The sequence below is a fragment of the Xenopus laevis genome, chromosome 8L (genome assembly GCF_017654675.1).
Source record: "Xenopus laevis strain J_2021 chromosome 8L, Xenopus_laevis_v10.1, whole genome shotgun sequence".
NCBI lineage: Eukaryota > Metazoa > Chordata > Amphibia > Anura > Pipidae > Xenopus > Xenopus laevis.
This window is the reverse complement of record NC_054385.1, coordinates 66369323-66441411: the sequence shown is the minus strand read 5'-3', so window position 1 is coordinate 66441411 and position 72089 is coordinate 66369323. Positions and strand designations below refer to the sequence as shown.

General features: G+C 40.2%; 3 protein-coding genes across 3 annotated transcripts; 1 reads left to right on the top strand and 2 right to left on the bottom strand.

Moving 5' to 3' along the window:
* The first annotated feature begins 24574 nt into the window (after positions 1-24574).
* On the top strand, positions 24575-31347 carry LOC121397302 (lymphocyte antigen 6 complex locus protein G6d-like). Its single transcript, XM_041573916.1, has 3 exons — positions 24575-24772; positions 30650-30757; positions 31145-31347. The coding sequence occupies exons 1-3, from the start codon at positions 24715-24717 to the stop codon at positions 31345-31347; spliced, it is 369 nt and encodes a 122-aa protein (XP_041429850.1). The 5' UTR covers positions 24575-24714.
* Positions 31348-36428: 5081 nt separating this feature from the next.
* XB22063241.L (provisional ortholog of lymphocyte antigen 6 complex, locus A2 L homeolog) lies at positions 36429-39295 on the bottom strand. The gene is made up of 3 exons (XM_018230160.2): positions 39137-39295; positions 37253-37360; positions 36429-36853 (listed from the first exon to the last, which is right to left on the bottom strand). The coding sequence occupies exons 1-3, from the start codon at positions 39189-39191 to the stop codon at positions 36648-36650; spliced, it is 369 nt and encodes a 122-aa protein (XP_018085649.1). The 5' UTR covers positions 39192-39295; the 3' UTR covers positions 36429-36647.
* An 18091-nt stretch (positions 39296-57386) lies between these two features.
* Positions 57387-65463, bottom strand: ly6g6c.L (lymphocyte antigen 6 family member G6C L homeolog). Its single transcript, XM_018230159.2, has 4 exons — positions 65364-65463; positions 62467-62531; positions 61242-61352; positions 57387-59452 (listed from the first exon to the last, which is right to left on the bottom strand). Exons 2-4 carry the CDS (start codon positions 62513-62515, stop codon positions 59253-59255), a joined length of 360 nt encoding a protein of 119 aa, XP_018085648.1. The 5' UTR covers positions 62516-62531; positions 65364-65463; the 3' UTR covers positions 57387-59252.
* Between the last annotated feature and the right edge of the window lie 6626 nt (positions 65464-72089).

The following is a 72089-nucleotide window of genomic DNA, read 5'->3' as shown; positions in this document are numbered from 1 at the left end:
GCCAACCAGAAAAAATGCTATTCTGGATCTAGTGATCTCAAATGACCCAGAACTTATAGCAAATGCGCAAGTCATTGAACCCCTGTGTAATAGTGACCATAATGGTATATCATTTAATGTCTGGTGCAAAAAACAAATATACACTGGGGCAACAAAAACCATGAGTTTCAGAAAAGCTAATTTTAGTGCCTTGAGGGCTGGCCTTCAGAGCATTGATTGGGGCATTAAGTTTTCAGCTAAAACACAGAACAGAAATGGTTGTCATTTAAAATGATATTAAATCATTACTGTTCTCAACTTATTCCCTTAAGGAGTAAATGTAGAAGCTCTAAGAGGAGAAAGGCATTTAAAAAACTACAAGTCTGTTGGGACAGAAGCTGCATTTAATGAATATAAGAACTATAATAAATGTTGTAAAACAGTAATCTGGAAGGCAAAGAAAGGAAATGAAGAGTGCATTGCGGTGGATGCTAAGACTAACCCCAAAAAGTTTTTTAGGTATATTAATAGTAAAAAGATGTGGGTTAAGAGTGCTGCTCCTTTAAATATTAGTACCAATATGGCAAATACAGAAAAGGCAAATGTGCTAAATCAGTTCTTTTTATCAGTGTATACAATAGAGGAGTCTGATTTCCCAGGCTCACTTCATAGCTGCACTGATGGCTCAGCTCAATCTAGTCAGTGGCTGACTCAGGATTAAAGCATTAATAAAAACGAATGTAAACAAGGTGCCAGGATACACCCCCGGGTTCTAAGAGAGCTTATTTCAGTTTTAGACCTGCCCCTATTTCTGATTTTCTCAGATTCTCTTTCATCTGGTATGGTACCTATGGATTGGAGAAAAGCTGATGTCATTCCAATATTTAAAAAGGGATTACGATCTCAGCCTGGCAATTATAGGCCAGTAAATTTGACATCTGTGGTGGGCAAATTATTTGAAGGCTTGTTAAGGGATCACATTCAAAATTTTGTCCTAGAATGGCATTATGATCAGCAATCATTATGGCTTTATGAAGGATAGGTCATGTCAGACGAATTTGATTCGTTTTTATGATGAGGTAAGTAAGATGCTGGACAATGGGGAGGGGGGCAGTAGATGTGATCTATTTAGATTTTGCCAAAGTGTTTGATACCGTGTCCCACAAACGACTGCTTTTTAAACTAAGGTCTTTAGGGTGCAGTATTGGGTCCACTTTCATTTAACTTGTTCATTAATGACTTAGGGGAGGGTGTTGTAAGTAATGTATCAGTGTTTGCAGATGACACAAAACTATCCAGCCCAATTAATTCCATCCAGGATGTGGCATCCTTGCAACACGATCTTGACAAACTGGCAAATCAATTGTATAAAAATATCCAAGCCACTTATACCCTTAATGGGACTGCACTAGTCAAATACATTATGGAAAAGGACCTTGGAGTCCTTGTAGATGATAAACTTGGCTGTAGCAAGCAATGTCAGTCAGCAGCATCAAGGGCAAATAAGGTCTTGAGCTGTATTAAAAGGGGCATTGATTCACGGCAGGAAGGACCCTCTAGAATATGCCGTACAGTTTTGGTCTCCATCACTCAAACAGGACATTATTGTATTAGAGAGGGTACAGAGAAGGGGAACTAAGCTGGTAAAAGGTATGGAAAATCTTAGCTATGAGGAAAGACTGGCCAAATTAGGGATGTTCACGCTGGAGAAGAGGCGCTTAAGGGGTGTTATGATAACTATGTATAAATATATAAGGGGATCATATAATAATCTCTCTAATGCTTTATTTACCAGTAGGTCCTTCCAGCTGACACAAGGTCACCCATTCTGATTAGAAGAAAAGAGGTTTGGCCTAAATATTCGGAAGGGGTTTTTTACAGTGAGAGCTCTCCCTGAATCAGTCGTACAGGCTGATACACTAGATAGCTTAGAGAAGAGGTTGGATGGCATTTTTAGCAAGTGAGGGAATACAGGGTTATGGAAGATAGCTCATAGTACAAGTTGATCCAGGGACTAGTCCGATTGCCATTTTGGAGTCAGAAAGGAATTTTTTCCCCCTCTGAGGCAAATTGGAGAGGCTTCAGATGGGTTTTTTTGCCTTCCTCTGGATCAACTAGCAGTTAGGCAGGTTAAAAAAAGAGTCAAAAGGTTAAACTTGATGGACATGTGTTTTTTTTTTTTCAATCCAGCTTACTATGTTACTATGTAAATATATTGTTAATGGGTTGAGTGCAGAGGACTCTTGTATTTGTCTATAACAATTTTGTGGTCACAGCCTCATTGCATCCCATCAATGTTTTTAAAAATAAGAAGTGAGCACAATTCTCCCTTGTTTGTTATAAAATATACCCCTTAGCCTTTCAGTAAAATCTGTCTATGCATTTCCTTAGACTTGAATAACTAAGGAAAGGAACATGCGACAAAATGAATAACAATGCAGTCGGCAAAAACAACTTAAAGGAACAGTAACATCAAAAAATGAAAGTGTTTTAAAGTAATGAAAATATCATGTAATGTTGCCCTGCACTGATCTGTTTGCTTCAGAAACACTACGATTGTTCCTATAAACAAGCTGCTGTGTAGCAATGGCGGAAATTGAAAAAAGGCTATATGGCACAGGATAATAATGGATAACAGATAACACCATTATGTTCTACAGAGCTTATCTGTTATCTGCTGTGTAACCTGTGCCTTTTCCCCTTTGAATGACTGCCCCCATGGCTACACAGCAGCTTATTTATATAAACAATAGTAGTGTTTCTGAAGCAAACACAGAAGTTTTACCAGTGCGGGGCAACAATGCATTATATTTGTATTACTTTAAAACAGTTTAACTTTTTGATGTTACTGATACTGATCCATACTGATACTGTATGTTTTCTGTAATAGTATATTTTCCACATAGCACAGAACTGATTTGTTTTTGTAAAATAACTTAAGTTAGCCCTTCAATACCTGTGAATCATGTGTACCTTTTTGTACCATACTGTAAGGAAGCCTTACCCTGGTGGCCTAGTGGGCATCGTCTCGGCATGGACGCCCGCTGCGCTGCTTCCTTCTCCTGTGCCGGCTTCCTCTAAGGCGCGCGCCTCGCGCACGTTCGTCATTTAAAAGCACAGTCGCGCTGTCGTGATGACGCCAACGCATTTGGCGCGAAATTCAAATGTATATAAAGCCCATTTCGATTACAGGACTTTTGCCTTGTTCCTGGGTGCTTTATACTTGTATTCTGACTGATCTATTGTGTTTTGATCCTTGCTTGCCCTATTTTACTACTCTGATCTCTCCAATCCTGATCCTGCCTGTCTGTGACTATTCTGACCTCTCCAATCCGACCTTAGCCTGTCCATCGACTATTCTACACTCTCTATCCTGATTCCGGCCTGTCTGACCATTCTATCTGCTTGTGCTGGCCCGACCTGCCTGTTCCTGGTGGTGTTCTTCCTTCCAGTATCCTGCTGAGATGATTGTGCCCCTTTGCTCGTCCAGAATCGTTAGCTTTGCTCCTGTCTCTGTTAAGACCTGGCGGCATCCAATTAGCCGAGGGCTCCTCCCGAAGTGAAAGGCGGCGGTTAAAGGCAGACGTGAGAGCCGAGACCAGGGAGCTTAGCTTGGGTTCTGGATATAGGGTGCCGAACGTGACACATACCTAAGTTTGCTCTTGGTGCAGAGCCAGGGAGCATTGCTGGCAACAAAATGGAAAAACTCTGTAACTCAATTATGAGTATGGAGGGTATGCTCATATTATAGATACTTTGAAAAATAGTAATGTAAATATTAATGTAAGTATATTTGCTTAGCCTGTATTGGGGGAGAGGAAATTAGGGAATGAGGAGATCAGGGCTGACACCAGTGGTAGGCAGAAGAGGCCTAGGGCACAACAATGGGAGGGGTACTGGGAAAGCATATCTTCTGCCTACCCCTAGTCTATGGCTCTCTTGCGTCCACTGTCGCTTGTCACCACTTGTTCCCCCTGTGACACCACTTTGTATGTGAACATGCACCTGCAGAGCGGGAGATGTGGGTTTGGCCTGCCTTTAGGGGAGATGCACGGCCGTCTTAGTTTTGCTATTAAAACTAAAATAGTATTAATTAGAAAATGTCATGTTATGTATATGTATAATATATATTTAATAAATATATATAAAGAGTAATGGCACAGATGGTGTTTCTAAAAAGCCAGTTAAACTCACACCCATCCCATGTATAGTGACAGGAATGAATCTTCAATCTTCATCAATAACATCATCATCATTTATTTATATAACTTCAACAAGTTACGCAGTGCTTTACATACCTGTAGATAACGAACAAGAAACAAACAGTTATTAACAAACAAGAGTTTACAGAGTACAATAGGATTAGAGGGCTCTACTCGCAAAAGTTTACAAACTAAAGGGTTAGGGTACAATTGAGACATAGGGATTTTAAAAACACATTTATGATTTATAATATGACTCATTAATTAAAACACATTTAATAAGCTTCACTAAACAGGTGGATCTTTAGGGAGCGTTTGAAAGTTTAGGAGGAGAGAGTCTGACAGCTTGAGGCTGAGAAAAGAGTTCCAGAGAAAACAGAAGCCCAAGAGAGGTCTTGTAGATGAGAATGGGCTGAAGTGATCAGAGGAGAAGTGAGGAGAAGGTCAGAAGCAGAGCGAAGGTTGCATGAAAGAGAGTATTTTGAGACCAGAGATGAAATGTAGGGAGGGGCTTCATTGTTAAGGGCCTTGAATGTGAGTGTGAGTGTTAGTAGTTTGAATGTGATTCTAGAGGAGCCAGTGAAGGGATATGCATAAGGGAGCAGCCGAGCGGTGATATAGATGAATGAGTCTAGCAGCCACATTTAGACTAGATTGGAGTTGTGAGAGGCAACTTGTTGAAATACCTGCAAGGAGTAGGTTGCAGTAGTCAAGGCAGGAGATGATATGAGAAAGCCATATTCGGGCAATTAACAGAGAATAATTAAGAAAAATGAAAAAAGTCCTTTAAAATCACTTTCTCTTGCCGATCTTCCCACAGTCTCTCAGCTGCACAAAAAAAAGTATCCAAAAATGTATATGCAGATCAGCGCCTACGGCGACAGAGAAAGAAACAGAAAAAAATAGCGCAATATGTTTCAGTATCACACCAACGCCCAGTGTCCAGGTTTTTTTTTGAGGTGTATTTCCCCTTTAAATTTCTACTGTTATTGGTGACATGCAAAGTTTTTCCAATTTTTCCACCACCGTTTGGCTGGATTGCCTACTTACAAACTGTAGGTATAGTATATGGCTCATAGTGTTTAGCAGGTCTCTCCCTTCTTCTCCTGTCAGCTCCTCATGTTCCCATAGAGAGATATAAAGCCAGGATAGGGTAACACCATTTATTAAAAAATATAAAAAAGTTTAAAACAAATTTGCACTCACATTTAGTGTGAAGAATGATCGCACATAGGAAAAGATATTTGCACAGGTTGCACTCTCGATCTAGGGGCCCTGCCGACGTGTGTATCCCCCTCGTGGCTCTTACTGTGTAACGTCACTTCCTGCAGGAAATTGGAAAAACTTTACATAAATGAGTACATTCCTGGGCAGTTACATTAATTGGTGGAAGGTACAGATGGGGGGATTTTAGCGAGGTAAATGTGGGGACCATTCGTGGTTGGGCCAGTCATGGTTTAGAGGATAGAGTGGTGATTAAAGAAAAGAAGTACAGTTGTTTGGCTCTTGATAGAGCTCTAGAGCAGGAAAGCATGAACTTGAAGTTGATGAATTAAGGATCAGTTTGTGACTTTCTCCACTGTCGTTCCGCTGATCTACTACATCTTCTGAGGTACAGAGTTAAACTAGTGTGCCAGGTTTGGGGTTTAGCTGGCCGACTGTGATGGGTGGTAGAAGGAGCAAAGTATTCAAGAGCTGTTGAAAGAGCATCGTTGTAGAGAGAAGCTGCAATATTCGGACAGGAAAAGTTGTTGTTGTGAGAGATACGCTATGATGTTACTGTTGATAATTGTTGTGGTTCAAATGTGTTGAGGTTTCTGTATGTGTTTCTGTATGTGGAGAGAGATGGTTGTGATAGCACAGGTGAAAGGGTTATTTGAAAGTAAGTAGGTGATTTTCGAAAGTGAAGGTGACACGAGTGGCAGAATATAAGGTCAAGAGCATGAACCTCAATGTGAGTAGGGGAGTTGGTCCACTGAGATAGACCAAATGAAGTTGCGAGAGAAGTTTAGAAGTAGCTGGAGAAGCAGAGTTGTCAATGGGAATATTGAAGTCACCTAAAACAAGAGCTGGTTTGTCGCTTGAGAGAAAATATGGAAGCCAAGCAGTAAAGTGATCAAAGAAAGTAGAGTAGGGATATTGGAGAGCTATTGGAGAAGACAAGCATATGCTGTGGACATCAAAAGAAGTGAAGAAAAGAGAAGTTGGTGTCATTAGAGTTTGAAACCTACATTTGGGGGAGAGAAGAAATCCAACCCCACCACCATGATGAGATGTCCCGGTCTAGGGGTGTGACTAAATGAGAAGCCACCATAGGAGAGGCAGCAGGTGAAGCATTGTTGGTAGGAGAGAGCCATGTTTCAGTGATAGCCAGAAGGTTAAAAGATTTGTATATAAAGAGGTCATGTAAAGAAATGAAAAAAAAGACTGCTCCAACTCACCACTGTTCCTCTTGGCCAGGTGCTCTGTCAACAGTGTCCCCACTGTAAGTAAATCAAAACACTCCACAGGCAGACGGCACTTCTGGACAAAACTTATTTTGGTGAACTGCTGCAAACCACCTAACGCGGTTCAGGAACTAATCCCGAAATGCGTTAGGCGGTTTGCAGCAGTTCACCAAAATAAATTTTGTCCAGAAGTGCTGTCTGCCTGTGGAGTGTTTTGATATAAAGAGGTCATGAACTGCTGTGAATTTATTGCAAATTGATCATGTTTTCCAGAGGGCACATGAGAAAGGAAGAGAGGGTGATGGCTTTGTGTGAATGAGGCTTGCAGTTTTAGTAGTATTTAAGGTCTAGGAGATTGGAGAAGACATTGATAACGGCCTGTGTGTGGGAAAGCCGAGGATAGGAACGATAAGAGAGTGGATTTGGGTACATATCCCCAGCTGCAAGTAACAGCAATAAGGAAAGTGGCACAAGGTGTGACCTAGATTTCAAAGTGCGAGCATTGTAATGTTTGATGGGTAGAGAGGGGTTAAGCAAGTTAACAATGCAAGACAGTGTGCTTATATTTATTATTATTATAAATATATAAAGCAGCAGCAAGCTGTGCAGTACATTTTATTAATTATAACAAACAGCATATTGATGCTTTCTCTTTGTTGGCATTTGTTTATTGATTCTGTGCCTTGTTACTAAATTAAAATCTAGTGCAAAATGCAGAGCTGGCAGCTACAAGAGAACCATGTGCTAACAATCAAAAGAAAATAGTTACAAAAATGGCCCCAAAAGCAAAGGCCCTCAAGGGAAAAATACATAAAAGAAAAAGGCAGAAAGAATCTACCGTCTATTCAGATTATATACCTTCCTAGGTCAGTACTGTAGTTCCTATGCAAGTCCTTCGATAGGTGTCACATCTGGTTTTCGTTTGAAGCCACAAGTCAGAGAAGTTTGGAATGCATTTGCGTTCCAGCATGCGGAAGTTACTGTTTATATATTTTATATCTTTTATATCTGGAACGGTCTATTTCCTATGACGGACGAATGGCTAGTGTCAGAGGGTCGATATCTATTACCCCCGCCCTCCACACCATAACGCTATAGGGCCCAAGGCAGGATGGACTATAAGGGCTAATGGTCAACTGTGGACAATGGTCACTCATATAACTTATACTAGGCAATACAAATAAATGATCTCCACTCTGTTACTTAGATTCCAGAGTGTCAGCATAGTGTCAGCATGTCTCTTATGCCCTTTTGCAGAAGTGTTGCTCAATAGCTGGCTGTACCACAATGGCTATGTTTAGCTAACAGATGTTTACGAGGCTGTGGACAGTTGGAACCAGAAATCTCTTATGTTGCAAAACTGCACATCTTACAGGAATGTATAAATATATATGCCAGTAAGTCTCCTCGCCAGACCATGTATGGCATTTCCGTGTACCCCTTGTCACAATTAATGTAAATGCCTTCTGAAAGCTATATAACGCCTGGACCAAAAGGTGTGTCTTTGGTGAGTCCTTGGGTGACATTCTGTGTGTTACTTCAACAGCTTACCCAGACAAAACTGTTATGTTGTATTCTGTTTGAATAAATTGCCTGACTTTTACTAAAGGTTTTCCTTTACTGAGTTTTGTCTTACACAAGGTCAAAATGGTACTACTAAAAATACCATCATTACGTCACAAATTACATACTTGCGTTCTCACACAGCCGATTTTCATGTGCAGAAATGGGTCAAGTGAAATCAAAAGGATTTGGAGTGCATTTGCTAGGGATACACAGAATCCAGGATTCGGTTCGGGATTCGACCAGGATTCGGCCTTTTTCAGCAGGATTCGGATTCGGCCGAATCCTAGTGCCTGGCCGATTCGGTGCATCCCAAAAATTTGCTTTCCAACATCTAGAGATTGCATCACTAGAGACATATTAATGCTCCCACCACTATATAAACCCATATATTGTTGTAGGTTATAGTATCTACAAAATATTTTTATGGAGCCCGAAATGATATGTCCATGGAGCAACTATTATATATAGAAAAAAAATTGTAGTCAAATAAACTTATCTCCCACATGACATAGCCTATTTAACTATTTGGGAATTCATTTCCCAAAAACTTCTAAATTACTCTGCAGCTTAAATTTACTAGGAAAGATAATCAAAGGAATAAATCTACAAATTGCATCCAAATACTGGATAATCCTATATGATATGTCCATGTAAACTTCCGGGTGTCAATCAAAGAAGGGTCCATGTTCAGGGAACATAGGTACATTGGTCCCTAGATGTGGAAGCATCTAGGGACGACCGAGTGTGCAGATCCTAAATGTAAAGGAGGGCATTAGTGTTAAAGGAAAAGGAATAGCATTTTACAATTGGGGTGCCAAAAGTTAGGCACCCCAAGTGACTATTTTTACTTACCTGACACCCTGGGCCGGTGCTCCGATCAGCAGAAAACTGCACCGGCCGGGGGTTTTCCAGCGAGCACCATGGAGAGTCATTTACTGTAAATTATCTGATCTGTAAAAAGCAGGAAAGGTTAAGCATGTTATTAAGACCTGTGGGGATGACAGTCCCTAGTCGAAAAATCCACTTTGCTTCCTTCCTTAGCAACAAAGTATTTTTATCAACACCACCCATTGCAGTGGTTACCTGGTCTATCTCCATGACCTGTAAGGAGGAGACATTGTGATTAAACTCCTTTTAATGTAGCACCAAGGGTGCCATTTCTTTTTCAATCCTAATCACACTCTTGTGTTCAAGAAAATGATCTTTAAATTTTTGTATGTTTTTTCCTGTATAGTACAGTCCACAGGGGCAAATGATGAAATACACAGCATAAGTGGATTGCCATGTTGTTTTGTATTTAATATCATATCTCTAGAGTCTAGAGAGTATGAGGATGGGAAAAAGAGAATCCCTGTATCATGCTGTTACACACAGAGCAGTTGTAGCACCTGTTATTGCCTGGTTGGGATTAGATAAAACTTGTGTAGTTGAGTAGTGGGAGAATCATTACATTCTGCACCTATAATGGCATCAGCCTGTAAATGGTGCCAGTGTTTCTGTATTGTATATTTGTGTACTTGGACACAAACACCTTCTTTTCAATTTTTGGTTTCTGTATCTCTGAATTAACTAGAAATAGCTCCCTGTACAATATATTCAGAGTAACCCTGCTCAAGAAACCTATCTGCCATGGATTGTAAAGATTCATCCAACTCACAGGGGTCTGATGTACTACATCTAACCCTGGTCATTTGAGAAAATGAAGAAGACGGAGGGGTCCAGGGGTGCCAGGACGCTAAAGCAGAAAGCAATTTTGTTTCAATCCAGAAATTCAGCTCATAAAGTTACCAAGAGCGGCATTTTATCATTATCATGTAAACTTAGTCTTGTACTCCTGCTTGATACATTGTTCTTAATCTGCTTTTATATCACAGTACACTATATGGTGGAGTTAATTTTTATTTTGTTTGGCCACTACATTAAGATAATAATACTATTGTTTGTGTTTTGGCATGCTTTGTAAGCCAAGGACACACTTCTGTCCAGTAGCTTCTGACATTCATTTACATATGGGTGTTCATACTGTTACTATGGCAATTATCAGACTTTTTGGTATTTTTTTGGGGGGCTTATTTAGGTCTGCTGTTTGTACAGCACTGTAACCTTGATAAAGGTCTCTGTTGAGATGAAAACGTCGGCTCAATAAACTTATATTTCTTTGTTCATCACCAAAGACCTGTGAGTGCGGTGTAATATGATGTTATATATATATATATATATATATATATATATGTATATATGTATATATATATATATATATACCCACCCACATAAGTACAGTAACACTACCTCTGTTCCAAGCTACGACTGCATTATATCATTACCTATTGGTATCTGGAAACCTACTAGCAATACTCACAGAGGATTTTACTGTTTATCCTCTGATTTGCCATTTTGCACACCTGGATACAGCAGGGAAAGTTAACCTCTACCCAAATAGCCAAGGCAACTGCTGTTATAGTTGCAGCTACCGTGTGCTGGCACAGAGCAACACAGAGCAACTCTCCCCCCTCTCTTTCTCTCTCTCTCTATATATATATATATATATATATATATATATATATATATCAGTGGGGGAACTACCGAGGTTGAAGGGGTGCAGCTGCATCAGGGGCCCCTGCACTGCCAATGGGGCCCGCAACCCAGGAGAGACGTTAACATTGAGCCAGATTGCCGCTTTATCTACGGAGCGCTGCAAGCAATGTCACTGAAGGCAATGCGTGTGACGTCACCAGTGGCACGTGCACTAGGTGCCAATTCGGTGCCAATTCCTCCTTGTTTTGGTGGGCCCTAGTCCTACTCTGCCCCTGCCTGGTAGCTGTTGTAGAAGCAGAGAGCAGCGTGGCTCTTCTGCCCAATGGGGGTCCTGGATCCAGCCAGGAGGCGGGCAACATTGCACAGGAGGGGAGGGTTTGGCCAATTGCTGTATGTGCAGTGCAGACTATCAAGAAGAATGCACGCTCCAGCCTGCCTCAGCCTACATTATGTCACCCTGAGTTACCTAACTACCAGCAGCAGCAGCAGCAACCTGACCATCCTCAGCACAACACACCTGCACCTCACCAATTGATGCAAAGTGTTTTTACAGGTACAGGTTGTTATTGATGTTCATTACTTTTTCTGTGTTACCCTTGCCTTTGTTAGTTGCAGTGCCAGGACATTAAACTTCAATATTATTTGATGTTGTGGACTTGCCTTAAGGCATGGACAATGTAATTGTATATTATATTAAATATATATAATTAATGATGGGTGAATTCATTCGCCAGGCATGGAATAGGGGCCCTAATGTGACAGACACGGTGGGCCCTGATCCCCCCAGTCCAACCCTGAATACAGAGGGTGCCTTTTTGGGCCCAGGCTGACTTCCAGTGACTAAAGTGAGATTAACTGCTGCAAAACAGCAAATATAAAGCAAGAGACTAACAAGCAGCTGCCCAACTAATTCTATCCCCAAACACGGCAGTATAATGAGCAGTTAGTGTGTTTATACGGCAGCTAATTACAGAGAAAGCTCTGCCTCGTGTTTCTACCTGCTCAGACGATAAGAAAGTGAACTTCTTCTTCCCCTGAGATCAAGTCCCTCTCTTACTCCGCACCTGGGCCTGGCCATCTCCTGCCTTAACTCATTCCTTCTCACCTAAATACAGCTATATGTGATTCTGCCCATCTCTAACCCAGTATAATCTGGCTGTTGTCATTCGGATCCCTTGTCATGCAGCCCCTGCGCTTATAGCTCCAGGGCTTTCCTTTATTTTAATGGTACAATGTTGTATCTTCTATTTTACAACAATTATTTTTGCAGTCTAAAGTCTAAAGACTTCCAAGATGTTCTTACAAGTTAAAACTTCTGTGTCAGAAAGCATAATCACACCCTTCAATCATCTTTGGAATCCTTATATATTTATATTGCTTAAATGTTAAGGCATGTCTGTGTGGCTTATTAAAGGGATACTGGGAAAAAATGTTTTTTTAAAAACGCATCAGTTAATAGTGTTGCTCCCACAGAATGCACTGCACTGAAACCCCAAAATAGCAAACAGATTTTCTTTTATTTAATTTTGAAATTTGCCACTTTCCCAGGTGCCCCAAGTCATGCGACTTGTGCTCTGATAAACTTCAGTCACTCTTTACTGCTGTACTGCAAGTTGGAGTGATATCACCCACCCAGCAACCTAACAACAGAACAATGGGAAGGTAACCAGATAGCAGCTCCCTAACACCTGCACTGGTGAGAGCTCCGGGCTGTGAGTTTTTTCCCAGGCCCATTTTGGGTCTGGGGGAACAAACTGCTTTTCCCCCACAAATGCATCCAAAAAAAACGAGGAAGAAGACGACGGCCATTGCTGGCCAAGGAGTGAGGACCAATACACCTGTGTATACACCCTGCTGGAAATGGTGCTAGGAAGCCTGTGAGACTGTGAGCACAGCTGGGCCCAATCACAGCCAAATGAGAGACATTAAAGTCTTGGAAGAGAAAAGGAACATTTTGGAGGGAAGTATTAGTAACATGGTGGCTGGACTGAGAGATCTAAATCTGTAAGGAAAATTGTTTTCATGTCTAATGACTTGGAGGATATTGAGAATAACATTACCAGGGTCCTGGCAGTTATACAGCCCTGGAAAGAGGTTTGTGAAAATCAAAAGTGATTCCAGGAAATGGAGGAAAATGAACTGAAAAAGTTGCTTAAAGACTTTTCTACAGAGGCCAGGGAGAGATGGGACCGGACATGGGGTAGGCGACATAGCAGGTACGTGCCTGGCGCCCCCCCAGCTTTGTGCCCTAGGCGCGTGCCTACTCTGCCTACCCCTAGTTCTGGCCCTGAATATTATAACTAAAAAAAAAACACTGCTGGTGCAGGAATGACATTTTATTTTGTAGACTGAATTATTTTCAGTGTAGTGTAATTTAGAAATAAAAAAATATATTTTTTAATATGCCTCTGACTTGATTTCCAGTATTTTTAGATTTTATACACCAACACAATTTCTTCCCCCCCTCCCCGAAAAAAATGTTTAGACTATACAAGATAAAAGTGTTTAAGTTTTAATTTCATATATATTCTATTCAATAAATGTTTTTGCAGAATTATTTTCAGATTGACCTCACTGTAATCACAAACTAGAAGTTGTTTAACTAAGTTGTTATGAGCATACTATTATTATGTATTGCTTAGATACTAATTGCAAGATACCTCTAAAGAAATAAGACATGTGCTTGCTAGTTTGTTAGGTGTGACTTAGAGTAGAACACTGTATTTTGTTCTTGTGGGTACCAACTGTCCATACAGGCTATATTTAATCAATTCTTGCAGGTGAGATGCTGGTTGTTTCATTGAGACAGAATGAGTAAAATTTGCAGGTCAAGGTTATGTAAAAAGGGCAAAAACTGTAAAGATAAAAACCAGTTGACAACTTAAATATGTTAATAACATATATGTTAATAATATACTCAGGACTAGTTGTGATATGACCCTTAAAAAATATAGATATTGTTAGGCGGGACTTGGTCCTTGATGGAGTAGCAGCGCGCAGTAAGAGCTCCTGCATGTGAAGGCGCTATTTCTCCGAGATTTGCCCGAATTCAGACCTTTAAAAGAGTAGAGGGTTTACGTAACACTCTGATATCATGGTGAAGAGGGGCAAGAAGCAACCATTGAAGCTCACTGAATTCTATGGTAAGAAAACACCAGAGTCGGCTCGTCGTGCGGACGACAGCCAAGATGGCGGATCCGCCAGTCCACAGGCCTCGAGACCTGCGTCAGAGCCATACAGCCCGGATCGGGTTCTGCAAGCCCGCAGAAAAGACTTGGGACCCGCTGACGAATCTCCTTTGCCAGCCATTAAAGATCTACTGGCGGAATTTCGAACGGGCTTAAGAGCGGATCTGGCGGGAGCAGTCAAGGAACTGAAGTCGGAACTGCGTTCCATTGGAGAACGCACTGATCATCTGGAGGGTAAGATGTCGGAGATGGTGTCGGCTCATAATGACATTGTCGACGCGACACATGCCTTAGAGGAAGAAGTGGCAGGGCTTAAGTCTAAATTGGCGGACCTGGAAGACCGAAATAGGCGCAACAATTTACGCTTTCGGGGCATTTCGGAGGACGTCAAGCAAGAAGGGCTGGAGGACTATTTACAGGGCCTTTTCAGGGTGCTACTGCCGCAGATGGATCAGTCGTTACTGCAGATTGATAGAGTGCACCGGCTTCCTAAGTCCAAGACCGCACCTAAGTCAGCCCCGCGGGATACTATTGCCCGTATACACTTCTTCCGAACCAAAGAACAGTTACAACAAGCTCATCGTACCATGAAGCTAATGCCAGATCCGTACAAAGATCTTAAAATCTTTACAGATCTTTCGGCGCAGACAATACTTCGTCGGAAGGAGTTCCAACAGGCCACTAATATACTACGCGAGCATGGGATTGTGTACAGATGGGGTTTCCCCACCAAGCTCATCGTTTTGAGAGAAAATCGGGCCACCTTCGCAGCGTCGCCAGCGGCGGCGATGGCGTTAATTGAGGAGTGGGATCTGCGTGCACCGGACGCGACGAAGCCAGCTTCCCCTCGACACTCCCCTAAAGTCGGCCCGAGCTGGCAAACCTCCCCGGGAAGAAGTGAGTGAGTATGACATCGTGCTCCACCATTATAGATTCTGGCACGAATCTTTTTTCCTCTTCCCATTTTTTGGAAAGGCTGCCTGTCTTTCTATGTGGCGTGCAAGCCGCACACAGGGATACTCTTACCTCATGTCTGTGACTTTACTACTGACGGTTGTCAGTGATAACTTTTGTTCTGATTCCAGTTTACATCACTACAGAACTTATTACGTTCCTATTTTTTCTACTGCTATAATCTTGGTGGTACTATATGGTTCTTTTTTTCTTTTGACAGTGGATGATACTGGACTGTTTTTTTTGTTATTTATTTTTCTTTTGAATCTTATTTTTCTGGACTTAATGGTTTTTTTAGTTATATTGCCTTTATATTGCAGATGCTACTACCTACCCCCGCATCGGAATATATTCCTATTACTGGCTAGCTCCGGGAATTATGTTGATTCCAGATTGCTATGCTACCCAGTTGTTTTTGATTTATATGTTAATTTTTCTTTCTCTGTTTTCTACTAACATCTTTCTAGGCACTCTCACACACTTTACGTATTTTTGTGTGCTCGTAGCTCCAGACTTGTCTGTACGTCCTAGGGACGATTGGATATGGATTACTTGCTGGATCATCTCTTATCAGTTCTCAATTGCTCATTATGTCGTTGAAATGCATGTCACTTAATGTACGTGGTCTTAATACCCCTTACAAGAGATCCAAACTTTGGAATGAGGCTAGAATCCAAAAACCGGACTTAATCTGGTTGCAGGAAACGCATCTCAGGAAATCTGATCCTATGCTGTTACAGAACGCTAAATATCCGATTATACGATTGGCATCTGCTTCCACTAAAGTGGCTGGGGTTGCCATTTTGGCCAAACACGACTTGGGTTTGGAGATTTCTGATGAATGGGTTGATCCAGCTGGTAGAGCCATAATAGTGGTGGGTTGCATTAAAAGTGTTGATTATACATTGGTGAATGTGTATGTCCCCAATGAAAGTCAAAATCCCTTTTTACAGAAAGTTTTCGCTAGAATGAATCGAATGAGGCGAGGTTTTCTGATTGTTGGAGGTGATTTTAACCTTCCTCCTGATCCAACGATAGATACCACTAATACTGCATATGTCTCCCAAACTTCTGCAAATTACTACAAGCGGAAATTAGCTAATGCATCGAAACTTAGGAAATTATTTCACGCTGAAGGCTTGTTTGATGTGTGGCGAGCCCTTTACCCGACTGCAAGGGATTATACCTACTATTCTCCTACCTCTAAAGAATACTCTAGGATAGATCTATTCCTGACTGATGCTACGCTATTGCACAACGCCCTTAGCCTTACTGTTGGCCCAATAGCCTGGTCGGATCATGGTCCCATCACTATGCTCATTGATAATGGTGCTTCTAAACCGCGTTCTCAAGGTTGGAAATTGAAATCACTTTTACTTACTGACCCCGAGTTTCACGAAACACTTAAAACAGCGATACGCAATTTTTTTCTGGAAAATGATACTCCCAATATACCACAGGCCACTGTATGGTGTGCACATAAAGCCACTATTCGGGGACTACTGATACAACGCAACAGTCTTATCAAGACTCAGAAAGCCAAACAGAAAAGAGATTTATGGGAACAACTGACCAGTTTAACTGCCCTTAATAAAAGGAATCCCACGGATCGAAGGGCGGCCCAAATTCGTGAAATACGGGACCAGTTACAGAAAATAGACATGGCCAATTGCGAGATTGCCCTTAGATCCCTTAAATTGGAGCATTACTATAAGGGTAATAGGGCCTCTAATTATTTAGCTAGGCAGATCAAACAACAAAGGGCCAAAAACTCTATAGTCAGACTCCGACACCGCAACTGCGCCCTCTACAATCCAAAGGATATAGCGGACGCATTTGCTGATTATTACACTAAATTGTATAATCTCAGAGATGACGACACTGTTTCTCAGCCTACTATTGCGGCTATTCAAGATTTTCTGGACGGTTTAGCTTTACCCAAACTGACATTGGAGGAACAAGAAGGATTGAATGCACCCTTTTCCCTATTGGAGATTCAGGAAGCTATCAGGGCCCTACCCCTTAATAAGGCACCGGGCCCTGATGGCTTTTCTAACGTTTATTATAGGGAGTTTGCAGAGGTTTTAGCCCCCCGTCTTCTCCTGATGTATCAGGAGGCGCAAAGACTAAGGTCGTTTCCGGCTGAAATGTTAACGGCCACTATTTCCACTATCCCTAAACCGGGAAAAAATCCGGAATTGGTGACGAACTATCGTCCTATCGCACTACTAAACTCAGATGTAAAGATATATGCCAAAATGTTAGCCACCCGGCTCCAACGAGTCATGCCATCCTTAGTGAACCCGGATCAGGTTGGCTTTATTAGACACCGACAAGCATCAGATGCAACAAGACGCATGATTGACCTAATTCAAATAGCTCAGGGTAAACGCACTCCATTGTTGTTATTGGCTCTGGACGCAGAGAAGGCCTTTGACCGGGTTCACTGGGATTTGGTTGCGGAAGCAATGAAACGATTTGACTTAGGGCCCCTGTTCATTGAGGCTACGATGGCTTTATACTCCAATCCTAGGGCTCAAGTTAATGCAGCTGGTTTTTTGTCGCGTCAGTTTGCCCTAACAAATGGCACGAGGCAGGGGTGCCCATTATCTCCACTTGTATTTGATTTGACGATGGAAATTTTGGCCCAAAAAATCAGACAAGCCACCATGATAGAGGGAATTAGAGTAGCTGAGACGGAACATAAAATAGGCCTCTATGCCGATGATGTCATTATTATGACCACTAACCCCCAGATTGCGCTTCCCCATCTTTTGCAAATTATAAAAGTTTTTGGTGATATCTCTTATTACAGAATTAATGCGGAGAAGACTCAGGCATTGCCCATTGGTCTCAGTTCCTCGGTTGTGTCTGCACTGCAACAATGTTATTCTTTTGATTGGAGAACTGACTATCTTAATTACTTGGGTGTTAAGCTCACCAAAACTGTACATGCTTTGTATAAACATAACCATTGTACTTTGACAACAGTTTTAACCAAAGAGCTCTCGCAATATAAAATGACGTATGTTTCATGGTTGGGTCGTGTTGCTGTGGTTAAAATGATGATGTTACCGAAAATTTTGTATATGCTCAGAACGATTCCTATCATACTTCCAGATGTTTTTTTTATGTCTATACAAAGGTTAATGCTAGACTTTATATGGAATGGCAAGAGAAGGCGGGTTGCTAAAGACACTATGTTCAGACCACGGACTTCTGGGGGCCTGGGTTTTCCAAATCTCAGGGAATACCATAAAGCGATACTATTGGAGGCAATTCTTTATTGGTCACTCACGCATCCTGATAAGCATTGGGTTGATATTGAAAAGCAAACTGCTTGCCCGTTAAGTCTTGCGGAAATTGTTTGGGCACCAAAAGCGGTAAATCCGCTTAAATGTAATTTTACCTTGCAAACCATCAAGGATCTTCTCCTTGTGTGGAGTCGTGTCAGGAAACACAAGATATTTGCATTCACCATGTCCTACTTACAGCCGATTTCTAGTTTTGAAAAAGCTATCCCGGACTTATCTTTGCAATCCTGGAAGCTCCATGGCATCTGTAATGTGGCATCAATTGTGAGTAAGGGCTATATTCAATCATTTCCCAACCTAGTATTGCGGTATGGGCTACCCAATGCAGACCACTACAAGTACCTGCAAGTACGCCACTACCTCACTACACAAACAACCTTCCCTCTGGGTCAGAAAACCTGGTTGGAAACTGTTTGCCTCCAAGATAAACCACTGAAGGGCATGATATCCTCCTTATATAGGCTGTTGCTTTCACCTTATTCTGAGTTAAAGAGTAATCATATGGTCAGATGGGAAACTAAACTTCAATTACAGTTAGAAGTGGCTGATTGGGAAAGAGTTATACAACGAGTTAAAAGGGCCACCAGGTGTGGCAACCACTTAGAACAATATACTAAGCTTTTGCTTAACTGGTACCTGACACCACATCAATTAGCTCGTATATATCCTAACACTTCTGATCTCTGTTGGAGACATTGTGGAAATGTTGGATCCCTGCTGCATGTCTTCTGGGACTGCCCCAAGATACAGGCTTTGTGGCTAGAAGTTGAGAGTCTTCTTAACACTCAGCTGAATATCGCAATTAAACTTACCCCAGCAATAGCATTGTTACATATTTTTCCGTCAACTCTAGAAGGTGGGGAGGAGTATATTTTACATCACATGCTGTTTGCAGTGAGGGCCACCATAGCTAGAATGTGGAAAGCACTTGCAGCGCCAACTCTACATCAAGTACTTAGGGATGCCCACTATAATATGTCTATGGAACTATCCTTAGACTCTGTTATTCAAAGAGCAACCCATAACACCGCTATTTGGAAAGTCTGGAGACGTACACAATTACTAGATCTATGTCGGCAAGCCGGCTCAATTTCAGGATCATCGGTCCCACTGGCCTGATCTACTGTCACGGGGTATTTTTGTGTGAGATTTTCATTTGTCTAGAGCACTGTGCTTTTGGGTTAAATTTAGAATGTGCCTTTTTCTTCCTTCTTTTGCTCTTTCTTTCTTGCCTTCACTCTCGCTAACAACCTTCTCCCTCTCTCAACGGTATACCTGGTATTAGTAATGGAATTTGTATGATGTATAAGACTTTGCTGTATACCTATTCTGCGTTTGTTTTTCTCTCTTTGAAAATAATAAAGAATATTTGGAAATAAAAAATATAGATATTGTTTGTATACAATGTACTAGGCCATGACACTTACAGTATATCACCTGCTAGCAGTGTTAGCCTTTTTCAACCTACCAAGGTGTATCTAACACTTCTTGTGATTAAATGAATTGATATCAAATTCATAAATTGATCACAAACAAGACACATTAATAAACAGATGATTTAATATATATATATTACATTTGGATTCTTAGGCTTTTCCTGTATAGTAAACTCCAATATAGATTTTTTTAATTTGTTTAATTAGTATGTTCAACAAGCATTCCCCTGTTTAGCAACAAAGGTATTATATGTAGAGTTAGTAATTAAAACAATTACAGGTATGGCATCATTTTTCTAGAAACCTGTTATCCATAAAGCTCCAAATTACAGGAAACCCATCTCCCATAGACTACATGTTAATCAAATAATTTAACATTTTAAAAATGAAATAAAAAATTCCTTTTTCTCTACAATAATAAAATAGTACCTGTACTTGATCCCAACTGATATGTAATGACTCTTTATTGTAGGCAAAACAATCCTGTTGGGTTTATTTAACATATAAATGATTTTTTAGCAGACAAAGTATGCAGATCCAAATTACTGAAAGATCCTTTATCCGGAAAGCCCCAGGTCCCGAGCATTCTGGATAATAGATCCCATAAATGCCATTTATGCCAGGAGCTATTTTATTGCAATTTTGGGGTCAGGAATATACCCTCCTATCCCCATAAAGGTAAATTGGCAGCTGAGGTTTGTGTTTGCCTTTCTTTTGATCAACTAGTTCGGAAGGATTTATCTTGATATAAATAAACTCTCTTTAGGATTTCTTCGTATTCTTATAACCTGACATAATGACATAAAAGTCATTAACTCATTTTGCCAATAAACTAGTCTGAAATGGTCAGTTGTAAAACTTGCAAGACATTAGTAAGTCAATGTGGATAAAAGTAGATAAAGTAAATAACAGAGGTGCACAACCTAGCAGTAACTAAGCCGCACTCTAAGGCCGTGTATAGGGTTTCCACTAGAGATGTAGCGAACGGCGGAAAAAATGTTCGCGAACTTGCGTCCAAAAATGCGAACGGTTCGCGAACGTCGCAAACCCCATAGACTTCAATGGGAAGGCGAATTTTAAAAGCTAGAAAAGACATTTCTGGCCAGAAAAATGATTTTAAAGTTGTTAAAAGGGTGCAACGACCTGGACAGTGGCATGCCAGAGAGGGATCAAGGGCAAAAATGTATCTGAAAAATACATTGTTGACACAGCGCTGCGTTTTGTGCTGTAAAGGGCAGAAATCACACTACGTCACTCAGGTGATGTTTCTGGACACGGAATGTGAAAAAGCTCACACAGCTAGGTGGCACTTGGTTAAAGACTGGGCAAACAATGCCTGCAAGGGCAACGTATACAGTAGTGGATACGGAATATATTATTGCTGCTGTAAAAACATCACTCAGGTGATGTTTACGGACACGGAATTATTATTGTTATTTAGACAGAATGTGAAAAAGCTCACACAGCTAGGTGGCACTTGCATACCTCCCAACTGTCCCTCTTTTGACCACTCAACCCCCTGTCCCTCTTTTGTACTGGAAAGTCCCTCTTTTCTCTGCACTGAACAGCCAGAAAAAAAACCAGTTTCTAACTTAATTAGCTTTTGGCAGAGAGCTCAGAACAGCTAACAGGTGCAAATAAGATACTTTGTAACAATTTTGACTCTGGTTGGTGCTGGTAGTGGTGAACTACTAGGAGGAGCAGCACACCAGTCCCACTCCCCAACACAGCTAGACTAATAGCACTGGGCTCTTATAGTAGCAAAGTAAAAAAACAAAAAAGAAAATAAAAGCAGAAAATAAAAGGTAGATTACTAGTCAGCAAAGCTAACTAACCTAAACTCACTGTCCCTCAAATCCCTGCAGAGTTCTGTCCCTACAATACAGAGCAGTATCAAGTAGATTACTAGCCAGCAAAGTTACTATCAACTGTCCCTCAAATCACTAAACAGCTCTCTCCCTACACTAGCTCTTCCAAGCACACACAGGCAGAATGAAAAAACGCTGCAGGGCTTCAGTTTATATATGGAAGGGGAGTGGTCCAGGGGGTGTGGGGGTGGTCCAGGAGGGAGAGCTTCCTGATTGGCTGCCATGTATCTGCTGGTCTGGGGTGAGAGGGCAAAAATAAGCGCCAGCTAAGGCGAACCCAAATTGGCGAACATCGCGTGACGTTCGCGAACATTCGGCGGACGCGAACGGCCGATGTTCGCGCGAATTAGTTCGCGGGCGAACAGTCTGCGACATCCCTAGTTTCCACCTTTCTAGAAAAAAATACCAGCCTTCAGGCCCGGACTTGTGGCAAGGCCTAGGGGAGGCACACATAAAGGGGTGGCATGTCGCCCAGTTGCATGTGGGGAACTCTGGGATCTTAGAGCACAGGTCTATGTTCTTCCTGATCCTTCTGCCACTGGTCACACTTGTGCTGGATCCTGGGGAGGCACGGGAATGGTGAAGGATACCTGCATGTGCACCATCCTAAAGTGGGGGGCGGGAGCAGGGGATTGCAGGCGCACGCTGGCAGTGATTAATTATGCCGGCCTCGGGGAGCCCACAGGCAAATACGGCCTTCCTATAGTTTCATCTTTTTCCCCAATTAATAACATTGACACCAAGCAGCATTTTTACTGTCCAGCCAAGTAAAATACCAACCAGGTGGCAACCCTAGCTGTGTGCCACTGTAACCAATGAATAGCTGTTACATAGAGTGTATACAATAGAGGAGTCTGAGTTCCCAGGCTCATTTTATAGCTGCACTAATGGCTCAGCTCAATCTAGTCAGTGGCTGACTCAGGATATGATTCATAAAGCTTTAATACAAATTTATGTAAACAAGGCTCCAGGGCATGATGGCATACAACCCCGGGTTCTGAGACAGCTTTGTTCAGTTTTAGACCAGCCCCTATTTCTGATTTTCTCAGATTCACTTTCATCTGGTATGGTGCCTATGGATTAGAGAAAAGATGATGTTATTCCAATTTTTAAAAAGGGATTACGATCTCAGCCTGGCAATTATAGGCCAGTAAATTTGACATCTGTGGTGGGCAAATTATTTGAAGTCTTGTTAAGGAATCACATTCAAAATTCTGTCCTAGTGAATGGCATTATGAGCAGCAATCACATGGCTTTATGACGTATAGGTCATGTCAGACGAATTTGATTGATTTTTATGATGAGGTAAGTAAGATGCTGGACAGTGGGGGGCAGTAGATGTGATCTATTTGGATTTTGCCAAAGCATGTGATACTGTGCCCCACAAATGACTGCTTTCTAAACTAAGGTCTGTTGGGCTTAATGAAGTCGTTTGCACATGAATAGGGAACTGGCTACAGGATCGGGTACAGAGGGTGGTTGTTAATGTTACATTCTCTATTTGGAGTAAGGTTCTTAGTGGGGTCCCTCAGGGCTCGGTATTGGGTCCACTTTTATTTAACTTGTTCATTAATGACTTAGGGGAGGGTATTGTAAGTAATGTATCAGTGTTTGCAGATGACACAAAATTATCCAGCCCAATTAATTCCATCCAGGGTGTGACATCCTTGCAACACAATCTTGACAAACTGGCAATCTGGGTAGCTAAGTGGCAAATGAGATTCAATGTTAATAAATGTAAAGTCATGCACCTGGGATGTAAGAATATCCAAGCCACTTATACCCTTAATGGTATGCACTAGGCAATTCCATTATGGAAAAGGACCTTGGAGTCCTTGTAGATGATAAACTTGGCTGTAGCAAGCAATGCCAGTCAGCAGCATCAAGGGCAAATAAGGTCTTGAGCTGTATTAAAAGGGGCATAGAGTCAAGGGAGGAGGGGGTCATTCTTCCACTGTATAGAGCACTTGTAAGGCCCCATCTAGAATATGCCGTTCAGTTTTGGTCTCCATCACTCAAACAGGACATTATTGTATTAGAGAGGGTACAGAGAAGGGCAACTAAGCTGGTAAAAGGTATTGAAAATCTTAGCTATGAGGAAAGACTGCCCAAATTGGGGATGTTCACACTGGAGAAGAGGTGCTTAAGAGGAGATATGATAACTATGTATAAATATATAAGGGGATTGTATAATAATCTCTCTAATGCTTTATTTACCAGTAGGTCCTTCCAGCTGACACAAGGTCACCCATTCCGATTAGAAGAAAAGAGGTTCCGCCTAAATATTCTGAAGGGTTTTTTTACAGTGAGAGCTGTGAAGATGTGGAATTCTCTTCATGAATCAGTTGTACAGGCTGATACATTAGATAGCTTTAAGAAGGGGTTGGATTGCTTTTTAGCAAGTGAGGGAATACAGGGTTATGGGAGATAGCTCATAGTACAAGTTGATCCAGGGACTAGTCCGATTGCCATTTTGGAGTCAGGAAGGAATTTTCCCCCCCTCTGAGGCAATTTGGTGAGGCTTCAGATGAGTTTTTTGCCTTCCTCTGGATCAACTAGCAGTTAGGCAGGTTAAAAAAAGGTTAAACTTGATGGACGTGTGTTTTTTTCCAATCCAATTTACTAGGTTACTATGTAAATATATTGTTAATGGGTTGAGTGCAGAGGACTTCTTGTATTTGTCTATATCAATTTTGTGGTCACAGCCTCATTGCACCCCACCAATGTTTTTAAAAATAAGAAGTGAGCACAATTCTCCCTTGTTTGTTATAAAATATACCCCTTAGCCTTTCAGTAAAATCTGTCTATGCATTTCCTTAGACTTGAATAGAAAAAAAAACCTAAAAGGTTGAACTTGATGCACGTGTGTCTTTTTTCAACCTTACTTACTATGTTACTGCGTTACATGAAGTTAATACAATGTTTAACACAAATAGTCTTCTGATTAGATAGACCTTCATACAGAAGCAATAAACCTCTGAACTGCTCAGTTGTGTGTGCAAATTATACTATTACTCAGCATCATAACTTTAGTACAGCCTCCCAAAACACATATTTATTCTGCCTCGATGGAAGGTGTGTAGAGTTGGAAGGTGTGATGTAGTTGGCTGACACAATCATATACAATTAAAAAAAAACACATAAAGAAGCAAGAAAGGAAGCAAGAAAGAAAGAAAGAAAGAAAGAAAGAAAGAAAGAAAGAAAGAAAGAAAGAAAGAAAGAAAGATGCAGACAAAGAATTTGATAGCAGTTTTCTTTTTCCTCCTTCTTAGCTTCGAGCAAGGTAAGTAAAAGCACAGGACTAATGATCAATATTGCTAGTATCTGCATTTTTAAAGTAACAAAGAGGTTTTATCCCTTACTAAAGGACCTATTTATCAAAAGGTGAAATAGAGCTTGACACTGTTCACCAGAAGAAAAGCTCTCTGTGTCCCTAAAATTCCCATACAAGTAAATATAAAGGGCAATGGATAAATACATTAATCTCAAGGCTAGATAAATCTCACTTAGGACTCTTTAGGCTTTTGTATTTAATACCTCATATTGTTAGTTTGAGTCCCTCTGCAGTAAGGGTGAGTTTTGGCTAGTGTGTACATATTACAAAAATGCTGGGTTCCATTTACTGGACTAGTGGTGTGTTCTGGCAAAAAAAGAGGTAAAGTGAGCTAAAAAAATACTAATAATTGTGTTTAAGCTCATATATCAATTTTTCATGTGTTTCATGTTTTTGTTTGGAGAGCTACAAATGAAGGAATGAGGAATGGGTGGAAGGTGGATTTCACCACTTATTTTTATCAGTTTATTAGACAGTGAAACACTCTGCAACTCCAGTTTAAATAGACAAATTTACATATTGCTAAACTTAAATCTCTGCAACCCCATAAATATTGTATTGTTGTAAATGAATAGCCCTTAAATGAGTAATTTGCAGAGGTGTCTATTGTAAATCTGCAGCGATCTCAGTACAGCCCTGCACAGTACAATTCTTCATAGAAGTGGCTGTATAAAGGGGAATGTTGGAAGCAATACAACTAATGTTTTCAGTGCAGAGATTCCGGCACAGCCCTGCACTGTTAATTTCTCAAATGTACCTATAAAGAGGAATGTTTGTAGGAACACACTTACTGAGGGATTTCAGTATAGTCATGCACTAGCCTTAGCTATTTGGGGGGGGTATACTGTATGTATTAGGTAGAACTAATCTGGTATACTATTGTTTGCTTTAGGAATGCCTAACCTGAAAACCCCTAGCATTTTGGATGCATGCGACCTGAGGCTTAGTTCCATTCATAGGAATACTATGTCATTCTAGACGTGGTGGGGTTTACAAGCACATCATTCTGTTTATCAACACCCTCCAAGCTTCTTGGGTGACATACACAGCTCATCTGGTGAAAACATCTCCAGGCTGAGGTGTGGTGGGCAGAGCTTTGAAACTCTTATGACTGTGAGAGTTGTGATGGGTGGATTTGGGTTGGCGTAGACGCAGGACTTTCTTAACTCAAAATTAAATGTTGCATTAAGAGCATGACCTGCTAACATCAAAGGACATCTAAGGAAGAACAAAATTACATCATAGTGAGCAGTCTGTGGAAATAAATGTATATGTGGATGGTGAAGTGACCTGCAAATTATTTGAGTTTTAATTTACATTTGAAATTGGAATGATCATACTTCTAAGTACAATACACCATCCAGGAGCCAGGTGGGCAAGAGATCTAGGGGTAAAACTGAACACTTGTGAGCCATGGTGACTCATACCCTACATCAGGGATGTCCATCTGGTGGGCCGCGGGACGCATGCTGCCTGCAACCCCCCCTCCGTGTGCCCCCCCCACACGAATGCCTGCCTGCCTGCTGTGTCTGCTTACCATGTGTAAACTTTAAAAGGTTTCACTACAGAGATTAACTGTCCCCTGCATTGTTTAATCCTCAAATTCAGACTGCAATCCCCTGTATTTTTCACACATGTAATCCCCCCTGCATTGTTCACACCTGTGACTTCTATTGTTCACACCCTAAAGCCCTGTACTGTTCACACCTGAGACCCAAACTGAAACTGCCCACATTGTTCACCTGTTCACACTCATACAAACTGCTGAAGGGGCACCAGCACTGTGTCACTCTATGTAGTACATCTTAGATTGGTCCTGATACGCTTCCCTGTCTCCTGCTCTGTTCTGCCTGCCCTACTCTGCCTGTATGTGCCATACTATGCTTGACCCATTCTCACTGGGTGTGCTATACTCTACCTGCCCTATGCTAACTGGGTGTGCCATACTGTGCCCGCCCTATGCAGAGTGCCATACTCTGCCTGTGTGTGCCATACTCTGCCTGTGTCTGCCATACTTTGGTATTTGTTCTGGGGGTTTGTTAGCATTTGAAAATTATTGTTAGGGGCCCCTAAGGTGTTTATCATGTGCTGTGGGGGGGTGGAGGCATATGGATTTAAGGGTAGGTCTTAATATGACAACTTTTTTTAAAAATATGAGTGATATCCCAGCAGTGAGCACCAACCATTTGATTTTTTGGTGTGTTACCACCATTAATGTGGACATGGTCTTGTGATAACATTGGTGTGGTTTAAAGTGGTTGTGGTTTAAAAACAGGGAGTGGTTTAAAAAAGGGAGTGGTTAACACTGGCTTCCATTATTGGCCCTCCAGCATGTAGGCCAGAAAAATTCTGGCCCTCGGTACCACAGAAGTTGGACAGCACTGCCCTACATACTAAATATACACTAGCTTCACTAAATGCCAAGAAAGAAGGACCATAAGGAAGTTCCGATAGCTGTCTGTGTATATAGCAATAGCATTTTGATTCCATTATCCTTTTTATTTTCAGTAGGGGCTAGGTTTATAACTGAAGAATATTAATTTAGCATTGTTCAAAGCAAAAGGATTCTAACATCAATATGTATGTATGTAGCAATCAGTTGCAGGTGTGTGAAGTCTCTATCACATTTTAGGTTTAGTGAAGACTCAATTAGGTCTATGGAAGCCATTTTTCTTCCAACTTTTCTCTTAGAGATAACCTTGGTAACCAAATTTCCCATACCTGCCAGGGGCCACTTCCCATTCACATGAATGCAGAGAAAATACCTTACAATTCAATAAGCATTTTAAAGAGCACAAAAGTGTTTGCATTTGCACATAACATTCAGAAGATTTATTAAGATTTAAACTAGTGGTTTTCCTCCAGTTTGAATTTTGAGTTATTTACAGTGACAGGAAAGTGTTTCTTGAATGGTACATTGATTGAAGCCCTTTTTTAAAATTTACCAGTTTATCAGAACTGATCAGTCAAATTTGATTCTTTTCTATGGGGTGTTAGAAAGGCAATGATTAACTATAAAGCCCCATCGATTTAAGTCCTAGAAAAACAATGACCTTCGCATAACAACTACTAATCACTCCCATCATCAAGAAAGGTTCCCTTAAAGGAACAGTTCAGTGTGAAAATAAAAACTGGGTAATTAGATAGAATGTGCAAAATAAAAAAAGTTTCTAATATAGTTAATATATGTAATGTATAAAGGCTGGAGTGACTGAATGTCTAACATAATAGCCAGAACACTACTTCCTGCTTTTCAGCTCTATAACTCTGAGCTAGTCAGCAACTTGAAGGTGGGCCACATGGGATGTAAATGTTCAGTGAGTTTGCAATGGATCCTCAGCTTTCAGTTCAGATTCAAAAGCAACAGATATGACCCATGTGGCCCCCCTGATTGGTTACTGCCTGGTAACCAGGGTAACCAATCATTGTAAACCAAGAGAGCTGAAAAGCAGGAAGTAGTGTTCTGGCTATTATGTTACACATCCAGTCACTCCAGCCTTTATACATAACATTTTTGCCTAACTAACTATATTAGAAACATTTTTTATTTTGCACAGCCTATCCATTTTTTCCAGTTTTTATTTTTACACTGAACAGTTCCTTTAAGTCCAGCTCTCCCATGCTTCCAAACTATAGGAAAGGCTCATTTACAACAGCCTGGTCAGTATCCAACTCAGAACTCAAATCTTGATCCTCTGCAATCTGGCTTCCATCCAACACACTCAATGATCTGCTCCTGACAAAGTCTAAAGGTCACTATTCCATACTCAGCATTCCACTCTTCCTAGACATTTTGTATTCAGTTGGCATTTGTGATACTGTTCTTTCATGTTTTAGATCTTATCTTTCAGATCATTGATGTAAAGTTGATTTCTCCAACTCTACCTCCACCCCGTTCCTTCTTTCTGTTGAAATTCCTCAAGGCTCTCTGCTGTTCTCACTTTATGCTATTTCTCTATGAAAACATATTCAGTCATTTGGACTTCAGTACTACGTTTATGCTGATGACACCCAAATCTACCCATCTATTCCTCAGTTTCCTTCTTCTGTCCTTCCCCAAATTGCACTAATTTTCCACTGTCTCCTTCTAGATGTCACAGCACCACATGAAAAGGAATTTCTCTTAAACAGAATTCATTATATTTTCTCCATCTTCCCCTGTGCCTCAGGTTTCACTTACAGTCAATAACATCATCTTTCAACCATCCACACACGAACACTGCCTCACATTCAAGGCTCTTAATAATGAGGCCCCTCCCTATATCTTAGTTCTTTTGTCAAAATACACTCCTTTATGCAACCTACACTCTCTGACCTTTGCTTTTTTGTCCTTTCATCATTTAATCCCATTCCCGACTGCAAGGCTTCTGTCTGTTTCTAGAACTCACTGCCTTGAGTTATCAGACTCTCCCCTTCCTTAACCTAACACTCTATAAACATTCTATATTTAGAGAAGCATATTCAGTTTCTCATGACTAATCACACATCAACATCCTAAATTACTTCACCAATTGTTTTCATCTTCTTTATGTCTAAAATGTACTGTATCTCTTATTTGTTGAATTATTGTAAGAGACCTGTTTGTTAGATATAAATGTAAACGGCTACGTACCTTTATGGCACTATATATATAAATTATGTTGGCCATCTATGAGAGTAGTAGTAGGGGGTAGTAGGGGTTTAGGTTGAATTTTAGTATGTTATAGAATGGCCTATTCTTAGCAGATTTTAATTTGATGTTTTTCTATTATATAGTATTTGAATTATCGTCTTCTAATTCTGCTTTTTTCCAGTTTGCAATTTAAAATGCTTGTCAGAAGTCAGTGACCCTGCCAGCCAATAAACTATTGTTCTTTGAGGCTACAATTTTATTTTTATTTTTATTGTGTATCTTTCTAATCAAACCTTTTTCTATTCTTTCGTTCAAATTGCTGCCTGGCTGCTAGGGTAAAGTGGGCACTAGCAACTAGAAAAGTCTAAACTGTAGAGCTGCTGAAAAAAGAAAGAATACCAATTGAAAAGAATTTTATTGTCTACATAATACTAATATTACTAATATATTTATTATTAAGGATTTGTTGTCCCAAGCAGGGCTGGATTTACATAGAGGGCACCCCTAGGCCCACTGTCATTCGTTACCCCGATCTCCCCTTTTATTTGCTCAAATTTTCATCATTGGTACCGGAGCAATGGGGATTGTCACAGGGGAGAATTAAATAACTCCTGCTCATCCCCAGTGTTTCTGAACCAATGTGGGTGTGGTTGGGCAGCATGCCACCCCCTAAAACTCTGCTGCCCTAGGCCTGGGCCTTGGTGGCCTCTCCACAAATCCAGGCCTGGTCCCAAGTCATGATTAACAGCAGCACATTTCTCTGTCAGTAAGCATTTAATACTTATAGCTGGCTGGAAATAAGTTTTGCTGTTTCCTTTGGGGAAATAGATAGTGTGCCCCACAAAACAATTATGCCTATTTCATATTTGGTGACACAGATCAACAGTAAATTATTCCCACTGTGGAAACATTGAGCTCTTAGTCTAACCTGGTTAATGAAGTTCATGTACATAGACAACAAGATCAAGTCGGTTTCTCAGAGTGGACCTGTTTATATGGATACACCTGTTATTATTGCCAGTGGCTCATTTAGCAACATGGCATGTGTCATCTAGTCACCAATCAAAGCAGTGCATGCCAAATCAAGCTTCGTTACTGAGTAAGCTTCATCAATTATAGATGACCATATGGCCCTGGATCAGCTATACTAGGCACCTGCATGGAACTTCTTTTTCAGCAAAAAACACTAATACAGAGACTTATGTTTCATCTAGGTTATACCCTGCAGTGTCACTCATGTGCGTATGGCACCTGTAAAATTGCAACGATTAAAAAGACCTGTGGTATCACAGAACAATGTGGGACAATGACAGTACATATTGGTAAGTAAAAGTGTCCCTCAGAACCTGTTTTTTTCCTGCCATTTAGAACAGTGATATTAGGATGCATCTAGTGAAATTAAATATGTGAATAAGGAGATACAAATTTAAACAAAAATATATATCCAGTATACACTGTGATCGCCTGGATAAATATTTAATATTGAATATGAACTGCTCTCATACATTGATGCAAAAATGCGCTGCCCTATACAAATTAAGTAACTTCTTACGCTCTACTGCATATATGTAATAGCAATCAATACCAGAAAGGCCTGAAATATACCAGAAAATGCATAGTTAATAAAAAATATTTATCTTTCAACAAAGAATACAAGTAGTGTGACAGTTGTACTAGTATTTACTTTTAATAGTCTGATTTTATTGCAGGTCAACTTCCCTCAACAAGGAAGGACTGTATTGAAAGCAGCAATTGTTTCAAAAATACTTCAGATACATATGCGGGTGTCACGGTGACAGTTAACCCATCTTGCTGTTCCACTGATCTCTGCAATTCTGCTGTGACACAGAGTCTGGCTGTGGTCACTGGTATTGCAGCCCTGGTGGCCCTCTGGCTAGCTAAGTTTTGTTAAGTGCCAAGAAACATGCCTCTTGCAGAGTAAATTTGCCAGATGCTACTACTTTTGTTGTATTGTGCCACTACTGGATTTTTTTTTCCAATACTATCTCAAAATTAATTTTTTTTGTTAAGATCATTCATCTGACTTGCTTGTTGTATCTATCCTTATCCTGAAGAATCCTCTTTTTTTCCACTGATCTTTTTGGAGTCATGGTCTTGCTAATAACACTTATTCTATACAGCTCACTCTTTGTGAAGTTTCCAATAAAAAAAAATCCTCTTTTACTTTTGGACACATAAAGGCACCTCTACATTTGTTTTCAGAGTCTTGGTTATTTTAAAAAAAAAAAATACCCGAGGGCATTGTACATGGGCACATATATGCCTCTGTATAATTACCATAGAGAAAGCATACATGCCATGTCACTGGCTGTCAATAATTTAGCATTCAGTTCAACTATGTTATGAATACAAAGAAAATTAGGGGTTTGCCCACATACTGATTGTTTTGCAACTGAAAAGTGTACAAATGTGTGTAAGAAATTATCTGAGCGATGGCTATACTGACATAAATGCTATTTATAAAGGGTTTACAAAGGGACACAGATATTGTGCATATTCCAGTATATAAATGATGGCACAATGATGCTGACATTTTTGGAAACACACGGCATTGTGGAAAAAAAAACATGGTGCTGATTTTGCAAATCTGTTAGTAAATTAGAACCTGTATTAAAATTCCTATTATGCAAAGGAAAAGGGCCAGTATTGTGAGCAAGACACACTTCATATATTATTTAGAGGATTCTAAGCTCTTCCTTCAAGCATGGACAGTGCATAACACATTTGACTTGGGTATTACGAGAGCCAGAGGGGACTTTCTGCCTTTTCTGCATTCTTCCCTCTAAACTGATAAACATTTGTGCCTTTAGCTAGACTGTGTAAGACACCTCAATAAAGCTGTGTAGCTGCCCCAATAAAGAAAATATGTCTAGAAATTCCATATTTTATATACTTACAACTGCAACAGCCTAAAGTTACAGCATCCATACAACAGTAATTAAGTTGTAAACATTAGCTCACCATCTTGATTTGGTTAGGAGTGGCAGTGACACTGCACATGCTTTTTATGCTCTGGGCAACTGTTGAGAAGCAAAGCTTAGGGGTTGTCAGGAACCATCAAACAGAAAATAAGGATCACCTGTCATAGAAGCTGATGCTGTGGGGCTAATTATTAAATTCTGATACCATTTGCACTGGTTTCTAAGCTGCCATGTAATGTGGATCTGAATTAATTACTAATCTGCCTTTTATTGTGACATTTATATTCTATTTACTGTATTCTGTTCAGAGCCAGGCCAAATAGTATTGCTGTCCAATGCAATACTACTTGACCCAGTGCCCAGACAGCCCTCCTCTCCACTAGCACCCCTGGCCACTCGCACTCCCTTGCAAATCTCTCTGCTGCAGTTTTTTCCCCCACCACCTCTGTCACACACTTTTTTTACTTGTCCCTTAACTTTAAATCCCACTTCCCTCTCATTGGCTTCAGTCACCGATTTCATTTTTTAATTTTCCTTGTCTGCATCCCCCTCTAATGCATCCTAGGCTGGTTATTACCCTGCCTACACTACTAGTTCTGGTCCTGAAATTGTAAATTGATCCCTAAAAGAGGATCAGGAGCTACTGAGGGCATCTTTGGATACAAAGAGCTTCACTGCTAAAGGGTTGGGGTTGCCTTGGGCTAGTACAAAACCACACAACATCATGTGCAGTATTTCTAACCTACTTATTTGTTAAGCTTTCTAAAAACAGTACAGTCTCCTAGCCCTGGTTGCCCTCCTTTGTGTAAACCATCAGATCTCTCTTTCTCTCTAAACTTGTCCTCTTACACAAAATCGGAGCATACTTCCAGTGCTTCTCTGTCTCCTAAATACAGTATCATGGCAGAGATACCCAAAAGCTGATGTGGGCACCACCCCATAGAGGCGATTGATGTGTCTATCATGTTCAGCAGAGTAGTATGCATCTTCTCTCTTTCTCTCACTTGCCCTCACTGCAGTCCTGTAAGTTCTCACTAACCTACTACTCAGTTATGTCCCTAACTGGCTCACAGGTTCCTATACATGCACCTCCTTGATGAAGCTAGAGCAACTATTTGCTGGTCTGTGTAAGAGAAGCTATTGTTGGAGTTGGGGCTTGAGGATGCTAATTCCGGAGCACCATTTAGGGAACTGATTTTTCATGCTGTGTAAAATTGTTTACACTTGAAAAACAGTGTAAACTATGTTGTAAAATAAACATTGAATTTATAAAGCTGTGTATTTTAGTTTACCTTTCTGGATTGCCCGATTTTAAATGGTTATATTTATGGCTTGACCCATTCAATCCAAATTAAAAAATGTATACATAGAAATCTTTTTGGCAGACAATTTCTATACAGCTTGATAAATGCACCTTTTTTTTACACAACAATACCAGATGTCTTTGGTCATTATTTTATTATACAGCATGATAAATAGGCTCTGTATGTTGTGTCTACACTAGCAATTGACTTGCATCAAATCAGTCAACAGGGAAACTGAAAATTACATATTTCCCACTTATGTTAACAAAAGAAAACTGGAAACATGCACACGGCTTCTCTAAACAGCACACAAGTTGCAGTGCCCATCCACTATTATGGGAAGAAAAAAATAAAAGTGATCTAGGGTCCTGCGGTCCTCTTCCTCTGCTGGTGCCCAATATCCGTTCTCCTTTGGATGTAACAATCAGACAATGTAAATATAAATGGACCAGCGCTCGAAAACAGCTTGAGGGTAGACAAAAAGGACAGATTGACTGATATAGTGTAGTATTTTTAACTTTTAACTGTACAACTCAGTGCTGGGCCTACGCGAGCAGGCGCCCTAGGCAGCCTGGCCCGGCAAAGCGCCCAATACGGTAGTGCGCATGCGCAAAAAGACAGAAGTGCGCATGCGCACTTTCGTTTTTCGCTCATGCGCACTAGTATTTTTCACGCAAGAGCGCACGTCAGCCACAGCAGGGACCGGACTAGGGGATAGCAGAGGCAGAGAAGGTGCGTGCCTGGCGCCCCTCCAGCATTGCACCCTAGGCACGTGCCTACTCTGCCTACCCCTAGTTCCGGCCCTGGTACAACTTTTTTAAGTGTAAAATATATATATAAATTGCACTCACATTTCCACAATGTATAAGTGTATAAAACAGAGTCCCCATAGTGTTGTAGTCTCAACCTTTCACAATGTGGTCTGTTAATTTCTCCGGCATCTTGCAGCAGCGTGTAGTCCTTAGGGGCACACAGGTGACATCACAGCCTGACGCGTTTTGTCTTGCGACTTTTGCAATTTTTATATCTATATATATTTTATTATTAAATATGCTTTTACACTATTCTAAGCGCATTCCTATAGAGCTATTGGAGAGGAAAGAGCAGACTGTCAAAGTCAACTCTTTATTTTCAAGGTCTATAAAAATACTAAAATGTTTGTAAGTACCCACCTAGAAATTCCCAAAACACCGTTTGGACTGTATTCATACTGTTTGTAATGATGGTGTTGGTAGCAACAATAAAGGTTAAGAAGAAGGAGCACTCCCCTCAGTGTGTGACCACCCAAAGTTGTACAATTAGAAATACTACACTGTATTAGTCAATCTGTCCTTTTTGTCTACCCTCAAGCCGTCTTCGAGCGCTGGTCCATTTATATTTACATTGTCCCATCCACTATTATGTTGGAATTGGAGAGGCATGATGCATTCAGTGTCTGACTGGCCTGCCGGGATACCGGGAAAAAAACTCTGTGGGCCCCGACCCTCAATCGGCCCCGCCGGGCCAGTCCCCAGTCTTGATCGTACTTAACAGAAAAAAAAAGATTTCTATGCGCCGCCCCATCTGCGCATGTGTGCAGCACCTTTCACTGAGGAGCGCCTACACGCAGGCGCGCCGAGCAGCGCCTTCGCAAATGCGTGCTAGGCGCATCATAGAAGGGAGGCGGGGGGGGGGTCAGAGGACAGTAGTCCCGGTGGGCCACCGGGCCCCCCAGTCCGACTCTGGCTGCATTGATGGTAAATAAATTGAGATTTTTACCGATTTTTGGATATTACACTTACATTAGCAAATGAGCCCTTTTGTGTATTAGTGTTGTGTGGTGAGGAATGAGTTTGACAGTCTTTTGCTGTGAATGTGTGTATACAATGAACATTGTCAATGTGTTTTAGCAATTTGTGTTTAAGATTTCTTTTGTTACAATGTTTATTAAATGACTAGGTGTTCACTATAGATGAAGCATGTCCAAATCTTAAACAATGGGCAATGATATGCTGTTAAAGGAAAACTATACCCCCAAAATGAACACTTAAGCAACAGAGAGTTCATATCATATTAAGTGGCATATTAAAGAATCTTACCAAACTGGAATATATATTTAAGTAAATATTGGCCTTTTACATCTCTTGCCTTGAGCCACCATTTTGTGATGGTCTCTGTGCTGTCTCAGAGATCACCTGACCAGAAATACTTCAACTCTAACAGGAAGAAGCGTGGAAGCAAAAGACACAACTCTGTCTGTTAATTGGCTCATGTGACCTAACATGTATGGTTTGTTGGTATGTTTGTGAGTACAGCGAATCCTATGATCCCAGGGGGCGGCCCTTATTTTTTTAAAATGGCAATTTTCTATTTATGATTACCCAATGGCACATACTACTAGAAAAGAATATTATGAAAATGGTTTATTTACATGAAGCAGGGTTTTACATATGAGCCGTTTTATGCAATATCTTTTTATAGAGACCTACATTGTTCGGGGGGGGGGTATAGTTTTCCTTTAATTCATTTTAAAATGCGTGCACAATTTAGCCTCTGCCTTATCTGCCTATTGGCCAGCAAGGAGATATTAAAAGGCTCTTGTTTTACAATGTGTCTGTGAGTAAAAACATTAAACCAATCCTATATGCAGAGGAGTATCGTTCTGCTTGTGACCATGTAAACCATTAGCAGTATCTACCATGCATAGTAATGGTCTATGAAGCTTGTAATATTGTGTGCATTTATTTCCCTTTTGCAGTCAACATATATTTTCAGTTACATGGAAGTAAAGTTTATTGCTTACAGAATACAAGGAAACATGAATTTTCAAATAATATTAAAAAAAAAACCTGCATCATTAGCTGCAAACCTTTAATGTGGTGTCTATTCATTGGAAAGTTCTAAGGAAAGGGTAAGTAAAGGATAAAAAAGGCTACTCTGAACACTCATCAGCATAAGAGGACAATCAATTTAAACAGATTATGGATTCAAAATAGTTTGGTAAAACACAAGGCCAACAAGGCAGCCACACCAGTGACAACAGACACTTTTGATTTGATGGCTGAATTGCAGAGGTTACTGTAGCAGCAGGAACGTGTGGCTTTTACGGTTACGCCCAGGTAGGTCTCAGACGATTCACTTCCACAAGATAATAATGATAAGCAATCCCTCTTATGAACAGTTATTGGCAGGGCTGAAAAACAATATAGTGTAAAGCTGAAGGGGCAGGTATTCTTGGTTTACAGTACATATTTCAATTGTTATTTTGCAACACTTTCTTTACAGAAACCAAATATGATGCTGTCACAACATTCATTAGAAATACTTAAGGGGAACCGTCTTACACCATGCTCCATAAATCCCCACATGTTGAGAGATATGTACAATAGATAATACCTCTATTTGCCAAAATGTTTTCACCATCACACATGATAAAAATTAGGTCAAACCAAAACACTACAATTTCCCGGCTAATAACTTAAATTATAACTATCCATCTCTGTGGCTCTTGGTCCCTTCCCTGACTTTAAATCCATGATATTATTCTTTATCACCTGTATAGATATTTTGGTTTTTAGAATACAACACTCACAAGAAGTTGATGCTGTTTGTGTCATGCAGACCTCTCCAAAACTACAGCTTTTCACAGTGGGAAACAAGCATGCACCATAGTCACATTTGTAGCAATCCACTGCATGAGCTAGGAGAGACAGAACGGGTACATCATTAGTAAATAAGGCATCAATTAATTAATAACAAATACACACAGACTATTCTCATGGGAAAATGTACTAATTATTACTCAGTAAAAGCATTCTGAGGCTGTGAAATGCCTGGCCAAAGTACAAAGAGATTTCTCTGCCTGTTTAAGTTAACCCAAATCTCAGTGGACGCGACTTGATAATTCTTGCTACCGTTGCATTATCACCTATGCCCACAGCCGCTGTTGAGAATGAAAAAAAAATGTTTTATATACTTGAGGTAGAGTTAATATCAAACATGCCCTGTAAGATGCATTTTAAAAGTGGATGATCTGGTCAGAAGCCTACATTGGCATCCATGCAGCACTGAAGTATACGTACGTATGAATTTAGTAGGAACTGGCAAAGCATGAAAGAGAAGTCATCGTTTACAGATTAAGGGCGTAAATATATGGTGTTTAGCCACAGAAATAAATGTTTTTTGTATAACACAAAAAAATATGCCAGACTTGTAAATATGAAAACATGGGCTCTTTATTGATCTAAGAATGTAGTGCCTTTGAGTAGGTAACAGGAGGCCTGTGAACAAAAACATAAGGGCTCAATAATATGGTTCAAAGTGCAAAAAAACTAACCCCCAAACCTGGCTATTGCCAAATGAAATAATCCATGTGTGCCAATATATATAGAGAACCAGTACTCAACATAGCACCGATAAGGATTATTATTCATTGACAGAGCATAACAAACAGGCAACAAACTTGGCAGGATCCCACTTCATCTCTGTGATCCCTTTAGTAGACACAGATTTCCTAGGGTCCACTGAAAACTCAGGAACACACTTTCAGCTTGAATCCTTATCCACAGTGATCCCTTGGGGTATATTTATCAAAGAGTGAAGTTCCGCCACTCTCCATTCATTTCTATGGGCTTTTTATAGGCGTATTTATTATTAGGGTGAACTTTGATAAATACGCCTTTCAAAATCCCATAGAAATTAATTGAGAGCTGCGTCACTCTAGTGACGGAACTTCAGTCTTTGATAAATTTACCCCTAGACTTTCAGGCAGAGACTCACCTGGGAGAACTGCCTCTAATCTATCAACCCTATGCTGCTTTTCCAAGCTGGCCTGCCTATCTTATTTCACTTTGTTTACAGACCTTGTTTGCCCAGGCTTCCTTAAATAAAACCTTACCCCACCCAATTATCTATGTTAAAGGTGCGGTGACTTAGATGGCTTAGAACCAGCAGAGGATTAAACCCTATGCCTGGGACCCAACCTACAAATATATTATACAAGCCGATATACTGCAGCGTATATGCAGCTGCCAGGCTGTTAAATTAAATTGCATTCCCCTTTAGCACTAATTGAAGGCTGATAGTTGTAATACAAAATCAGCTGAAGGCCGCATTATGGTAGTCGTAGTGGTTGCAGCTGCTTACATACGAAAGCTGTGAGGAACAATGAAATCTCTTTATTGTCCCTCGGAGTACAATTGCTGCTGTGCTAAGTCCCTCAAAGGATGAAAAGAATGAAAGCAAGCATCCCCTGTATATATACACACACACACACAATCACACACCAGTACAAGATTCTGCACACACACACTCCAGCACAAGATTAATAGCTAATTGCTGAGCGGTGCAGCAGACAGCAGTTGTGTATGAATGAATACTGTGGAAAACTGATAAAAACCTTTAAACCTCCATAAAGGAAAGCCAAATATAAAACACAATAAACCCCCCATCCCCAATAGTCTTGGATTTTACTTACCAGCATTGCTGCTCAAAAGGAGGAGGGCAATTATTATGAGACCACAGGATTTCATTGTCTCTTATCTGCTTCCCCAATCAGACTAAGAATGTGATTCCACTACTTTCATTTATAGTACTGGAATCCCCGCCCACTGCTCTAAACCCACAGCCTGCCTCTCTTGTGTGCCAGCATTTCCTCATATAGATTCCCTACGTCCACTATCATTTATGTAGAAAAGAAACTGTTTCTGAAATGGATTACTGTACATTTAAGTAGAAATACTTGTCCAAGAAATGACACATTTAAAATGAGGGTGGAGAACAGAGTCCTTGTAATAATGAGCAAGGACAGACACTTAGAGAAGAGTGCAAGACAGGAAGACTGGGGCCCATCTGGAGGGTGGCAGGTTCCACACACACATCTAGAATATATATATTCTGAATAATAACAAATGTCACATAAGCTTTGCTTTGTACTGATATCATTTTTCTACTCCAATGGGCCCTTCTGATGCTGGGAGTTCAAGGGCAAATGCCCTATTTGCTCTACCATAAATTGTTGTTAACCCGGGAAGGGGGGAGGATCTTAACCCATCACCATGTGCTGTTAAACAGAAAACTGACAGAAAATGAATCTATCGGGGGTAAAAAAAATTATCTCCAGGATACCCACAGCTGAGCACCGGTAGCTACACAGTTAACTTCTATTGACAAATCTACATAGTGAAAAGAAAAGGACTGCAGGAAGCAGTTGAACTACAAATCCTTTTAATTATAGTAGTGGTAGTAGTTTTCCACTACCCAAATGAAAGAGAATTGCAGTTCAACTACTTCCTACAGTCCTCTTCTATTCTTTTCATTTTGTAAATTTGTTTAAAGGAGAAGTAAAGCTTAACTAAAGAAGTATATTATATATATGTACATTATATTTTGGACTTATACCAGCCCAAAGCAACCATAGCTGTTTAGCAGTAAAGATCTGTGCCTCTAAAGATGCCCCAGTAGCTCCCCATCTTCTTTTATTTTGAGTCACTGAACATGCTCTGTGCTGATGTCACTTACTGAGCTTAGGGATCGACACATAATATACTGAACATATATATCATAGAAATTTCACAATATAAGGCTGATTAGTAAATAAGTCAGCTTATAGGCACATTGCAGCTCAGAAACCAGCACAAATAACATCAGAATGTTATAATTAGCCCTGTAGCATCAGCTTATAAAACAGGCACACTTTAATTTTTGTTTGACCATTCGTGACAACCTCTAAGCTTAGCTTCTCAACAGCTGCACAGACCACAATGAGCAAGTACACTGTCGCTGACACTCCTAACAAAATACAAGATAGGAAGCTCCTGTGACAATTTTGAAGGCTGTGAAGCAGAGTTTATAGCCTGGGTACAGCTGCTTTACTCCCTCCCTCAAGCCAAGCTGATAACTAATGGCTGGACATCCAGATCCTTTTCACTTTGCGGTGGGACAAGGCAAAGGTGCCCACTCACCCATTTTATACACCCTCGCCATCAAACCCCTCGCAGGTAAAATACACCAAGATGTACTTTCACTTACCAACTGCAGTGATAAAGGGGGACTCTACGCAAATGACAGGATACTATTCCTAAAAGACACTGACAAGTCTCTAGACAGGGCACTTATGATAATTGATGAGATGGGCCAATATTCGGGTTCTTCACATTAACTGGACAAAATCCAGTGTTTTCTATGTCAGAGAATATAGAGAGCACAGACCTCCCTTGAGACATCCCTTACTTATAGTAAATAGTTCTAAATACTCAGACATTTGCATTACTAGAGACCAACTAAGATACCTACCTGAAAACGTATACCCTTTTATGAAATACATGAGAGAGAAAACGCAAGCCTGGGGGAAATTGCCCCTGACAGTTGCTGGTAAGATTAATTTGATAAAAATGGTACTCCTTCCTAAAATACTATATATGGTAATGCACTCTCCGATATTCTTGGCACAAAAATTCTTTCGGACCCTTACATCCCATGTGCTCACACTCCTGTGGAAGGACACTAGACCTAGGCTTAAACTCAACCACTAATGGAGGTCTAGCACTCCCTCACTTGTAATATATTTCCTCACAACTAATGCAACTTTCACATTGGTTCCACATGCAAAGTCAAAACAGTGCAAAAATAAAATGGTATGTACAAGCTACAAGACAGATACAAGATAGATTGTACCAACTACTAAAAGGATATCGAGCATATCCTACCCCAAACCCACTAACACAGAATTTATAGTTCATTTATAGTTCAGGAATCTCCACCCACTGCTCTCAGCCCACAGCCTGCCTCTCTTGTGCACCAGCATTTCCTGATATAGATTAATTCCCTAAGCTCCCTTTGTCAACGATTCTTCCACTTTCATTTATGTAGAAAAGAAACTGTTTCTGAAATGGATTACTGTACATTTAATTAAATGAAATATGTGTCCAAGAAATGACGCATTCAAAATGAGGGTGGAAAACAGAGTCCTTGTAATAAGGAGCAAGGGCAGACACTTAGAGAAGAGTGGAAGACGGGAAGAACGGCACTCCGGTGAAAAATGGCAAGTTTATTGCAGGATCCTGCAGGTGCATATGGCCTTACATGTTTCGGGAACCAAGTCCCTTAATCATAGGTTATGATTAAGGGACTTGGTTCCCAAAACGTGTAAGGCCATGTACACCTGCAGGATCGATCTGCAATAAACTTGCCATTTTTCACCTGAGTGCCGTCCTTTGTTAGATTTGCTATGTGTGCTGGTGGTGGGGACGCTGCGGACAGTGAGTTTGGAGCGGTCCCTTGCGTGTGAGTGGAAGACGGGAAGACTGGGGCCCATCTGTGGGGAAACAGCTGGAGGGCGGCAGGTTCCACACACATATAGAATAAATATATATATACACTGAAAAATAACAAATTTCAATTGCACATAATATTTCCTTTGTACTGGTATCAACTTTTTTCTCCAATGGGCCCTTCGTAACAAATTACAAGATAGAAAGCTCCTGTGACAACTTTGAAGGCCTGGTTCTATAAATTCAGTATATAACATATTCTGTCTTCAAGAGACTCATGTCACTGGCGACAAAACTTTTGCTCTTAAATGCCCCTGGAAGGGATGGCCATATAATGCTACCTTTTCGCAATACTCAAGGGGAGTAACAATTTTAGTCCGGAGAACATGTACAATTTCAGTTATTCTCAATACAACAAGATCCACAGGGTAGATATTTGTTTCTTAACTGTGTGGTAAACGCTCATCCACTATTGATACTGAATGTGTATATATCACCACCATATCACCCTGAAGTGATCCGGAAAGGTGCAGTGTTCATGTCTCACTTTTCAAACACTCCTGCAATTTAATAGACTTTAATAACACCTGGGACCCCATACTGGACAAATTATCTCTCAACACACCTGCATAATCAGAAAAGCTTCCATCGGGAAAAACCCCCTTTTTACCAGACTGATGACCAAGCTGGGCCTAGCTGATCCGTGGTGTCACATTAATCCCAAAATTATTCACTTGCCCCTCAGCAACACACAGAACTCTATCTAGACTGGACTAGACTAGACTAGTGAACAAACTGGCAAATCCGCTCATCCTCAGAATTGAGCACTGGCCAAGACCATTCCCCTTTATTGATAATGTTAAAATGGCACAAGATGAAGCCCCAGCCATTTTGGAAGTTTAATGCTTTTTGGTTAACTTTGTTTCCTGAACAGCTAGTGAAATGTTTTTTAATGTGAAATGTTTTTTACTGATAATAACCCTAATACCTGATACCTACCTGAAAACGTATACCCCCTAATGAAATACACAAGAGAGAAATGCAAGCCTGGGGGAAATTGCCGCTGACAGTTGCTAGTGGGATTAATTTGATAAAAATGGTACTATCCAATATTCTTGGGACAAAAATTCTTCGGACCCTTACATCCCATGTGCTCACCCTCCTGTGGAAAGGCACTAGACCCAGGCTTAGATTGCCCCTCCTGCAAAACTCAACCACTAATGGAGGTCTAGCACTCCCTCACTTTTATTTGTATTATATTTCCTCACAACTAATGCAACTTTCACATTGGTTCCACATGCAAAGTCAAAACAGTGCAGAAAAAATGGGATATACAGGCCCCATACCCACTAGGGATAGAGTGTACCAACTACTTAAAGGATATCGAGTATATCCTACCCCAAAACCCACTAACACGCACATGGTACAGGCGCTAAGGATCTGGGACAAAGCAGGCACCCTTGACAATAGGGATAATTGAGCACTACACACCACTATGGGACAATAATTCACTACCTGAATGCTGTAAGATACAGGATACCATGCTCTGGAATGAGAAATGCATATGGTTCCTAGGACAAGTTCTAGATAACGGTAATATTAAGTCATCTGAACAACTAAAACTAGAATATAGCCTCCCCAATCACTACTTATTCTGATACCTACAACTTTGTCATGCCCTAGCCACACAATACCCTCAAGAGTAGCCCACCGTGGAAACTAACATGTATATTTGCTGCATCCTAACTGGATACTCTAAGGGTTGATATCTAAATTATACAGTACTCTATTAACACCTGCTTCTAACACACATACTAAGCTCTCCAAAATAGCATGGCAAGACAATGTGGGCTAACTAGACCAAGAAGAGTGGGAAGAAGCCTTGGAGGCCCCTAAATACACCTCCCTGAACATACTATACATACCTATGTCTTGTATAGAGCATATCTTTCTCATCTAACCCTTAGGCAATTTTGCAGAAACAGAAACCCACAATGCCCCAAATGCCTGAACGTCCTAGCCTTTTCCACCTAATACGGGCCTGCCCAGCAATTGCCAGATATGGGAACAAGTGATTAAGTATATAAACGATGTCATGGGATCCCCAAAACGAAGGGGGTCCAAGTGCTCAAGCCCCAGACCTTCAGCTCAGGAAGGCAATATAGCAAATAGCAAACGATGGAAAGGGTGGCACATACTGGACCACACAGTTAGTACTACATCTAACTTTTGTGTGGTCCGGTATGTGCCAGCCTTTCAGCATTTACTATTTGCTAAAAAATATACACCTCTGCACAACCATGGCATCCTGTATCTTCACTTGATACATGCAATATGTAGGAGTATATGTAAAGGTGTAAAAATAATATGACATCTATGCTCTATGACACCCATAACTTGTATGAGACTATGTAACCAAATATATCTTGCTATCTGAAGAACTGTAAACAATATAATTTATGTCTGTGCCAACTCAGCAACAAACTTTGTAAAACAATAAAAACATTTGGATCAAAAAAAAAGATACAGGCAATAGCAGGTTAAAAATTAACAAAATATGGCCATTGTGTTTGAGACTACAATTGAACAGAAGCTATAATTTATGTCTGGATTGCCAGTCATTATGTATCAGGTTACAGTTGTTGTGTTCAGAGCTGCCATCAGAGGAGTCAGGAAGGAGTCCTGTCAGGGACCGTCTGCCACAAAAGAGGTGGGGATAACAGCAAAAGCAAACTAACAGCAAAAGGAACATTTTTAGTGTTGTGTTCTCTTAAAGGGTTAGTTCACCATTAAATACATTTATAGTAGGATGCAGACAATTTGCCATATTCTTAGACAATTTGCAGTTCATCTTCATTTTTACTTTTTGTGTTTTTTTAATTTTTTAGCTTTTTGTTCAGCAGCTTTCCAGTTGGGATTTTGCCATCTGGTTGCTAGGATCCAGTTTACCCAGTGCTTGAACACAACATAAGGTGGAAGAACAGGGCAACAGAGTTAGAGAGAAGGTGAGTGATCACAGAAGAGGTGAGAGGGGGTGCATATGGGAAAATTAAAGTGTTTATTACCATGTAATTATAACACAGAGCAGTGTGACAAGGGCAGGCAAGTGTGTAGAGTTTAAACTCTGGGCAAACTCCACTGTTCACCAATGAATAAAAAACTTAAAGGACCAGTAACATCAAAAAATTTTTACAAAAAATTTGTTAGTATACAACGAAAAATAAACACCTTGACAAATTAAACTTGTAAATTGCAAAGCCTTTGTTTAGAAATAACTTACCGAAACTTCACTTCCTGTCCTCTTCAAAACAGGCGATATGGCGACCATCCATCCTGCAGTGCTCGATTTCTTCTCCCTGGCTATTCTAGTGACAGCTGTGAAGGAGGCTGAGGCTCCGCTCTCGAGAGCTGGCTGGTGGAGCAGGGTTTGTAGTGGGGTTCCTGATGTGCTCCGAGCCTGCCAGTGCCTGAGTGCACCTCACTTTCCCCGCTGCCTCCCACTCTGCCCTGCTGCTGCCGACGCTGATGTTGCGCTGCTGCAGGCCCTACATCTGCTCCCCAAAAAGACCGACTTCGATGTGGTGGGAGAAGAGGACGAGACGCGGGCAGAGGAAAAAGAGGATGGGGAGCTGCTGATGCTGCTGATGCCCCTCACTGCTAAAGACCACGATCACAATGTTCATCCTGCAGAGGCCCAATAAGCGTCTGACCCTCAGCGAGATCTGCAACTTCATCATCAACTGCTTCCCCTACTACCGGGATTAGTTCCCCGCCTTGCCGAACTCCATCCGCCACAACCTGTCCCTCAACGACTGCTTAATCTGGACGCTGGACCTGGAGTCGGCTGACATGCGGGGAGCGGATGCTGCTGATGCCTTCCCTCCCCACATCACCGGAGAGACAAAACCCTGTATCTCTGCTGTGAGCTGTGTGCCGGACCCAGAGCTCACACTACAGGCGCAAATCGTGGTCTTTAGCCTGTAGCAGTGGAAAAAAAGGATGGGGAGCTGCTGATGCTGCTGATGCCCCGCTTCCCGCACTGCTCCTCTGCTAAAGACCACAATTTGCGCCTGTAGTGTGAGCTCTTGGTCCGCCGCTGGCTATCACTTGAATGAATGAATTTTTTAGCAGTTCTTTAGGGCAATCTTCACCATGGGAAAACATTTCTTCCTGACCCCAAAATAAAAACTCTACTTATAGTTAATCAAAATAAAAGCAGTTTTGTCACTGACAATGTCATGCAGTATTGTGACAATACACGTATGGTGGGTTTTGTGACTGGACGCACAGAAGTCACAAAAGCAATTACAGCTTGGCGGTGTTGGTCTAAAGCTGGATGTCTCTCTTTTAGAATGGGGGTTTAAAACTTACACTTCACAGTTAAAGTATGGGGGATATGAAGTCTCTGTTAGTTAAAGGGTAGCTTGGTTGAAATCGTATTTCGATAAATCGTTTTCAGCTTTTTTGAGCACCATGATAGAGTGTTTGTTGGGCTAAGCAATATAAAGAGCACCTTGTTTAAATGTCTATGTCTGCACTTAACATGCCATTCCTTTCATAGCCGGCAAGGTGATCACTTCAATGGAATACTGGTTGAAGTGTTACTTCACTCATAGGCAGTAAATGTGGTCGTGCATGGAGTGAAGAGCACTTCTGGGAATGTTTCCTATCAGTAGTTGGTTGATTAAGGAAAGCCGCTGTTAAAATGTAATCATATAGGAAGGTAAACTTATGGGTAACTAAGTTGTAGTAGGTATCAATTCCAACCTGTTTTGCTTATGTACTTAAGGGTGCCTGTGCTACTGTAGCAAAACGTTGTTTAAACAAAAATCTCTGTCTGAAGATAATTATTAAGAAATCAACAGGCTTTTGCCTTATATACTGTATTGTTTCTCTGAAATACTTATATTTTGATTACCAGTTAAAGTGTTTCTTCCATCATAGCTGGAAAATCAATCTCTCCCTTAATTCTAAATCTTCTAAATCTTTTATTTTTATTCATTAAAAGTTAAGATGTAATTTGAAGAATTCATCTAATGCATTGCTAGTCTTTAGTAAAAGCCAATACTTCTTTGTGACCCGAAAATGCCAATTGGTTGCAATAGGCCTGGAGCACCTCCTTCCTGGCCTAGGGAGGGAACAGGGTCGGAACTAGGGGTAGGCAGAAGAGGCAGTAAATTTTGCAGACTAATTGAAAATTTAGAGGTTTATAGATCCCTGGTAAGGCCTCATCTGGAGTATGCAGCGAAGTTTTGGGCTCCAGTTCTTAAGATGGATTTAAATGAGCTGGAGAGAGAGTGTAGAGACATGAAACTAAACTAGAGGGATGGCAGACTCAGATTATGAGGGTAGACTGTCAAGGTTAGGGTTGTTTTATCTGGAAAAAAGGTGCTTGTGAGGGGACATGATTACACTTTACAAGTACATTAGAGGACATTATAGACAAATAGCAGGGGACCTTTTTACCCATAAAGTGGATCACCGTACCAGAGGCTACCCCTTCAGACTAGAGGAAAAGAACTTTCATTTGAAGCAACGTAGGAGGTTCTTCACAGTCAGGACAGTGAGGTTGTGGAATGCACTGCCGGGTGATGATGTGATGGCTGATTCAGTTAATGCCTTTAAGAATGGCTTGGATGATTTCTTGGACAGACATAATCTCAAAGCCTATTGTGATACAAAACTGTATAGTTAGTAATATTTGGGTATATATCATTTATGTGAGGGTATGGAGGGGTCAGTGTCAGTGTGTTTATGTATGGATGCTGGGTGTTCATTTGGAGGGGTTGGAGGGTTTTCAACCCGATTTAACTTTGTAACTATGTAACAAGCACATTTTTCCAGTTTAAGTATATAATTGGATAGAAAAATAGAAAATACTCAAATTTAATTTTGGATAAATCTGTATTATAATGCTTTCCAAGAAAAAGTGCTTTTATTTTCAACTAGCAAAACGTATGTATCCAGAAAAACAAAATGGTTACTCTGAAACTCTTTAAAAATACTGCTTGCATTGTATTACTATTTTATGGCCATAATGTTGCATAATACTGCAGCCTACACATTAATATGTCCAAAGCAAACTACATTTACCGCATCTTATTGCCCATTTGTTCTGGGGCAAAATGAAATAAACCTCTTAAATACGATAGTTACAGGTGTTCTGAATAGTTTAATACCCAGCATGCTTAGGGTTACAAAACTGAGTGGCGTGTAGAAATCACAGACTGGGAACAGTGCATATGAATTTTCATGTTTGACACCTTGGCCACAACAAACAAAGCACACCAAGGATGCAACTGCTAGAGCGCTAAGCGGTGCCTTGGGGTAAGCCGCACTTCTTCCTCTTGCTGAATTAACAATCTGGTGCATTGAGCAGAATCTAATGTCAGGAGGTGCAGCCAAGCCTTGGGGCAGACGCACAGGGCCCATTGCAGGCTGTGCTCCTGCTGCTCCTTTACTTGCATTTCTGTATGAGTCACATGTTAGGGAATGGGTAGCCCACAGGGGCTTTCTGCAGGTCCATGTCTTAACAGAAAGCAGAGGCTTGCAGCTATTCTGCAAAGGCAGAATAATGCAGTGTGGAAAGTGCAAAAAAATGGCTGATTGTGGTATTCACTTTGCACACTATGCTTCCTTCAGTGGCGTAACTAGATATTATCCAATTTGTCAGAATACTGAGAGAAAGCAATCAGAGCAGAGCTTGCTGCTAAGTGTTCTTTATTGGACACAACATGTTTCGGGCAGGTGCCCTTTATCAAGTGTACAAATAGTCAGTGTTAACAAACATTTAAAGGGTAAAACAGGAAGTGAGGTCACGTAACAAGATAAGCATTAGGGGTAATTAGTGAGTCCTTTATGCAAAATGTCCTTGATTTATTCAGTCCACAGTGTGACATTTTCTGGAAACATTTCCAAATAGTCTCTTCAAACAAATGTTGAAAAAATTTAAAAAAAGTGTATAATACTCAAGGAACTGCCCATTTCTGGGCCTACCACAAACATATCTTGATAAATTACTCAATTATTATGGAAGGAAAAGATATGCCCATTACTCTTACCATTAGCCGTACATATAATGTAAATATCATGGGCTCAGAAATCAATTATCTGAAAAAGAAACAAATCAAGCATCAGTAACAAGAAAAAGTAACAAAAACTTTTTTCACTGTACAAGTAAGACGCAACATTGTCACAGTGTCAAAGGAAGCATTTCAAACTCCAGCTGTCATTCATGCCTTTAGGGTACATTGTATCTAACTTCTTGATCCAGTATGCTTCCCTCTGTAGTATTCTCTTTTTAGGGTTCCCCCCTCTCTGTAAGGGGTTAATCACTTCTAATATGGCCCATCTTAATTGTGACTGATTATGATTAGCTTCCTTAAAATGCCTGGACACTGTAGTGTCCGTGGCTGTTCCTTTCTTATAATTTCGTATGTTTCCTTTATGCTCTTTAATTCGAGTCTTCACAGATCTTATGGTCTGGCCAATGTAGGCCAGTCCACACGGACATTTTAATAGGTAAATCACGTTATTTGTATCACAGCTGGCATAGTGTTTTATTTTCACTGGTGTACCGTTAGCAGGGTGTCTCAAGGTATCTCCTTTGATGATGGAGGAACAACAGTTGCAATTTAAGCAAGCAAATGTGCCCATCTTGGGTTGGCCTAGGAACCTCGTGGCCCCTTTTAATCGTGGGGGATTGATCTCAGAAGGGCATAACAAATCTCGGAGGCTTTTCCATTTCTTATAGCTAAATATTGGAGGTTTTGCTAAGGGACCTCTGAGTGTTTTTTCTGGTTGTAGCAGTGGCCAAAATTTGTGAACAATCCGTTCAATTTGTTTACTCTGTGCATTATACTGGCTTACAAATGGGAAAATGTCCTTTCTTTCTTTGGGTTTGTATTTGAGTAACTCGTTCCTTGGAATTGTACCCACCTCTTTAACACAGTATTCAATATTCCTAGGTTTGTACCCTCTTTTAAGGAATCTATGTTTGAGAGTGTCAGCCGCCTTTATGTAGTGATCGTCTTCAGACGTAATCCTACGTGCCCTTATGAACTGACCCTTTGGAATTGCTCTAATTATTTTAGGGGCATGAAAACTGGATGCAAGCAAAATATTGTTTTTTTCGGTATTTTTACGATAAAGGCTGGTGCTAATGTTGCCATTGGCAATTGTTATTGTAACATCTAGGAAGTTAATACAATGGCCCCCCGTTTCCGTGGTAAATTTAATGGTGGGATGGGCTTTGTTAGCATTGGTTACAAATATACCTACTTGCCTTATCGATACTACTGATCTACTCTGTAAATTGAGGGATCTTGGGAAAGTAAGTACCAATGTAAAACTGTATAGTATCGATATACAGAGCCTCTACACCTCTATCCCACAGGAAGAAGGTATAGGATATGTAGAGGAAGCCTTACTTGAAACTAACATCTCTCACCAATTACTTTATTTTATTATTGATTGCCTGTCAATTGTCCTAAAAAAGAACTACTTCAGATTCTCTGGTGAATTTTACTGGCAGAAACAAGGGACGTCGATGGGTGCGGCCGTCGCTCCTTCGTTTGCCAATATTTTTGTCCACAGAATCGAAAAACAGTTGTTCCTGACTGCACCATTTACACAGTATATAACTGTCTTTTACAGATTTGTGGACGATATTCTCGTCCTTTGGGATGGCCCAGACGCAGCTTTCACTGAAATGATAACCTGTGCTAACAAAGCCCATCCCACCATTAAATTTACCACGGAAACGGGGGGCCATTGTATTAACTTCCTAGATGTTACAATAACAATTGCCAATGGCAACATTAGCACCAGCCTTTATCGTAAAAATACCGAAAAAAACAATATTTTGCTTGCATCCAGTTTTCATGCCCCTAAAATAATTAGAGCAATTCCAAAGGGTCAGTTCATAAGGGCACGTAGGATTACGTCTGAAGACGATCACTACATAAAGGCGGCTGACACTCTCAAACATAGATTCCTTAAAAGAGGGTACAAACCTAGGAATATTGAATACTGTGTTAAAGAGGTGGGTACAATTCCAAGGAACGAGTTACTCAAATACAAACCCAAAGAAAGAAAGGACATTTTCCCATTTGTAAGCCAGTATAATGCACAGAGTAAACAAATTGAACGGATTGTTCACAAATTTTGGCCACTGCTACAACCAGAAAAAACACTCAGAGGTCCCTTAGCAAAACCTCCAATATTTAGCTATAAGAAAGGGAAAAGCCTCTGAGATTTGTTATGCCCTTCTGAGATCAATCCCCCATGATTAAAAGGGGCCACGAGGTTCCTAGGCCAACCCAAGATGGGCACATTTGCTTGCTTAAATTGCAACTGTTGTTCCTCCATCATCAAAGGAGATACCTTGAGACACCCTGCTAACGGTACACCAGTGAAAATAAAACACTATGCCAGCTGTGATACAAATAACGTGATTTACCTATTAAAATGTCCGTGCGGACTGGCCTACATTGGCCAGACCATAAGATCTGTGAAGACTCGAATTAAAGAGCATAAAGGAAACATACGAAATTATAAGAAAGGAACAGCCACGGACACTACAGTGTCCAGGCATTTTAAGGAAGCTAATCATAATCAGTCACAATTAAGATGGGCCATATTAGAAGTGATTAGCCCCTTACAGAGAGGGGGGAACCCTAAAAAGAGAATACTACAGAGGGAAGCATACTGGATCAAGAAGTTAGATACAATGTACCCTAAAGGCATGAATGACAGCTGGAGTGTGAAATGCTTCCTTTGACACTGTGACAATGTTGCGTTTTACTTGTACAGTGAAAAAAGTTTTTGTTACTTTTTCTTGTTACTGATGCTTGATTTGTTTCTTTTTCAGATAATTGATTTCTGAGCCCATGATATTTACATTATATGTACGGCTAATGGTAAGAGTAATGGGCATATCTTTTCCTTCCATAATAATTGAGTAATTTATTAAGATATGTTTGTGGTAGGCCCAGAAATGGGCAGTTCCTTGAGTATTATACACTTTTTTAAAAATTTTTCAACATTTGTTTGAAGAGACTATTTGGAAATGTTTCCAGAAAATGTCACACTGTGGACTGAATAAATCAAGGACATTTTGCATAAAGGACTCACTAATTACCCCTAATGCTTATCTTGTTACGTGACCTCACTTCCTGTTTTACCCTTTAAATGTTTGTTAACACTGACTATTTGTACACTTGATAAAGGGCACCTGCCCGAAACATGTTGTGTCCAATAAAGAACACTTAGCAGCAAGCTCTGCTCTGATTGCTTTCTCTCAGTATTCTGACAAATTGGATAAAGTTTAGCACCTGGAGCGGGGGTGTCCACTGAGATTGAGAGCATTAAGCTACCATTCCCCAGTCGCATATTCTTTTCTCTGTAACTAGATATTAATAGGCCTCATAGCAAATTATATTTTAGGCCCCCAAAATGTCTAGAGGTGAACCTGCTTTATCAATATTTACAGGGTCGGATTTATGCGTGCTGCACCCTGAGGCTGGCGCCAGACGATTCTCGTGTGCACTCTCCCATCCTAGCGTCGGCTGCATGGTCCTAGCACCGCCCCCTGTGCGCACGCTTTTAAGTACCGGAGCACCCAGTGCTCCCTAGGATGCAGGTGTTTAAAAAACAACCAATGTTTCATTAGCATAGATTTTACAGAAGGGATTTGGCAGCTAGGTAGTTAGTAGATGTATGTTTTGCAATTTTTCTTTTTCCTGTCATTTAGGCAGCAGTAATTGTTGCCGAGCACCCTATAATGTCTTATTCCTAGGCTTTTTTTCAACAAGCATTGCTATACACGTTTGGCTGAAACCTCTGGCTCATACCTTAAATGTCTGTAAGACAGAAAAATTATGGCATTGCCAAAGAAATTGTCCAATGGGAATGACCCACTTCAGGATTCTGGATGACAGCTGTCAAACTGCAATAATGAGTTAGTGGAGGTTGCTTTCAAGTCCACTTAAAAAATACCAGCATTATTCGACATAATATTACTAATATTACTAAGCTCGAGTGAAGAATTCGAATGAAAAAAAATTAGAATTTCGAAGTATTTTTTTGGGTACTTCGACCATCGAATGGGTCAAATTCGATCGAATCAAATGATTCGAACGATTCGAAGTAAAAATCGTTCGACTATTCGACCATTCGATAGTCGAAGTACTGTCTCTTTAAAAAAATCTTCGACTTCATACTTCGCCACTTTAAACCTACCGAGCTGCAATGTTAACAATTTCATCGTTCGATCGATCCTTCAAATTCGATATTCAAATTCGAAGGATTTTTACATCGAGGGTCGAATTCGAGGGTTTATTAACCCTCGAAATTCGACCCTTGATAAATCTGCCCCATAGAGTACAATATTTAAAACACTTCAAATTCTTTCATATACAGTAACACTTTGTTAATAAGACCTCTTTAACGCTTTCATAATATAGAAAAATATATGTGAGGATCTGTCCCGTTTCACTTCACTGAAAAATTTAAAAAAACCCTAAATAAATTTGTGAAAAGGCAAAAATTTCAAGTCAATGGGCATTTTTTTGCTAAAAATGCATTGAAGTCAATGAGTGTTTTTGTTACTGTGGGTTTTTTTTACTGCTGGTTGGCATAATAGCTGATAGCGACTGCAAGTCCCAGTATGAATGCTCTGTCCCTCTGTTCTCCTTTGCAAGTAACTGGAAGACCGCCCTGACTGGAGGAACACACTGAGCAGGGCAATAGCTGATTGCTGTGATTGTGAGAGCAATAACTGTAAAACTATTTGTTAAAAGGCAAAACATTTCAAGTCAATGGCCATTTTTTTCCTAAAAATGCATTGAAGTCAATGAGTTTTTTGTTACCGACTTTTTTTTCCACAACAGTTTTTTACTGGCAGCGAAGCACAGAATCTTCCAGCAAATCCAGTTATTTGCAAAGGAGAACAGAGGGGGAGAGCATTCATATGAGACATGCAGTCGCTATTAGCTATTATATAGTGACACTTGGAGAAAGAAGTGAGATGGATTCACCCGTTAGAAATGTTAGCAACATATTGCCAAAATAGAGAATATCTGGTCTTTTTCTATAAAATCTTGTGATATTTAGTGATATGGGATAAGTGTGATATTTTGTATAGCAGGTATCCTTTAAAAATTAGATATATGAAAGGTTTTTGTACAGTATGATTATGTGAGTTCCCAGTAGATGGCACCATAATGTTAAACTATACATAGTTGTGCACTAACTGATCCAGTAGCTTGATTAAAGACCAAAGGAACGTTGTTCCTGCATGGATCATGGTCCTTGTCTAAATAAAAGTTGTATAGTTTTATGCACTGGCAGTATTGCTGGCTATTTGTCAGTCTGTATACATTTTGTACATACACAGTAACAGGGTTGCCTGCTCGCTCCTCTATATTGCCAACCCCAGTCACACATGATGGCCCTTATGTCCATTATACCATTACTTCACAGTGTACAAGATAAAATGAGGACTGTATTTGATCCCATATGCAGAGTACAGAGAGCATTTAAATGGAGCTTAGTAATCTTTAAAAGTGATTAAAGATATATGACTTAATAGACAGTCCATAAAAAGAAGAAGCAACCCCGACATGTTCCTAATCTATATATTTAATAGCATATATTTAATAATATTTGCTGGGAGGGAAGCTGGGGCCATGACTTAAATCAGTCTACTGCTGCCCACTTCATTCTTCCTGCAGTAATTCTGAGAACAGCAGATTTACTTCTTTAGGAGAAGTCAGCATAGCTTTCTCAGCAAGACTATAGGCAATCCTGCCCACAGGCTCTGGTTTACTGGGGGGGGGGGAGCAGGGTGACTCCAAAGGAATCTGTATAAATTGACAAGACTATGCAGGTATGTAACACTTCTGCTCACCTGCCCAGGCCTAATAATTAACACATTCTCTTTCTCACCCACACCTGCTTCTCTACTGTAGCTTCATTTAACCCTATATTGCAAATGAGATTGGGGAAGCACAATATTTCTATTAAACACACCATGTATCTTGTTACAGTAATATGTTACGGCCTAACATATAAAATGTTAGGCCGTATTGGGAGCCAAGAGAGAACCCATGATGGTGGGTGGAATCTGTTATAGCACAGGTGAGGCAGATGTATACTGACAAGCAAAAGCAGGTTGGTAATGGCCAGGGTAATGGCTTACTAAAAGACAACATTGGGAGTTCTTGTTGATTTTTTTTCAGTTCCCTCCAGTTTGCTGGAAGCATGTTCAAAAATGTGTATTGATCCTTTTTGACTGTTGTGTCCTAGCTGGTAATGCTGTATCTTGGTCCTATATTTGAAGAAACTGTCCATTTCCTATTCTGACAAAGGAGGTGAAGAATCCTCAGCTTTTCTAGGAGTATGGTAAGAGCTGGATACCTGCAGTGAGATTTTCTACCAAGTAAATTGCTTCTGCATGTGCTGATGTGATGTGTTGAACCTATTCTGTGTACTAAGAGAAAAACCTCTTTATCCTTGAAGACTTATGTTGCACAGTTTTCCTGTCTATGAACCACTGCTGCCCAAATTCATTTTCGAATAAAGTGTGAGAGACTTAAGGTTCAGCTTGGGAATCCTTTATTCAGAAACATTCTCTATGGTGCTCCAGCTGAGTAAGTTGCAACTAGCAGTACTCTCTCCAGACCCATGACCAACTCTTAGTCTAACTAAGAATAAATCCTACACTCAACTCTAGTTATTTTTGATATTTTTATTTCAAAGTTGACATTGTTTTATGTTAAAATGAATCATAATAAAAGAAAAGGAGCCGCAATATGCTATTTGCATTAGTATTTAACCCTTAGCCTACAAAAACACATTTTTACATGCTGTCAGGCAAAGGCTCCACTGGCTGCCCAAGCTAACATGCACCAACAGCGCCTATAGAACCAGCATAGAAGGTTGTAGCATTGACTCTTATTTGCCCCCCTCACATAGTTAAATGCAGTAACAGCCCAGAATTTGAACCTGAATTCTACTTACCCACTGCCAAATGGGTAAAATGCAGCCAGTTTACAATCACAGTTGTCCTCACTGTTAGCATGCACACACACCTCCACCTATTTATCAGTTTTGCTTTATTTTCCTTTTTTGCACTGTTTCACACTTCTGCACATTCACAGTATATAATTTTATGCCTTGTTTTTGCTTGTAATGGGCCCTTGCCTGGTGCATTCCCATGACAGAAAAGAAGCTGATAGAGCAGTATTTTAGTTAGGTACTGCCCTAAGCACCAAACTTCAGTCCACCTGCAGTCTTATTGGTGCAAACATGCAAAATGAAGTGTCTTACTGCACTGCACCGACATGGACATTCAGGAAAATTTCATTTTACCATATAGGCACCCGAGCCCCCCCCCTAAAGGGTATAGGTCCTTGAGTGACTATAGCCCTGGTGGCTGTCATTTTCTGTGGATAGCGCACATGGTGCATGTACTGTAGATCCATTGAACAATGAACATGTATCATAGTAGCTTGCCACAGGTGAACAGTAGTGCAGACTAAGATCCCTAACAGGTTTAAATAATAAATGTTACGAATATAGTATAATGGATCATGCTTGCCTCCCTCTCTCTTATTCATAGCTCTTAGTGACCACCGATAGCCTGACAATTTTTTAAGACTGACACTTCACCCCCTGCGAATTTTTAAATTTTGGGATTTGTACATACCACATAATTATGTAATCCTATGGATAGAGGCATATTTATCAAAATTTTCGAATTTTAGAGTTTGTTTCAAATTCGAGTAAACTTGACATTTTGAATGTTTGGTTATTTAATACAACATTTGATCTAAAAAACTTGTTCAGATAAAACCATTAAACAATGTATATTCTACTCAACATTTTCAAAGGGCTTATAATTTTGAAAAACTCGAATTGAAAAGAAATGCTTAAATTTTACCTAGAACAACTCCCAATGAGTTAGACAATGGAACCCTAATTCGAATTAGGGAGTTTTAATTTAGTAGTGCAGTAAAAAATTGAATTTAAATTTGATAAATCAGCCCCATAGAGTTTTTAAAAATATTCAGAAGAACAATGGCAGACATATTGTCTTTGTACCTAAGAATATGTGGTATATAAGATGCTGTAGACTTCAACCTTTAAGTTGATTAACTCAATAAAGCATAGATTATAAAAACACAGTAAATTGTGTTGATCTTTTTATACTTCGTAAATCAAACCTTGTCTCTTTATGGGTAAAACCATAACATTCTTCCCTACTATTAACATTGACATCAAGAATCATTTTTCCAACCAGACTGGTAAAATACCAACCAGGTGGCACAGCTCACTGAGGCACCATGATGGAAACTGCTGGCAACATAAGTCCCAGTACAGTATAGTACCTATGCTAGCATGTACTTTTGGTAGCTTTCTGTACAGGTTATAAGAATAACCAGGGAGATGAGCTGGTAGGATGAGATTTATTATTGGCTGAATTTGACTGATCATAGCTCCTCTTTTCTTAGGAATGGAATTATGATGAGGGAGTAAAACTTTCACATAATCTTTGGAGAAATTACCTAAATGGATATATTCAGTTATAAATATAGGCAAATATTGGATATTAAGAAAAAGGAGGATTGCTAGCCCTTAAAACACCTTACAGAAAGATTGTAGGAGGCTCTGGGTGTTAATAAATGGAAGCAGTTTGCAAACTGGCAGAGCAGCAAGACTAGTTATTAAATACAGAAGTCATTAGTGGGGTTGTTAACTTACCACAGTGCAGTGGTTTGTCTGCAATTTTCCCCACAGTTAGTTGTGACATACAGTTATTAGGATTAGATACTTGTGTGAAAGTGCGATTCTTGCTCGTTTGTATAGTTGTGTATGGAACCACAGCTTCATTTCAACCTCTGGTTCCAAATGAAGCTCAGTTTTGCCTATTGCCACAGGCTGCTGCAGGATTTTTGGAGCAAATACTACCTCCAGGTTAGGAAATAACTCCACTGTTCCCACATGCACCTAACTCAATCACTGCAGCGCAGTTGCACCAACAGAATTGTGCACACTTCTCACTCTTACACCAGAAATGATGCCAACATAACTTACATTCTTGTTAGCACAGTTGGGCTTGATTCATGTCAAAGTGCAAATGCAGCATTCAATTTAACACTGTAATTGCAACAGGCCCATCTCCCCCGGTGAAGCAAGTAAATCACCCCTCCGGGGTATAGTAATAATTGGCACATTTTACGCCAGTAAACCATAGCAACTAGTTGTTTTCAGTTGTTTGGTTGACCAGTGGTACATGCTGCTTAGCTGCCATGGGTTTGTAGGACTGTTGCAAAAATATTTGATAATATGCCACTGAAGGGGTAGTTAACCTTAAGTATGTAGAATGCCTTGTTTTTGGTCTTAACTTTTTATAGGTTTAAAATTGTTTGCACAGCAATAAAATAGGGGCAGGAAAAAAATTTTTGCTTTGTGACACTACAATGTCATGTTACTTATCATTATCATGCCCTCTCCTGTTCATCTGTCGGTCTATCATTTAATCCACCACCCCTTTTAAATGTATTTCTATCACCTGGTCACCGAGTGGTGGGGAGGGGTAAATATAAGATAGTTAAGGGGGAATGTAATTAAAATCACGAACGTTATTAAAAATGGTGTTTTTGCAATTGTTTAGCATTGTTTGCACTGTAAAATCAGTCGCTGGTGAATATTACATTGTGCATTATCCTGAAGCAAAGGTTTAGTGTTAACACTTACTCTGGAGTTTTGTTAATTATTTTGTGTCAAAAAAACGCTTTGAGATTGGGAAATTTTATTACATACACTATGAATGTTCGCAAACTTTGCAAAGCCGTTGAGGTCTGTAATTAGTCAAAGAGGACGCAAATATAGTTGCTATCATTTGCTAGCATCTCTGTGCAGGGTTTTTGCACTAACAAAGCATATTACATTCCCCCATTGGTGTTAGAAAGACAGTCAGGAATAAACTCAGTAAAGAAATGGAATGCATTCTTCTTGTATGAGCAGTTTTTAGGCATCTCCGCTTTCCTTACAAAAACAAACATACAAATAAAAGTGACATAAGGAGAAAAAACCAAATGACATTTCCATGTGAATTAGTACTTCAGCGAGACCTCATTTTCACACAAGTAATCATAGCTACCCTTTATCTACAAGTGTTTGCTTGGGACAGTTAATGTTAATAGGTACAGCACTTTTTTTTTTTTTAATACAGACATTGAACCTGGGTTTGAAAGCAGTTATATGAAGTCCATAAATTGTACATTTCAAGTTCACTCTTGCTGATTCTGCAAAGTTTTACACAGAATTTAGCAGCCACAGGAGGAGCACGCCTAGCCCAAGGGACAGAGAGATCTTGGCAGAATTGCCACTGTTGCAGAGGTCTGTGGCACAGCAGGACTTTTGGTAGTCTAAGTTGAAGATAGCATCTGTTTGGGTGGTAGTGTTTGAAACACAATTTGTATCACATGCCTGTTTGGTGAATAAGGAAGTGGAGCCTGTAAAGAAAGAAAAATAAGTTAAGATATTGCCTTCTTGTCAAATGTATGGGTCTCCTACACTAATGATGTAAAATGTGCCAGTGGAGGGTAAAGTGAATGTTTAAACAAGAAAACAACCTATACCACAGATAAAAAAAATTGCTGGAGAACTTTCATCAAGGAGCTTATACTACACTAGACATGTCCAAGGTATCCAGTGATCCACTAGATTGCAGTGGCTGACTCATTTGCAGTGACATTCGTTTGATCATTGCACTAGGTATATGCAATTACAATGCATCTATTTAAAGTTGAAGGAAAGGCTTGGTGCACTTCAACCCGGGCCGGTGCTCCTATCAGCAGAAAACTGCACCAACCCGCGGTTATACCAGTGAGCACCATGGAGCAAGCTTCTTCTCCTTTAAGAATGCTCAAAGCCTGTTTGAGACTGGCGTCTCCATTGTGCTTATTTTCTTTTAAAATGCTTCCTGTTTGTATGGTCAGCAATGATGCAACATGATAATCTTATATGTGTTGCAACGATTGCACTTAAAGGGGTGATTCACTTTTGCATTTACATTCAGTATGAGAGTTTGCAATTGGTCTTCAAATGCTTCAGGATTTATTATTATTAATTATTTATATTAAATTCGCTTTTTCGTTCATGAGCTCGTCTTTTTCAGAAGCATCTAGTTGCAAGGTCAAATGTACTCTAGGAACCAGGCAGTGGTTTGAATGAGAGACTGGAAGATGAAGAGGAGAGACAGCCTGAATAGAAAGATTTTTTTGCTGCCATTTGAAAGCTGTAAAAAGGCAAATAAACCCTCAAAAAAAAAAAAAAAAGCAGTACCATATGTAACAGTAAGATTTGCATTTTGCCTCTGGCCCACACAGGGTAGAGAGTGATGGGAAAGAAGTTCAAAGCCCAGGGGGTGTAGAACAGACTGGTGTATGGGTTTCCACCATAGGTGGTGTAATTTCCTTTCCATTTATATGGCATACCGTATATACTCGAGTATAAGTTTTTCAGCCTACAAAATATGTTGAAAAACTCTACCTCGGCTTATACTCGGGTCAAGCGCAAAAACGGTCGCGGGCGTCTAAGAATAGTCGCCGGCGCCTAAGAATAGTTGCCGGTGTCCAAGAATAGTCGCCGGCGTCCAAGAAAAGTCTTCAAGAATATTCGTCATCGTCCAAGAATGTTCGCGGCGTCCAAAAACGAGACGCCGGCACCTCCAATGGGAGCAGAAACCCTCAATTTTTTGATTGAAACTTACCAGAAGCTGCTGCATTTCTCACCCTAGGCTTATACTCGAGTCAATAAGCTTTCCCAGTTTTTGGAGGTAAAATTAGGTACCTCGGCTTATACTCGGGACGGCTTATACTCTAGTATATACGGTAATAAATAGTTTCAGTTCAATGTATAATACCCCAAGAATACTCTGCATATCAATTGCAGAACCTGTTCTGTTTACTGTGCAATAGCACCTAAAACACAGAACAGCAAAAATAAGTAAAATAAAAAGTTAATTTAAAGTGTATTCTCTATCACATCACACTATTACTGTATTTAAAGGTGTCCGTCTTTTATTTCCACAGAAAAATCCACTCAAGTCAATGGAAGTTATAGAGATGGCAAATAACAGTAATTCGGTCTTATTTTTATACATCATTTTCAAGTGACTGCTGTTTTTGAATAATGGAAATGTTAAACGCAAAGATTTTACAACAAAAATAAATACACGGCAATGGAATGGTGATGTGTGGTGTATTCATCATTCATTGTAATCATAAGAAGTATATTTACCAGCAAAAGCTTTGGTTAACGAGCAGTTTCCAGAACAGTCTGCCGTTGAGGAACCGGAGACACAAAAGGACAGAAAACGGAACTTGCAAACATTGCATGACAAGGTAGATGCTGTGGAAACAGAAAGTAGCAAACTGTCAGCTATTCATTTTAGAGGCAATTACATTTTCTAACCAATGTAAGGTATTCATGATATGTCCACCCCGCATGTTCTCCAACCACTCGTCTTCAGCTATTCTAGATGATTTTAGCAATTACTGCTCTGTTCAGACAGATCATTCAGGAACATGCTAATGTAGTAGGTGTTAGTAGGGCTAATTTACAATGATTAATGCAAAATACAAAAACCCCAGCAGCACACATTTTTTGCACCATGCATTTATAAGTGCTCATAATTTTTAATCCTGCGCACTATGCAGTATTTTCTTAATGTCACATACACCCAAATGGAGATTACACAATTTTTTTTTTTAAAGTTTTGTAAATGAAATTGCAGCATTGCACATTATGATGTGCAAAATGAAATTCACCTAAAAGACTGGGAACGACAGCACAGGGTATTAATATATTTACAAATAATTTTTTGCAATATTTTAATTATGCAGATTGCATGAATGATAAGTTACTATAACTGCTATATATGTCCTTTAATCACAGAAAATGCAATACTGTGTGAATCTGATGAAGAAGAGCAGACACAGTTTTGATGAAAGGGAAAGGATCCGCGGGATTGGCATAAGAGACAAAGCTTTCGGTTGCAATTACATTTACAAATTGGTTTTAAAATGATTGCACTCTTATTAATGCATATTGGAAAGTTGCTTAGCATTTGATTTTCTTTCATCTCTTTTTGGCCCTTTTAAAATAGGACTTGTTATTATTCCTTACAGCAGTTTGCAACGTTGGAAGTGGTTTAAAGTTTACTTTAGGTTAGTAAAACTTTCATGATCAGTTAAACAGGCTAAAGTTGACCATGAACTTCAAGTTCCACTGTGTCTTCCCAGATCAATTGGATCATAATAGGGTCTATATAAACCCATCAGAAGTGGACCTCAATGGTAATGTCGCATCTAGTATACACAGACCCCTATAAACTTCACCAACATGCTCGAAGCATATCAACTAGTCAAGCAGGCTGTCCGTTTTTCATTATGCCACTATATACAGGTCACCAAGCTACCAACCCAGCCCATATATAGTCACTTTTCTTTCCTAGGCCACTTACCCATTACAATGGCTCCAATAATCACAGACAAGGACAAAAGCAGCTTCATGGTGCTTGAGAATACTCTGAAAAAAATGTGAAATGACTTAAACTCTAAGAAAATTGTTGAATTGGGAAGGCAATAGGAGAAAGAAAAGGGGCAAAAATAACCACACACCATGCTTAAAACCAGGGCTGGCCATCTGGAGGTCTGCTGGCTGGATGTTGCCCTCCTTCGGCCCCCTGCCTATAAAATCCATTGGTTTTTGTTCAACATTATCATTTTGATATAATCTGAATCATGAACACATGTCAGCTAACAGACCCAGTGCATGGAAAGAGTTGGGCAGCACTAATCTAAAGTTGTTATGGTTAGGAGTTTTTTTTGTAATGAATTATTATTGGGCTTCTACAAAGTGGCAGGTCTTTAATTTTAGTAAGATAAATACTTAAATGCATGATGGATTCAGATACATTTTGGGATTGTTATTGACACTGCACTGGTGTCACTACACTGGTGCATTTACATGTGGTTTGTAACAGAATAGCATTGAAACTGGCACCCATTCCTACACAGTAAATTATCCTTTATTTTCAAGCAAAAGCAAGTATTTCCCAAAATGATATTCCCCATTCCAAGCTTGTATGGTATAACCTAGCATAGCCTTTTAGTTCCCTCAGCATTTTACATTGATTTACTGACTAATATGGCACCCACCAAATTACCATGGTAATAACACAAGTACAAGACCATGATGCGGCTGAAAAGTTGCATTTATGTCTGCAAAGGTTCTTTGGAAAAATAAAAAGTTAGTGATAAATACCCAGTAAGGGCACACAGTTCCCCAGACAGAAATCTCATAACTAGGGATGCACCGAATCCACTATTTTGGATTCGGCCAAACCCCCGAATCCTTCGCAAAAGATTTGGCCAAATACCGAACCGAATCCCAATTTTCATATGCAAATTAGGGGTGGAAAGGGGAAATTTTTTTTACTTCCTTGTTTTGTGACTAAAAGTCACGCGGTTTCCCTCCCCGCCCAAATTTGCATATGCAAATTAGGATCTGGTTCGGTCGAATCCGAATCCTGCTGAAAAAGGCCGAATTCTGAACTGAATCCTGGAATCGGTGCATCCCTACTCATTACATGAGATTTGTGCTAAGAAAAATGAAGGTGGATCAGGAGTCATTTAGCAGAAGGGAAAATGGGGCGCAAGATGAAAATCCACATTAATAAAACCAACAGTGGATACAAATGGCTCCTGAATTCTCAGTTTGGAGATTTTCCAACCTGGTCCCAATGCACAATAATGATTCTGATGGCAAACAAGCATGGGTGTCCCCAGGACAGGGTGGGGCAAGTTTATTAAACAAAATACATCTAAACCTGTATACACTAACCACAACCAGCCTATAAAATAAATTTGACCGGAGATAAATAGTTGCGACCATCATATGAGGTTTACCTTGACATGGTAGGTTACTTGGCAATTTTATGATCACAACTTTGTAACTTTGAACTCCTTTTTGTAAATATATGCACTATCACAGATATTAAATAACTAAATTGTTACCAGGGGATGTACATGAATTAATCCCATATCTTTTGCATACACTATCCAAGTGTCAGGTCGGAGAGATTTGTATTTGCAATCTCTGCAAGCCGCTAAATTTATACAAAATTGTATAACTAGTGGTCTGTTTTAAGAAGAGTGTGCAAATAATAAAAATGTATCGCAATATATACAACACAATAAGGGTTGTAATTTTTGGGGAAAAAATGCTCCTTGGAAACTTATCTGATTTCACTGGATTTATGGGTGTAATCCAATGAGCCAGAAAATTCCAGCACCACTGTATACAGATAACAGTACTGATGGGAGCAAAAGCTAGAGATCTTGCCATTGGTATTTTCAATTCTATACAGTATATTGATTCTATATATTCATTCCTTTAGGTGCAGACAAAAGTTAAATTTTACAGCAAAACTTAGCTCTAAAAGCAGGTATGGTACCCATGAAAAATTTATGGCAAATTACACTGTTTCTCCACTATAACAATATTACATACAATTGAATACAGTGGTTCTGGTAAACCAATCTTTGGTGGCAGTATAGCGGATATCTAGGGGCTGGAAGAAAACAACACTATCTCCAGCTCAACTGTACTCAAAAACATTCTAAAGGGTCGTTAAAAGCAGCACAATACATAAATAGAATATGTATATAGTTCAAATACTCCACGCGAATACATTGTGCCTTGAAAGAAAAAGTTTTCACTTGCATCCCTCAGGCTGCTATTAACTCCTGCTAAACTGCAACACCCAAAGCCTCTCCTTAGCATGAACTATTCTTATAAATTATATAATGTGATGTTCTGTGATGATACTTGTTGGGAAAAACCTGGCAGAGCTGCCAACCACAAGGAGAATTAAAACAAAACATGCTTTGAGTGCTACAGTTTAGTAGTTAAACTGCTTTGTAGCAAATGCTATCTCAACAATAACACCTACCTTCTCCTAACAGAATAGATACAGAGGAGATCAGATTGAGATTTTGTGGGTTCCCTTGGTGCAGCAGCCACAGGTAGCCATGCTCCCCAAATTACTGCTCATTCACACAGACTCACAAACAAACACACAAGGAGTATCACACTAGGTCTCTCGCATATACAGAACAGCAGCTTTCAGAAACCCTGCAGCAGTTGAGAGTTGAGATCTCAAACTCCATTATGAAGCCCTAGGGCACTTGCTTTTGCCCTGCTTGAGAGTAAAGTTTCAGGGATGCCCAAGTGAATGAGTAAAAGTTCCAAAGAGAAGCTCAAATAAGGCAGACCACCAGATATGTCCCAGGTAGAGAATGATTGGAGCACATAGAATTGTGGAAAGTAGGAAATGTATTGGATAGTTAAAATTACCAGACGTTCCCTGCAGCTGGATCAGTGCTCTAGACTCTGTGCTGGGGGAAGGTGTAGCCCACCTTTATATACCCCAGCTCCTAAGGGAGGGGCCTGCAAGCCAAATAACTGGTGATTCTAACGGGACACACCTTTGTGTTTGTAAAGACTGAGCAGCTCTTAGCTCTTTATGCATAACAGGGTGTGGTGGGAAGGGAGCAGTTACTGTCACACTGTCCTTAACTCCTCTGTATTTGGTTGCTATTTTTAGTATTCAATTATATATCTGTGTGTGTGACGTGTAAGGCTGGGCAAGAGGGATACATGTTTATTCATTGCAACATGACCCCTCTTGGGCTGCAAAACAAATGTACTGGCAGCCTGGTCATTTAGAAAGTTGTCCTTGGGAATTTCCAGTCTGGCAGCTTTCACTATGCGAGTCATATTGGAAAGGTTAATATGATCAGAGCCATGGATTTTACCCAGTCTGACAGCTGTTCAGAGAGCACTGCCAATGGCCATGGAAAGAGGCACTCGCACAACAGGATTAAATACTCACAGTTGCAGAAATTTCCAGGCTGTCTTCTGGGCATGGGGATGGAATTGTGTGTTTTTGCCACTCATATAATACTGTATTTGAAGATTTACCCTCTTGGTATGGCCCAAGGATCTTATGGGAGGCATCAAAGGGAAACTGCAGATAAAGTGCTTACTGTAAAAACTCAGTACGCTATTATAAAACACTTACAGAGGTCATTAAGCTAGGTTCATGCATTTGCAGAAGTACTTGAAATATTTAAAATTTACATTGTTTCATTTAAGTGCAATTACACTACAGGTAACCTTCAGACTTGTCTGAATAATTTTCCTTATAGTGGCAGCAATTACCAACCCTCTGTTCTCCTGAATCCCTTTAAACATTTTTCTTTTATTTCAGGAACATTATAGTTCATTTCTGTGTTTCACACTTCCCTGCGGCACAGTGATAGAGGAGACTGGGCTTCATGAACTCCTACATTCTCCTGCTGTGGAACGCATGCAAGATTCAGCCCAGGGGACGCACAAGCAACGGCTTATGTTATGTATGGAATTGCGGAGAACATTAGGGAGGGCAATGGATAACTAAAAGATGGGAACAAAGAATGAAAACAAGTGGAAAAATAGTATTCCTGGAGTTAATGTAGTGCTCTAAATAGGTTTTATGTTGTATGTCTTGAATGCAACCCTTCAAATCCATTTTCTGCAGTGATCCTATTGGCATCTCTGGATTATGCAGTTCTCATTAAGACTAAAGTGGGTGTCAGGGGTGTCTGGGGGGGGTGGTAAAAAAGAGCATTCCATTATATATGGAATGAGCACCAATGCTATGACCTCCACCTAGAACAATGCACAAGCTCAGGGCCATTTCTGGGCCAGGAGCTGCCTGAGATGGCTCCTACAATTCCGCCCCCTTGTCCCCCCATGCTTACCTTTCCTACACTGGAGGGAATCTGGAGGGGGGTCGCATCCAGAGGCGTAAATATATAGTGGAAGCAGACTCTGCAGTCGCAGGGGGGCCCAGACTGTGGGGTCTGCCTCCTTTATAGCTAATAAAAAAAAAACCTACTCCCCAGTGCTCTCTCTTACCGCAAGGAAGGGGAAGCAAGTCGGCCAGGAGTGGGCGGAGTCAGAGAGGGCATGGGTGGGGTGGAGGCAGGACAAGAAGTGGAGGGAAGGATGGGGATTGGAGTGCGCAGGGCCCCTCTGAAGACTTTTTTGCAGGGGGGCCCTGCACACTCTAGTTACGCCACTTACCATCACTAGAAGAGCCAGATTTCCTGTAAACTGCTCAGTTTTACAACTTGCCTCATTGGCGCATCTCCCCTGCACATGCTCCATGGGTCCCCACAGAATGTGTATGTGAGAATCTAACTGTGAGGGTCTGAATATTTTACAACTTCATACATTGTTAGTCTAACACTATCAGCCAAATAAGTAATAACAACAAGTAACAAAACAGTAGTAACAACAAGATTCTCATTGAAACTGGATGAGACCTGATTTTCATGCAAATAGTTGGATCCTGTTTGGTACTGGAATTTGTCTCATCTTAAAAAAAAATCAGATCACTTACAGTATGGCTATTTCCTGACGTGTCTGCCAGTTTTATAAAAACCTATTTTACTTGTTTTTCAACATAACAGACGCATTAAACTTTAAAGTGCCAACTGAATGCGCAGAAACAGCTAAGGCTAATGGCACTGCCATTTTTCCTGATTCGGTCCACCACAGGCCTGTCCATATATACAGCAATGGAATCTGATTAAATTCCATATTCTGGCCTGTCTGCCAGTGTAGAGTTTCTAGATAACTTTAAATTCAGGGACATGTGTATAAAACTCAGCTGCATTGATTGCAGTTTATTGTAGAGGCAATCATTGCAGCCCTGCAACATGCATTTATTAGCTATGTCCCTGAATTTTTAGCCCTAACATGTGCACAGTGGATTTCACATTGCTGCATATACACAAGGGGTGGTAAGGGGCCAAATCAGTGTTCCTTGTGCTATGTTAAAAACACATATTGTAAATAATAAGTATACCAAAGTTAGTGTAAATCATGTAGAAAAAAACATTTACATGTACAACAGATCAAAGGGATTTTATCAAAAGCAAATAATTCTTCCTGAATTCAGGCAAACAGACGGCAAACTGTATGTGCAACTAAAAGTGCAGGCTAAAGATGCAGTGCTCTCATCTCCAGCTCTAGAAAGGTCTAAGTAGAAGCTACTGGCTCCAAATAAACATTTTTTTAAGAACCCACTAAACCAGGTATGATGACCTCTATTGCAAACATTTACTGAAATTTCAATACTTATAGGTCTCCACTGGGCCCCTGTACTCCTGGGTGCCACATCACCCCCTGTTTATATAGACACCATTTGGCTCTGAAACCTATTCACTTCCCTTCCAAATATCGATTCTTATTGCCTTAGCCCCATATTTTTAACTATCCTCTTACTTTCTCTTCATTACAACAGTTCCTTTCTTTTGCCTGAATGTGCTTCCCTTTCTATGTTTTTCACTATTTCCTTAAACCCTTTCTGCCTGCTTTATCTTCAACCTTCCACTCTATCCAGCTCTCTGCTGCCATCAGTGTTGTTAGTAGGGGGACCATGGACCCATGTGCTGTGGGAGGCTCTAGTGGGGTCACTGATCAGACAGTGCTGTGCCATTTTAGGCCTTAGCACTTGTCATGACGCCTGGTGGATTGTTTCTGATGAACTGGGTGGTGATGCCTAACTTGCCCAGTCTTGTCAGGATTCTCATGGTGATGCTATTTGCAATTCATAATCATAAATATACCTGGTATGTCTTTGTTTTCTTCTTCAATTAACATTTTTTGTTTGTAGTGTAATTATTAGCAATTCTTTATCTTTGACAATGGAGGAGCAGGTTTACCATCTTGTTGAGGCTAGTGGTGTGTGGGCCGTGCTCTCTGCAATTGTGGTCCCACCCTTGTGATGTTTCTCAACCCTAGGAGATGGTGATGTCAGGTGCTTCTTTGTCTGTTCACCAGTCACCATTTTATATGCCTGTTATATAAGGATTTAGGGTTAATGCTGGGAATAAGTTCTCAAACTGAACCAGGCAATGTCCTTCACTCACCATATGTATGTGAGAGAGTGAGGTTGGTGCTATTGTTAGTGTGGGATCCTTGGTCTAGAACTTGGTTTACTGCAGAATATCAAGGTTGTATTTGGGAACAAATCTTCTCTTAGAGAAATCTACTCCACTTCCCTAGCTACTTCACCTGTTTTAATGCCAGTTCATCCTAGTAAGATGTTTTGCAGTGTTATTGCAGTATAATTCAGAAATCTTTAAGAATATACAGTAGTTTGCTCTCCTAATTTTGATACAAAGCTGGCTATAGCCCAGTTAGCACTTATTTGAGTAGCCTAGGGAAACAGAAAACTTTTACAATACTTACTTTTTTATTTTCCTAGATAAGTACTCCAAATTAATTTTTTATCCTTTCTACAATGTATAATAATTATCAGTATATGGAGTAATGAAGGTGGGGTTATCCTAGTGATTGAGCAGTGTGATACATAACGCATTAGCTCAGTCGGGGTATTGCCCTAAGCCCCTCAAAGACTGTTGCATGAGTGGTATAGTTTGCATAATATGCAAGGAGCACCACCCTACTTTTCAACTCTGCTGCCAGATTCAGCCAAGTATCTGGAAAGAGGGGGAAAGAATTTGTTTTTAATGTTGTATTTCTTTGGTACCTGTCAATCCCCCTGTGCTCTCCAGGGATACTGCCTTTTATCTATGGCTTCATTTTTCTTTAATATATATAGAGTTTAAGCCTGAAGGACTAAAAGGGCCTGTTGGGCTGATAGGGGCCTTGTTGCCAGTAATAATGTAAAAAAAATTCTGTTCATTTTAAGAATTGTATTCAGATATGATGCTGTTGATGCGACAGCAGGGTATGTAGGGAAGAATATATAGATATACAGTAGAGGTTATATACAGTAGATGCTGACAGTTTTCTAACTGCTCAAAGACAGATATGCGTGCAACTCCCGCGTTTCTTATTTACCAGATTTGACATCATGAGGCAGATGTGCAGTGTGTTCTTTGTCTCTTTCAGATAGAGTTGGCACCTCCTTCGTTTCTATATCTAGCCGGATTTACTTTGTATTGAAATTATTATTGTTTGTTGATGGGTGTGGTGGTGTTACACAGTTTAAGGGTAAGAGAACACATGGGATATTTTGACACCTGAGCAAAACTGCCTCCTGAGTGGCAAAATGTCTGAAAAATTCCTTTGTTTTGGTGATACAGGGAATCTTTATGTTCAAACCAATTGAAACTGCTAACGGAGATATTTTTGGGCAATTACAGAACGTGATTTAACGTGGTGTAGAAACTGTATCACAAATTAAGGGATTTACTTACATTCTGTCACCCAAGTAGGAGCTTGTTTGTGAAAAAACGTGTGCTCTTACCCTAATATTAACCATAATATATCTTAGATGGGACAGTGTAAGCTCAGTTTTTACACTCTACAACAGTGATTGTTTTATGTTAACTACTACAGGTATGGAACCTCTTATACAGAATGTTAAGGACCTGGGGTTTTTCTGGATAATGAATGTTTCCGTAATTCGGGTCTTCATACCTTAAGACTACTACAAAATCATGTAAACATTAAATAAACCCAATAGGCTGGGTTTGTTCCCAATAAGGATTAATTATATCTTAGTTGGAAGGTATAATGTACTGTTTCATTATTACAGAGAAAAAGGAAATCATTTTTAAAAAATCTGGATTATTTCAATAAAATGAAGTCTATGGAAATTCTGTAATTCAGATTCTGGATAATGGGTTTTTTGGATAACAGAGCTCATAGCTGTATATGCAGCATCCTCAGCCTACCTCCTCGGGTTGTTATTTTATTATTCCTGCAAAATCTGCATAATACTGACAATCCCTGCAAATAATCCCTGTTCTTTAGGCACTGTGAAGGAGGCAGGTTTCCCAAACCAAGTGTGAAAATGTGGTTAGGCCCTCAATTTGCCAATGTGTACTTGGGGTGTGTCAGTTATTATGTTTTCTCTCTAACTGTCCATAGCTCTTCCTTTCTCACGCTCTGTCCTGTTCAGTAGCCTGCCCCTCCCTAACCCCATACACATGCCCTCACAGGTAGAGCTTTTTCCACTCTGTTATGCTGAAAGAATGGAAAGATTACTCATCGCTGGAAGCACTTCACATAGTGCCGTGAGGAAAGCCCTGGGCTGTGCCGATGAGGAAAAAAAACTCAATACAGAGAAAGTTTACTAATGAAAATATTATTTATCAGAGGAAACAGGTTGCCAGGGACACAGCAGTAAATATATTTATTTCTCTTTCTTTGACCAGAAAAATGGTTTCAAATTAAAGTGATATTGACATATATGACATACATCCGACCCTCTCAAAACTCCCAACATAGTGGAGTATTATGAATGTAACTAGTTTGTCTGTTAGCACATTCATTAGGCTAATACCACACCAATTCACTAAATTGCCAACATTTTGAAAGTGGAAACATTTTGTTTACCCTTGGACTATTAACATTCACCTTTTAACTATTGTGTACCTGGTCTACCTTAGGGAACAGATCTGGCCTTTACACATGTACAGAGCCCAAATGTTACAGCTAAACTACAGAGGAGATTTTCTAGGAGGGTGCTGGATCAACAGATCGCATCCTACTAGTCAGAGGTAGTTGCACAGGTCAAAATACAATGGTACTGATATATAAACGACATGGAAGCTTTGCCATGTGACACGTCTGTGGAAAGGAAATGCTGCATCTGCATCCGCCAAGATAAAAGCTGACAGGCGTTTGTCTCTTGAATAAATGACTGTTGGATGTAGATACATGGACTGAAATACATTGACTGTTGGATGTAGATACATGGACAAAATACACCATTGACTTTAGGCCACATTCAGTTCAGTGAGAATATCAGGTGAAAACTCATGAACGAGATTCAATTTGAGATCCAATTCAGTTCTGAGAACTTATTTTTACCGTTTATCACATGAAAACTCTATCGAAGTCTATGGGAAAAACTCCTGAAACCGAATCTCGTCCATGAGTTTTCATATGATAAACCAGGAGATAACTTTGTCTCATTGAATTGAACCTGGCTCTTTATCTGATCCAATTTACAATACAGCTGTGGGGATCAGATTTTGTAGCATTCTACAAAAT

Coding starts and splice junctions, on each gene's coding strand:
- XB22063241.L (XM_018230160.2), bottom strand. CDS start 39,191: ATGAAATCCTGTGGTCTCATAATAATTGCCCTCCTCCTTTTGAGCAGC. Junction 37,361..39,136: donor CCTTTTGAGCAGCAATGCTG/GTAAGTAAAATC, acceptor TGTCTCTCCTAG/CTCATGCAGTGGATTGCTAC. Junction 36,854..37,252: donor ACAAACAGCATCAACTTCTT/GTGAGTGTTGTA, acceptor ATTGTTTTTCAG/CCCTGCCAATAACTGTTCAT.
- ly6g6c.L (XM_018230159.2), bottom strand. CDS start 62,515: ATGAAGCTGCTTTTGTCCTTGTCTGTGATTATTGGAGCCATTGTAATG. Junction 61,353..62,466: donor TATTGGAGCCATTGTAATGG/GTAAGTGGCCTA, acceptor CTGTTTCCACAG/CATCTACCTTGTCATGCAAT. Junction 59,453..61,241: donor GTTAACCAAAGCTTTTGCTG/GTAAATATACTT, acceptor CTTTCTTTACAG/GCTCCACTTCCTTATTCACC.
- LOC121397302 (XM_041573916.1), top strand. CDS start 24,715: ATGCAGACAAAGAATTTGATAGCAGTTTTCTTTTTCCTCCTTCTTAGC. Junction 24,773..30,649: donor CCTTCTTAGCTTCGAGCAAG/GTAAGTAAAAGC, acceptor TGTTTCATCTAG/GTTATACCCTGCAGTGTCAC. Junction 30,758..31,144: donor GACAATGACAGTACATATTG/GTAAGTAAAAGT, acceptor ATTTTATTGCAG/GTCAACTTCCCTCAACAAGG.